The sequence below is a fragment of the Schistocerca serialis genome, chromosome 10 (genome assembly GCF_023864345.2).
Source record: "Schistocerca serialis cubense isolate TAMUIC-IGC-003099 chromosome 10, iqSchSeri2.2, whole genome shotgun sequence".
In the NCBI taxonomy this organism is placed as follows: domain Eukaryota; kingdom Metazoa; phylum Arthropoda; class Insecta; order Orthoptera; family Acrididae; genus Schistocerca; species Schistocerca serialis.
The window spans coordinates 100,641,695-100,713,783 of NC_064647.1; the positions used below are offsets into that span (position 1 = coordinate 100,641,695).

Genomic DNA, 72,089 nt, shown 5'->3' on the forward strand with positions numbered 1-72,089 from the left:
TTCAGAATTTGAAATAGAGTATTCCAGTCAACATTTGATATTTTACCGTAATCCTCATATTACGGCACACTCATGAAAAAGTCGTACCGGACAATCCCCACTTTATCGCTACCTCGGAGATGCTGTGTCCCATCGCTCGTGCGCCGGCAATGACACCAAGTTGAAACACACTTAAATCTTGATAACCTGCCATTGTAGCAGCAGCAACAACTGATGTAACAACTACGCCAGACACTTGTTGTCTTATATAGGCGTTACCGACTGCAGCGTTGTATTCTACCTGTTTACATATCTCTGTACTTGAATACCCATGCCTATACAAATTACTTTGGTCCTTCTGTGTATTTTTATTAGCTGCGTGTCTTGTCTGTTGATTTTAGCAAAGATTTGCTACATAGGCCTCCACAGATATGGACCAACAGGGGGGCAGTTACATCGAACAGAACAAGGAGTACAGTGTTTTTATTCATTACAGAATTCTCATATTCTTTTCGAAATGATTTCCCATGACTCCGCTAAACCTCTCGTTTAGCCAGTTGGAGCACGATGTGGCTGAACGCAGTAAAGCTTCTCGGAGATGACCAACTCATTTATACACGGTGTTACAAAAAGGTACGGCCAAACTTTCAGGAAACATTCCTCACACACAAAGACAGAAAATATGTTATGTGGACATGTGTCCTGAAACGCTTAATTTCCATGTTAGAGCTCATTTTATTACTTCACTTCAAATCACATTAATCATCGAATGGAAACACACAGCAGCAGAACGTACCAGCGTGACTTCAAACACTTTGTTACAGGAAATGTTCAAAATGTCCTCCGTTAGCGAGGATACATGCATCCACCCTCCGTCGCATGGAATCCCTTATGCGCCGATGCAGCCCTGGAGAATGACGTATTGTATCACAGCCGTCCACAATACGAGTTCGAAGAGTCTCTACATTCGGTACAGGGGTTGCGTAGACAAGAGCTTTCAAATGCCCCCATAAATGAAAGTCAAGAGGGTTGAGGTCAGGAGAGTGTGGAGGCCATGGAATTGGTCCGCCTCTACCAATCCATCGGTCACCTAATCTGTTGTTGAGGAGCGTACGAACACTTCGACTGAAATGTGCAGGAGCTCCATCGAGCATGAACCACATGTTGTGTCGTACTTGTAAAGGCACATGTTCTAGCAGCACAGATAGAGTATCCCGTATGAAATCATGATAACATGTTCCATTGAGCGTAGGTGGAAGAACATGGGGCCCAATCGCAACATCACCAACAATGCCTGCCCAAACGTTCACAGAAAATCTGTGTTGATGACGTGATTGCACAATTGCGTACGGATTCTCGTCAGTCCACACATGTTGATTGTGAAAATTTACAATTTGATCACGTTGGAATGAAGCCTCATCCGTAAAGAGAACATTAGCACTGAAATGAGGGTTGACACATTGTCGGATGAACCATTCACAGAAGTGTACCCGTGGAGGCCAATCTGCTGCTGATAGTGCGTGCACACGCTGTACATGGTACGAAAGTAACTGGTTCTCCCGTAGCACTCTCCATATAGTGACGTGGTCAACGTTACCTTGTACAGCAGCAACTTCTCTGACGCTGACATTAGGGTTATCGTCAACTGCACGAAGAATTGCCTCGTCCATTGCAGGTGTCCTCGTCGTTCTAGGTCTTCCCCAGTCGCGAGTCATAGGCTGGAATGTTCCGTGCTCCCTAAGACGCCGATCAATTGCTTCGAACGTCTTCCTGTCGGAACACCTTCGTTCTGGAAATCTGTCTCGATACAAACGTACCGCGCCACGGCTATTGCCCCGTGCTAATCCATACATCAAATGGGCATCTGCCAACTCCGCATTTGTAAACATTGCACTGACTGCAAAACCACGCTCGTGATGAACACTAACCTGTTGATACTACGTACTGATGTGCTTGATGCTAGTACTGTAGAGCAATGAGTCGCATGTCAACACAAGCACCGAAGTCAACATTACCTTCCTTCAATTGGGCCAACTGGCGGTGAATCGAGGAAGTACAGTACATACTGACGAAACTAAAATGAGCTCTAACATGGAAATTAAGCGTTTCCGGACACATGTCCACATAACATCTTTTCTTTATTTGTGTGTGAGGAATGTTTCCTGAAAGTTTGGCCGTACCTTTTTGTAACACCCTGTATAAAATATGGCAATTATAGAGCCTTGACTGCCTCGCCCCCTCCCCCCCCCCCCCCCCCCCCCCCCGAAAACTACGGGATAAATTATTTCCGCGGAAGTCCCAGAGTATGCTCTTATGCACGGGAAGCTCGTTTAGTTTATTCGGGGCGAGTGGCTGTGACGTCACGCTGAGCGAGTCCCAGAGACAGGAAGGGGCGATATCGGGGCCGGAAGCGGCCAGGGTGATGTCGGGTATCTGGCAGTGCCAGCCACGCGGGCGAGCCGTCCAGTCTGCAGACATGAGGCGCGGCCTGTTCGTCGCCACTCTGGCCCACGTCGCAGGTGAGTGCTGCGTTTCCAACTGCCGTGCTCATCTTCAGGAGTACCAATAACTAAACACTTTTGTAAGGTGATGCACAACTACAGCTTTTTTCGCGAAAGACACACACTTTCAGCTACTGTCATAAACATTATTATATTGCTGCTGGTTCCGTGCTTGTTTTGACACTGGGAAAAAAATTCGTAATACCGTGTTGCATCCTTGTGTGTTACATGTAACTGCCTTAACATTACATTAAGTAGACAAGCGTTATTATTGACATGTAATAACAACATCCGATAGTACATTTATTTTATTAGCTAATGCAGCTATAAATGAAAATAAAAAAAATGGCAGTTTTTCACTCTGCCGTCCACCGAGCCATTTCTATACCACTTTCAACAGAAAAGGTTAATGAGGAGATTAATTTACTTAAAAACATAGCAGTCAATAATGAATATACGCCTAACATAGTGGACGATATCCTAAAAAAGAAAACTGCAAGAACAACCACGCTCAACACCTCATGCACTGAAATTAATCCAAAAAACGTTTTTCTGTTCCTTTCATAGGACCCATTTCCTATCAGATTCAGCTCATGCTTCGCAACAAATACAACTGCAATGTTGCCTTCTCTACTAATAATAATCTAAAGAGAAACTTCATTCATAATTTGAAATCCATTCGCTCCCCTACATAAAGTTCTGGCGTTTATAAGATCATCTGCGATACCTGCTCCTCCTATTATATAGGGCAAACTGGACGTGCTTTCACCATCAGATATAAAGAACATCTTTTGAGAAAGAGCGGCACCAGTCCCCTAAATTCATCCTTTGCCGATCGTCTCTTAATTACTGGACACGTGCCTAAAGCCATAGGCGATAGCAATATTCTCCATACCGAAAAGAAGGGGCGTAGGTTAGATGTTTTAGAGGAATTGGAGATTTTCAAACATCCCTCTCGTCATGATGGCCTCATTCTCAACGAACAGCTGCAGCTGCGAAATAAAAAGTTTTTCTACTGTATAAAGCCATTGCTTGATCTTTGATTCAGATTTCCTCATGCAGTTAACCGAAATGTTGATTTCCTGTTACATCTTTGCTATTTTCTTGTATGTCATAACTAACGTTTTTTTACGTTACAAAATGTATCTCTGTTTAAAGCAGATAAATATGTAACTTCATCCTGTTATTATTAGTGCTAACGTTATGCCTGAATAAGCTTCATCACAATTTCAAGTGTCTAATTTTTAATGTACATTAGCCTAGTTGTTTCTGCGGCTACTGGATGGCGCTCGTAGCAACACTATGTTTACTTGCCCACACTTTCTAACGTGGGCACCTCAGTCTTGTTGCCACCCCTGTTCACTAAAGTACGAGCAGCCCTTAGCGGCTCGCCATCTTACTTACAACTATTCATGAGGTCGCCTTTCCGGCTTAGATCTTTTTTTAATATGTGACTTGTAAGTACTGCACCTTTCTCAAGTAAGTGCAAACTTTAATTTTATTGATGTATTATATACCTAATATGTTTTAGAACAGTTAATCTAATTCTGAAGACGACGCTCATAGTAGAGTCGAAACCTGGTCAATTTGACTTAATATTTGTGACCAAGAGCTTATTTGTTCTAATATAAAAAAAAGACTGCCTCCTGATTTTCTCTGTGTCCCTGAGACTAGAGAGAGAAGTAAATTATTTAACGTTATTATCTTTCTACATATGTAATTTTGAGTGAGGTTAATTTTAAGGCGACGCGTATGAAAATACAAGTGTTGGTTACTAGTGTATGCAGTAGGGGATAAAAATCGTGGGACAAAACAGAGATTCATCTAAATCTATATGGATACTCTGCAAACTATACTTAAGTGCCTGGCAGAGGGTTCAAAAATGGTTCAAATGGCTCTGAGCACTATGGGACTCAACTGCTGAGGTCATTAGTCCCCTAGAACTTAGAACTAGTTAAACCTAACTAACCTAAGGACATCACAAACATCCATGCCCGAGGCAGGATTCGAACCTGCGACCGTAGCGGTCTTGCACTTCCAGACTGCAGCGCCTTTAACCGCACGGCCACTTCGGCCGGCGCAGAGGGTTCATCCAACCATCTGCACAATAAATTTCTATTATTACAATCTCGAACAGCGCGCGGAAAAAGGGAACACGTATATCTTTCAGATTCACTATTTTATTATGATGTCCGTTTCTCCTTATGGAGGTCGATGTCAATAAAAAATTTTCTCATTCGGAGGAGAAAGTTGGTGATTTCAATTTCGTGAGAGGATCTCGTGGCAACGGGGAACGTCTTTGTTTTAATTATGTCCACCCCAAATCCTGTATCATGTCCGTGAAACTATCTGCTCTATTTCTCGATAATACAAAGCGCGCTGCTCATCTTTGAACTTTCTCGATGCACTCTGTTAAACCTATCTCGTAAGGCTCGCACACCGTGCGGTAGTACTCCGAAAGAGGACGGACAAGCGTAGTCTTATACATCTCTTTAGTAGATCTGTTGCACCTTCTAAGTGTTCTGCCAACAAATCGCAGTCTTTGCTTTGGCTTCCCCACGATGTTTTGAAAGTGTTCTTTCCAAATCAGCCGGTCGGAGTGGCCGGGCGGTTCTAGGCGCTATAGTCTGGAACCGCGCTACCGCTACGGTCGCAGGTTCGAATCCTGCCTCGCGCATGGATGTTTTTGATGTCCTTAGGTTAGTTAGGTTTAAGTAGTTCTAAGTTCTAGGGGACTGATGACATCAGAAGTTAAGTCCATAGTGCTCACTGCCATTTGAACCATTCTTTCCAAATCAAGTTGTCCGTAATTGGAATTTCTAGGCATTTAGTTGAATTTACGACCGATAGATTTGATTGCATTATCGTGTAACCGAAATATAACGGAATCGTTTTATCACTCATGTGGACGACCTCACACTTTTCATTATTTAAGCTGAATTGCCAATTTTCCCACGATACACATTTATAAATTGTTTTCCACTTTATTTTGATTTTCTGATGACTTTACTAGACGGTAAAGGACAGCATCATCCGCAAACAACCTAAAACGGCTGCTCAGATTGTCTCCTAAGTCGTTTAAGGAACAGCAGAGCGCCTAAACACTACCTTGGGGAGCGCCAGAAATTACTTGTTTTTTCTTGATAACGTTCCGTCAATTACTAAGAACTGTGACCTCTCTGACAGCATATGACGAATCCAGATTCATAATTGAGACGATATTCTATTAGTACGAAGTTGATTACAAACCACTTGCGAGGTAGAGAGATTGGAATATACCCATCAAATAATTCAGGACGTTTGATATAAGCACTGCTCTTACAAAAAGAGATTAGGACAGAAGAGGAAGTCGTGCCGAGCCGCATCAAACCACTCAGGTGACTGATAACCCCATCAAAAAATACTTTATTTTTAGTTATCACGCCGGCACATTTCTGTTAGTTTGTGAGAATTTTTTACGAAGACTGTTGGGGAATTTTCGGAACCATATGAGGGTATTAGTTTTTGAAAAAAAAACAGTTGTGGCGTAATAAAAATACCTGAAATGTCTGGGTTTTAACGTTTGAATTATGAGCCTATGCAGCAAAATGCAATCAAGATTACCGATAATATGTTTGATGATGTTAGTAACGTTTATAATATTGATGTGATTGTATTACTTTGGTTCGCCGGCCGAAGTGGCCGATCGGTTCTAGGCGCTACAGTCTGGAATTGCGCGACCGCTACGGTCGCAGGTTCGAATCCTGCATTGGGCATAGATGTGTGTGATGTCTTTAGGTTAGTTAGGTTTAAGTAATTCTAAGTCTAGGGGAGCCATTTGAACCATTAATTACCTTGGTTCCCGAAGACGAGTGCGTGGTGCTGGAAAAACATCGTCAACAACTTAATGCTGATGTGTTGAGTATACCTAAACATAGCGACTGCTTGCGGTACATACTTCGTTGTTGTGGTCTTCAGTCCGTAGACTGGTTTGATGCAGATTCCGCGCTCGTCTATGCTGTGTGAGTCTCTTAATCCATTTGACTCTCCTTACCTTACTCAAGCCTTGGTATCCGTATACAGTTTTGAAGTCCCACACTTCACTCCATTACCAAACCGACGATTTTTGGGTGCCTCAGAACGTGTTCTGTCACCCAATAAATTACATTATTCCCAATTCGATTAATACAGAAACGTTTATTACAGAACACTCGAGTGAAATTACACTACTGGCCATTAAAATTGCTACACCACGAAGATGACGTGCTACAGACGCGAAATTTAACCGACAGGAAGAAGATCCTGTGATATGCAAATGACTAGCTTTTCAGAGCATTCACACAATGTTGGCGCCGGTGGCGAAACCTACAAGGTGCTGACATGAGGAGCGTTTCCAGCCGATTTCCCATACACAAACAGCTGTTGACCGGCGATGCCTGGTGAAACGTCGTTGTGATGCCTCGTGTAAGGAGGAAAAATGCGTACCATCACGTTTCCGACTTTCATAAAGGTCGGATTGTAGGTTATCGCGATTGCGGTTTATCGTATCGCGACATTGCTGCTCGCGTTGGTCGAGATCCAATGACTGTTAGCAGAATATGGAATCGTTGGGTTCAGAAGGGTAATACGGAACGAGATGCTGGATCTCAAAGGCGCTTTATTACTAGCAGTCGAGATGACAGGCATCTTATCCGCATGGCTGTAACGGATCGTGCAGCCACGTCTCGATCCCTGAGTCAACAGATGGGGACGTTTGCAAGACAACAACTATCTGCACGAACAGTTTGACGACGTTTGCAGCAGCATGGACTCTCAGCTCGGAGACCATGGCTGCAGTTACCGTTGACGCTGCATCACAGACAGGAGCGCCTGCGATGGTGTACTCAAGGACGAACCTGGATGTACGAATGGCAAAACGTCATTTTTTCGGATGAATCCAGGTTCTGTTTACAGTATCATGATGGTCGCATCCGTGTTTGGCGATATCGCGGTGAACGCACAATGGAAGCCTGTATTCGTCATCGCCATACTGGCGCATCACCAAGTGTGATGGTATGGGGTGTCACTAGTTACACGTCTCAGTCATCTCTTGTTCACACTGACGGCACTTTGAACAGTGGATTTTACATTTCTGATGTGTTACGACCCGTGGCTCTATCCTTCATTCGATCCCTGCGAAGCCCTACATTTCAGCAAGGTAATGCACGACCACACGTTGCAAGTACTGTACGGGCCTTTCTGGATACAAAAAATGTTCGACTGCTGCCCTGGCTAGCACATTCTCCAGATCTCTCACCAATGGTGGCCAACCAGCTGGTTCGTCACAATACGCCAGTCACTACTCTTGATGAACCGTGGTATCGTCTTGAAGCTGCATGGGCAGCTGTACCTGTACACGCCATGCAAGCTCTGTTTGACTCAATGCACAGGCGTATCAAGGCCGTTATTACGGCCAGAGGTGGTTGTTCTGGGTAATGATTTCTCAGGATCTATGCACGCAAATTTCGTGAGAATGTAATCACATGTCAGTTCTAGTATAATATATTTGTCCTATGAATACCCGTTTATCATCTGCATTTCTTCTTGGTGTAGCAATTTTAATGGCCAGTAGCGTAAAAAAAAAAAAACTGAATCTATACTCGGCGAGGCACCTTATTGTGTATGTTGGAGGATACTTAAGATACTGCTATCTGTCCACCATATCCTGTTGCACCCGTGAATGCGCACGTGTGGTATCATTGTCGGAAGACCACCGTTCTCCTTAATTTCTTTTTTCTTTTTTTTCGTCAGACTGCAGACATTCGTCTGTAGCATCGCATCTCAAATTCTTCGTTTGTCTTCTACTCCGATTTCGCCACAGTACAGGTTTCACTACATTACAGTGTTCTGCTCGAAACGTATATTCACAGAAATTTCAACCTAAAATTAAGGCTTATGTCCGATACTACGAGACTTCTCTCTGCCACGAATGTTCTTTTCGCCAGTGCTACTCATTTTTCATGTCCTCCTTGTACCGACTGTCATGGATTGTTTTGCTGCCTTTAAATTTTCCTCGTTCCTGCTACTTCTCGTTACTTTCGTCTTTCTTCGATTTGCTCTCAGTCCATATTTCTCACGCATTAGACCGATAATTCAGCGTTCAGCAGGTGGTGCAGTTCTTCCTGTCTCTACTGATGACAGCTATATCATCAGCGAATCTTGCCAACGATATCCATTCATCCTGAATTTTGATTGCTTTCTGTAATCTTTCTTTTTCTTTCCGCAATTGATTCTTCGATGTATAGATTGATTATTAGTGACGAAAGACTGCATCCATTTCTTAGACCCAATTTAATCCGAGCAGCTCGTTCTTGGTCTCCCACTCTTATTGTTCCCTCTTGGTTCTTGTACATATCGTATATTACCCGTCTTTCCCTATGTCTCACTCACATTTTACTCAGAATATCGAACTTCTTGCAAAATATTACATTGTCGAACGTTTTTTCCAAATCCACCACACGTATGGATTTTTCTTCAGTCTTACTTCCATTATCAACCGCCGCATCGAAACCGCCTTTCCTGAAGTGAAACTGATTATCATCTAACACATCCTCAGTTTTCTCTTCCATTCTTCTGTACACCATTCTTGTCAGCAACTTGGATGCATGAGCTGTTAAGCTGATTGTACAGTAATTCTCTCACTTGTCGGTTCTTGCTATCTACGGAATTGTCTTTTTTTCTCCGAAAGTATGATGGTATATCGTCAGTCTCATACATCCCAGTATGAATAGTCGTTTTGTTGCCACTTCACCCAATGATTTTAGAAGTTCTGATGGAATGTTATCTATCCCTTCTGTCTTATCTGATCTTAAGTCTACCAAAGCTGTTTTAAATTCTGTTTCTAATACTGGATCCCCTATCTCTTTTATATTGACTACTGTTTTTTCTTCTATCACGTCATCAGACAATTTTCCACTTCATAGTTGCCTTTAATGCGCTTATTCGACCTATGCGCTCTCTTCACTGCACGTAACAGTGGAATTCCCAATACAATTTTACTGTTACCATCTTTGCTTTAATTTCATTGAAGGTTGTTTCGAGTTTTCTACATTATGGGCATATTCTTTTTCAATTTCTTCAAATTTTTAAGTAGTCATTTCACCTTGGCTTTACTGCACTTCAAATTTATTTCATTCATACGTGACTTGTATTTCTTTGTTTCTGAATTTCCTGGAACATTTTTGTACATCCTTCTTTCGTAGATTAACTGAAGGATTTCTTCTGTTAGCTGTTGTTTCCTCGCAGTTACCGTTCTTTTACCTATAATTTTCTTTGCAACTTCTGTGTTTGTCCGTTTTAGATGTGTCCATTCTCTTCAACTGAACTGCCTACAGAGGTATTCATTGTCGCAGTGTCTATAGCCTCAGAGAACGTCAAGCATATCTCGTCATTGTTTAGTATTTCCGTATCCCACTTCTTTGTGCAATGATTCTCTCTGACTAGTCTTAATCTTCAACCTGCTCTTCAGCATTATTAAGTCTATATCTGTTTCTGCATACGCCTTACAATCCAATATCAGATTTCGAAATCTCTGCCTGACCATGATGTAATCTAACTGGACTGTTCCCGTATCATTGTAATTTTCACAGAGGATAGGAATGTCATCCGCAGATCTTAACATTGACAACTTTTCACCCACAATTTTATTCCAAGTTCTGAAACTTCTTTTTAGTTACTTTATTGCTTACTCAGTATACAACTTCTACAGTGGAACGGAAGCAATGGATCCTTCGCTTACATCCTTTTGCAAACGACCTCTTCTCTCTTCATCTTCTGTTATTACTGATAATTATTGTTTCTTATAGTTCTTGTTTATTATTAGGTTTCCCCTGCAGCATGTAAATGTTGTTCAAACTATTCCAAATATCTAGCATAGCTTTATTTGGTTCGACAAACTTTATGAAATTGTGTTGATGTCTCTCAGATGTTGCTTCGATAACGAAACTTAACGTCAGAATTTTCTCTGTGCTCCCTTCAGATTTCCTATAGCCAAACTAATCGCTATCTACCACATACACAGTTCTTCTTTCAATTCTTGTGTGTACTATTCCTGTCAGCAAATAGGGTGCGTGAGCTATGAAGCTGATTCTACGATAGTCCTCGCTTTTATCAGTCCTTGCTATCTTAGGGACTGTGTGGATGATACTCTCCCGAAAGTCTGGTTGTGAATACAAGCGAACGAGAATTATCTCTGGTGTAAACGGCAGGCGTGCGCGAGAGAACTGCATTCTGTCGTGTTCGGTTCGCACTTGTGTTCGTTCGTGTTTCGCTGGTTGTCGGTCTTTTAACGATTACGCAAAGGAATTTCCTGTCCTCTCCGCTTCGGCGCTAGCAGTACAGAAACGTCCGCTGTCTTGCCCGCTTATGTTGTTGACATTATTGACGTGAGTGATAGTGTGGCGGTCAGAACTTGTAATGTTGCAGGTGGGGTGGAGTGGTCTGAAGAGAATGAAGAGAATGTAGATTAGACTTCTAAAACTACCGCAGGCCAAAATAGACTATCATAAGTAAGAATGGACTACGGTAGTTTTACTAGCAGCCCTGGTCACTTAATATCGTATACGCTTAACCTGTACGTTAGAAGTGTTGTATATCTGTCGCGCGTTACCTCATTTCGATCGCTTTGTATGCGTATTTACTAGATTCTCCGAGAAACAGACGGCCTTCAATTACTTAGGACATATAAAGGGCAGCGTAACCTACGGAATATTTTTCTTCTACATAATTATTCTCCTGTCTTTTACTTAAAAATAAACATTATTTATAGCAAAACTGAAACTGTCAGTTTCATTCTAGTTTTATTGTTGGTTTGCAACGTGTAACTGTGGGACGCGTATAAAAACAAAAACGAATACGGACTTTTTTAATTAATTTATTTAACCTGATCAGATTAGGTCCATCAGGCCCTCCCTTACATCGGACCAGTGTTTCACACATGCAGCATTTCACACATCAGAGTTACATCATGACAATTGTTTAAATAAGAACATTAGATCACTCTAGCGACAATATTAATAAAGAGAAATGACTAAGACCTAATAAAGTAAATGCTCGCAATAGTTTTACATCAGGTGCTATACATACAAGTTATGATAAAAGCAATAATAATAACAGTAAAAAAAATCTAATAGTAATAATAAACATGAGAAAAATTGGCAATAGTAATGAAGATTTGTGCAGATGTACATTAATATCTTGGTGTGTAAAGTAGATGTTTACTAGTATAGCGAGTTTTGGGAAAGGGAGATTTAAGGAGGGGGAAAGAGGGAAGTAATGAGGTGAAGTACTTTCATGTACAGAGGAAGGCATTACTCTTACGTAAGTAGATACATTAACTGTTTTTTGAAGCCGGACTTGTTTTTAAGTTCTCTAACATAACAAGGGAGGTTATTCCAGAGTCGGGTTCCCGCTACTGTAAAGGACCTCGAGAAGGTGACAGAGCGATGCAGTGGAACAGAGAGGATTTTATTATGATGGGAACGTGTGTTTCTGTCATGTTGTTCTGACATAAGCGTTAAGGACGAGGAGAGATATGAGGGACAGTGTACATTTCTAAGGCAGTAGATGAGACAGAGTGTATGGAAATCTCTGCATTTGTCTGCACACATCCAGGACAATTTTGCATATGTTGGTGAAATGTGATCAACAAGTCTAACGTCGCAGATATATCGGACGCAGGCATTCATGACCAGTTCCAGACGTCCCGAATTTTCTTGAGAGAGGCCTTGTAGGATAATATCGCTGTAGTCATACGATGTGACAAAACGCATCCTCAAACAAAAAGGTTAACTTAAAAAAAAAAGACTGCAAACCGGAAACGTATCAGACATCGCTTGAATACTTAGTCACGCTTGTATAAAACATGTTTCTATTATTCACAAACAATTTTTCACTTGCCAATAACAACAGGAAACCCTTGCCTTTGACCTAGTTGAAGAACATTGAATACAAAATAATGTATGTACGAGGCGTATTAGGAAATTAAGGTCCGATTAGGCGTGACGTGGAAACCACTGTGAAAATCCGATGAAACTTTGCACAGATGTGTTGGGCAGCGTCTTTAGTGTGCCCGTCTATCCCTTCATATCGCTCTTTTCGGTTCTGAGCACAAAGTGATCACGTAGAAAGGCCTAAAACAACAGTGTCTCCCGCCAAGTATGTGGATCTGGTGAGAGATTTCGCCTGAAGCTATACAGCCCACATAACATGAGTGAAACGTTTCTTTCTTCAAGACAATTTTAAGCAGCATTTTGCAGGGGCAATGAAGACACTCCCGCAGGGTTTCCGATGGGAAGTGTTTGATCACCCACATTATAGCCTTTAATGGGCTACCTCCGCCTCAAAATGTTGGATGTGATTCACCATGAGGGTATTAGGCTTTCAACGGGGGCTTATCGTACGAGTCCAGTTGCTAGTCTATGTGTCGAGGCTGGAGAGCCTGCGCTGTCCATTCGGCGTCTTCCCCTCGTGGTACGGCAAGCATACAGGGCCAAGTCCACTCCTATTTCGTTGGCGACCAACATCTTTTCACAGCCGGCGCTGGAACGTCTCTTCCGCCACCGTCCGAAGGCAACAAAGCCGTTTGGCATCCGTACAAAGGAGAGTCTTGAGTCAGTACTCCTGGAGGGCATTAAGGTCCTCCACCAGGGATGGAGTAGGAGATATCCCTTGCTACTAGAAAGGCCAAGATTACTTCTTGATCTGGCTGCTTACAAGAATTATTGTACCACGTACCACCTTTTCAAAATTAAATTTACTGAGATTTTAGACTGCCATTCAGATTTTATTACTGTTTACACGGATGGGTCTAAACAGGGGGATTTTATGGGCTGCTCTGCTGTGTTTCCCGATACTGTCCGTACGATAGGGCTCCCAGAGCAGTTCTCAGTTTACTACGCAGAACTGTTTGCCATTCTGAAAGCATTAGAGCATATGCGACGACATCGTGGCAAGAAATTCATCATCTGCTCAGATTCCCAAAGTGCTCTACCCGCTCTTGAACAGATGCACCCAGCAGATCGGATGGTGCAAGAAGTGCAGGACGCCCTCCTGCTCTTGCAAAAGCAGGGTAAGGATGTGATTTTCTGCTGGGTTCCAGGGCACGTAGGGATTCCTGGAAATGAACTTGCAGATGCGGCTGCCAAGGAGGCTTGCTCCATCCCACCTCCTGCTCACTGTTCAGTCCCCCTGCAGGCAATAACTTCATTCGTGACTCGGAAGGTCATGCGTAGGTGGGAGGCTCAGTGGCTGGAAGTGAGGGACAATAAGTTGCGAGCGGTGAAGGATTCTGTCCGACCGTGGCTCACCTCCTTACGACAACGACGAGCTGAGGAAGTAGCCCTTACACGGCTTCGAATAGGACACTGTCCTTTGACACATGGTTTTCTGTTACGTCGTGAGGAGCCACCAACGTGTCAGACATGTGGGACACAGCTGTCGATACGACATATTTTAACTGAGTGCGTTTTATATTCGTGTTTTAGGGAAGATTTAAGTTTCCCACCAGATCTGCCCTCTATTTTAACTAATAATGAGGCGAGTGTGGCTAGAGTTTTACGTTTTTGTGTGATGTCTGGACTTCTTCCCAAAATATTGGGATTGAGATCTTACTGTGCTGTAAAGTGGTTTGGTCACCCGTTATTTGCAAGTGGTCACCCAGACACAGTCAATTATTTTTACCTGTTTTTTTATTGGTATTTTATTTTTAGTTTTATCTACCTGTTTTGAAGTGCTGTGTCCAATATTGAAATTTTAGTATCTACAATTCTCGCAAAGATCAGCTCTGAATTGATCCTTGTTCAACAGACCTTGACTGCACTCGTCAACATTTATTTTGGGAACGGGCGCTGATAACCTCGTTGTTGTGCGCCCTAAAACACTAATCATCAACATCAAATATCAAATATAGTCATCAGCTGTTTAGGAAAGCTGATCCAGTTGCTGTAGAGACCTTTGTAAACCTTATCAAGGAACAAGAGTGGCAAGATGTTTATAGCGCTGATACAGTAGACGATAAATGTAATGCCTTTCTCAAGACTTTTCTCGTGCTCTTTGAAAGTTGCTTTCCGTTAGAACGTTCAAAACAGGGTACTAGCACAAACAGGCAGCCTGGGTGGCTGACTAGAGGGATACGAATGTCTTGTAGAACAAAGTGGCAATTATATCAAAACGTTAGAAACAATCAGAATCTAAATGCAGCAGCCCATTACAAACAGTATTGTAAGGTGCTTAAAAATGTTAGTAGGAAGGCAAAAAGTATGTGGTATGCAGATAGAATAGCTAAGTCTCAGGATAAAATTAAAACCATATGGTCAGTCGTAAAGGAAGTGGCTGGTCAGCAGAGACAGGTCGAGGATATAGAATCAGTGCATAGTGGGAATGTCCGTCTTACTGATAAGTCGCATTTATGTACAGTATTTAATAATCACTTTCTGAATATAGCAGGTGAACTAAATAGAAACCTAGTCCCAACAGGGAATCATATAGCGCTCTTAGAAAAAAGTATTCCGAGACTGTTACCTGAAATGCTCCTCCATGATACTGACAAGAGGGAGATAGAGTTAATAATTAAATCACTAAAGACCAAGAACTCTCATGGATATGACGGGATATCTAGCAGAATACTGAAGTATTGTTCTATGTATGTTAGCCCAGTACTTAGCCATATCTGTAACTTTTCCTTTAGGAGTGGTCGGTTTCCTGACCGAATAAAGTACTCGCTAGTGAAGCCACTTTATAAAAAGGGAGACAGGGATAATATTGACAATTTTAGACCTATTTCTATGCCATCGTTGTTTGCTAAAGTTATCGAGAAGGTTGTATATACAAGGTTACTGGAGCATTTAAATTCACATAATTAGCTGTCAAATGTTCAGTTTGGTTTTAGAAATCGTTTAACAACTGAAAATGCTATATTCTCTTTTCTCTGTGAGGTTTTGGACGGATTAAACAAAAGGTTGCGAACGCTAGGTGTTTTCTTCGATTTAACGAAGGCTTTTGATCTCAAAATATTACTGCAGAAGTTGGACCATTATGGAGTAAGGGGAGTAGCTTACAATTGGTTCGCCTCTTACTTTAAGAATAGAAAGCAGAAGGTAATTCTCCGCAATATTGAGAGTGGTAGTGATGTTCAATCCCAATGGGGCACTGTTAAGTGGGGCGTTCCCCAAGGGTCGGTGCTGGGGCCACTGCTGTTTCTTATTTATATAAATGATATGCCTTCTAGTATTACAGGTGATTGAAAAATATTTCTGTTTGCTGATGACACCAGCTTGGTAGTGAAGGATCTTGTGTGTAATATTGAAAGAGTATCAAATAATGTAGTTCATGAAATAAGTTCGTGGCTTGTGGAAAATAATTTGATGCTAAATCACAGTAAGACTCAGTTTTTACAGTTTCTAACTCACAATTCAACAAGAACCGATATTTTGATCAGACAGAATGGGCATATTATAAGCGAGACGGAACAGTTCAAGTTCCTAGGCGTTCGGACAGATAGTAAGCTGTTGTGGAAAGCCCATGTCCAGGATCTTGTTCAGAAACTAAATGCTGCTTTATTTACCATTAGAACAGTATCTGAAATAAGTGACACTTCAACACGAAAAGTAGTCTACTTCGCATATTTTCATACGCTTATGTCGTATGGTATTATTTTTTGGGGTAATTCTTCCGATTCAAAAAGGGTATTTTTGGCTCAAAAACGGGCTGTTCGAGCTATATGTGGTGTAAGTTCGAGAACCTCTTGTCGACCCCTTTTCAATAGTCTGGGAAATCTGACAGTGCCCTCACAGTATATATTTTCTTTAATGTCGTTTGTTGTTAGCAATATTAGCCTATTCCCAAGAGTTAACAGCTTCCACTCAGTTAATACAAGGCAGAAATCCAATCGGCATGTGGAATGCTCTTCCCTGACCCTTGTTCAGAAAGGAGTGCAGTATTCTGCTGCATCCATTTTCAGTAAGCTACCACAAGAACTCAAAAATCTTAGCAGTAGCCCAAACTCTTTTAAGTCTAAACTGAAGAGTTTCCTCATGACTCACTCCTTCTATTCTGTCGAGGAGCTCCTGGAAGAGCTGAAAAATTAAGCAAATTCCAGTGTTACATTGTTGATTTTCTTGATTTAAACTTACTTGTCACCTGAATATGTTTTTTTATATTTCATTTTATCTGTTTCTAATATCGTGTTATAATTTCATGTATTGACTCGTTCCATGACCATGGAGACTTCTCCTTAATTTGGTTCCACGGAATAATAAATAAATAAATAAATAAAATCATCATCTGTTGTTCATCTCTGCTCGTATGAACCGCTGGCTATGAAGTCAGCCGGCCGGTGTGGCCAAGCGGTTAAAGGCGCTACAGTCTGGAACCGCGTGGCCGCTATTGTCGCAGGTTCGAATCCTGCCTCGGGCATGGATGTGTGTGATGTCCTTAGGTTAGTTAGGTTTAAGTAGTTCTAAGTTCTAGGGGACTGATGACCTTAGAAGTTAAGTCCCATAGTGCTCAGAGCCATTTGAACCATTTGAACCTACGAAGTCAACATTTTGGCACAAACAACGGAAGGCAGACCAGCGCAGAGAACTGGCGAAAAGCACAGGCGGCTGCTTTCTGTGACGAGGGTGCTGGGAAGTTTGTGCAACGCCGCGACAAATGTCGAAGTCGGAGCGGCGACTATTTAGAAAGGAAGCTGGAAAGTGTGGGTAACTGTTGCGAATAAAAAAGTTTTGATATTCACTGTGGTTTTCATATCGCGACCGAACGGACCTTACTTTCAGAGCAGCCCTTGTAAACTGCACTTGCATCAAAAGTAATTGCTTTGGATATGTGAGAGCGTAGAAGTTACGCCAACACCTAATTTTTATTATTTATAAAATATGTTTTTAAGGACATAAACAACACACTGGATTATCGCTGAATGACGTGCGGTTCTAAGGACAATGCAAGCAAACACGTAAACAAAAATCAAAGAGAGGTCGTCTGCTTCCATTTTCTCTCTCCCACATTCATGTACGTTTCTGTGCCTACCAATGCTACCGTTACTACCGGTAATGCTACCTTTCAGAACGTCTTTTATGTGTTGTACCAAAACCACCGAACCGTAGATTTAATAATATAGAAGCATGAAACAAATGCAGACAGAATATGTGATGATTCACTAAGGCTCATATTTTATTCAGTCTATATATATATATATATATATATATATATATATATATATATATATATATATATATATATATATATACTTGTGGTCCAAATATGAGCCTTAGTGAATCATCACATATTCTGTCTGTGTGTGTGTATATATTGTGAATAAAATGTTTTTATTGAAGAAAGGGGAAAGGATTCTTAATGTTAATATTTTTGAAATATATGATTTCCAATACAGACTGTTGTTATCGCTCTAAAACAATTTCATAAATGCAAGAAAATAAAAATCATACAATAATTTCTGATAAATGAGAATTTGCTACTGTCGTTAAATAAAAATTTACGGTACGTTTTGTGATCAGTAATTGTTTCTCAGAATACATATATACATTCCACATTTGTCATTTACGTTTCTTATCTAGGTATCGCAACCAGGTTTCCCGTATTTTGAGGCATTCCTTGTCTCAATAAAGTTTGGTAGATGGTCAACATTGTAAAATTAGACTTGTGAAACTAGTTGCAACATAGCTGTTCTTGAATTTTTATTCAAATTTTCTAATCATCTACATCTTCATTGTGAGAGGGATTCACTCTACAAGGGTGTTTTCTCCTACCTACTGTCTCGACATCTGAACGCTCTTATCGCTTTCCAGTTAGTTTCATCAAGCTCATCAGGACACACGTCATTCAAAAACGAGAATCCGTCATTTTCCCTACCAGATAATTCCGCATTGCCATCACTAAGGAGAGTTTCCGATTACTCATCAGCTAATTTCAGGCATTGCTATGTAGAAATAACGTTTACTTCATAGTTCCATTGTTAGACACCAAATTTAAATTAGCAGAATGGCATTATGACCTGATGCTCACGTACGAGAACCTTAAAAAAATGGGTTATTTCCCTGTAACAAATAAAACTGATACAAATCGGAAATAATTCTCGACATCTAGAAGAGTAAAAAACACAGATTGTTAGCCAAATATCTAGACATTATAATTATTTACGCACCTATTGTAGGAGTAACCATTTTCTGAGTACGACCAGATGTAAAATAGCAGACAAATCGTTTCTTCCAAGTTGCTGCGTCCTGGCTTTTAAACTAACAACTAGAAGGTCCACACTCACAAACCATCGGTCTACGAGTTATGTTCGGGAAGTAAGACCAGATCGGCTGCGAAAAGGAAACTAATGTGAAAATCAAAACTGTTTCATTTGCAACGGTTAACTACACCCTCCATCCACTTCTCTACATAGACGCCGATCCAAATGGTTCAAATGCCTCTGAGCACTATGGGACTTAACTACTGTGGTCATCAGTCCCCTAGGACTTAGAACTACTTAAACCTAAATAACCTAAGGACAGGACACACATCCATGCCCGAGGCAGGATTCGAACCTGTGACCGGAGCGGTCGCGCGGCTCCAGACTGTAGCGCCTAGAACCGCTCGATCACTCTGGCCGGCGACGCCGATCCGACATAGTTACTTGTCGTAGCTTTGTATGCACTTCCCAATATCCTCGTCATAGAAACCAATGTCCTGTGCTTTCCTCCAATTCGCTACGCTGGTCTGCAACTCGTTGTCTGTGCCAAAATGTTGTCAAATTTTTAGACAACATAGTTGTGTTGGAGATAACAGTGACTGGTTTACTTATAATCAATTATTCAAAATGATAGTCACAATCGCATTATTTATTTTGCCGCTAATCGGTTTCAACCCGCGATGGGGTTTCTTCAGGGCAATTTACACCATTTGGTCGCTCGCTGGAGTCGTCACCCTGCCTGTGCACAGTTGGTAACTATTACCCATCTACAACGCTACAGAGCATATTCGTCGCCCCTGCAGAGTGCGGTCGAGAACTGTCATGAAGAAGGAAACGTGTGACATTTATGTTATGTGGGCTGCGTGACATCAGGCGAAATCTCTCAACAGGCCGTCGTATTTAACGGGAGTCACTGTTTTCTAGGCATCTTTACGTGCCCACTGTGCGTTCAGAAATGAAAAGAGCGACGTGACACGACAGGCATACTAGAGACCCTGCCCAACACATCTGAGCAAATCAGATTTCCACTGTGGTTTTCTTTTAGTGACCGGTAAGAGTTGACTTTCCGATTAGCCCTCGTATAATCGGAAAAATACACCATTTTATGACGAAAAAAAGGAATGAACGGAGGTACACATGGGTGGATCAAGGGAACGAAGATGTTAACACAAGTCTCGTTCACGTAGAATCATTTATAGAAGGAGATATCTGGATTAGCTTTGCTCTCTGATGCTACTAACAAGGGAACCTCCCCATCGCACCCACCTCAGATTAAGTTATAAGTTAGCACAGTGGATAGGCCTTGAAAAACTGAACACAGTTCAATCGAGAAAACAGGAAGAAGTTGTGTGGAACTATGAAAAAAATAAGCAAAATATGCTAACTGAGTAGTCCATGCGCAAGATAGGTAACAACAAGGATAGTGTCAACTCAGGAGCGCCGTGGTCCCGTGGTTAGCGTGAGCGTCTACGAAACAAGGGGTTCTTGGTTCAAGTCTTGAGTGAAATTTTTTTATTTTCAGACAATTATCAAAGTTTAGGCACTCATACATAATCAATTTCGCTATCCAAAATTCCAGGACATATTCAGATTTGCTTGGACATATACAGGATTTGACGGTCTAAACACAGAAAAATTTGAAAACGTTAAAAACATATGTTTTGACAGAGCACAGGGAAAACTGTGCGACTGTGAAACTGTTGCAATCATTTGTTGCAGTTTATATGACAAACTCTTACGTTTTCATCACTTTTTTGGGAGTGATTATCACATCCACAAGAAAATCTAAATCGGGCAAGGTAGAAGAATCTTTTTACCCATTCGCCAAGTGTACAAGTTAGGTGGGTCGGCAACATATTCCTGTGATGTGACGCACATGCCGTCACCAGTGTCGTATAGAACATATTAGACGTGTTTCCCTGTGGAGGAATCGGTTGACCTATGACCTTGCGATGTTTTCGGTTCCCATTGGAGGGGCACGTCCTTTCGTCTACTAATCGCACGGTTTTGCGGTGCGGTCGCAAAACACAGACACTAAACTTATTACAGTGAACAGAGACGTCAATGAACGAACGGACAGATCATAACTTTGCGAAAATAAAAAGAATAAACTTTTCACTCGAGGGAAGACTTGAACCAAGAACCTCTCGCTCCGCAGCTACTCACGCTAACCACGCGACCATGGCGCTCCTGAGCTCACATTGTGCTTCGTATTGCAAGTCTTGCACATGGACTACTCAGTCTGCATATTTTGCTTATTTTTTCATAGTTCCACACAACTTCTTCCTGTTTTCACGATTGATCTGTGTTCAGTTTTTCAAGGCCTATCTACTTTGCCAACTTATAACTAAATCTGAGGGGGGTGCGATGGGGAGGTTTCCTTATAAGACTAAGAGACGTCGTTAAGTTAATTGATTCATATGGCTCTTTGCAATAAATCACTTTGACGATGATTAGCGACTGTGTTCTGATCTATCTTCTTTATTCTTCTTCACAACAGCAATACTTTCGTCTGCTTACGATTACGCTCAGAGCAGCGACGAGGAGTATGACGAAAACCCGTGCCTCCCTCAGATAGCAGACCGCTGCTTCAAAGACGTCTACGAGAACTTGCTGTGTCACGTCGACCCGAGCTCTTTGCCAGACTGCGTCAAGAAGAATGTGGACGACTTCTGCGAGTGAGTATTGTATCTATTACAATGAATTGAACACCCTTAGCTGCTTACAGGCGTTGACATACGTCAACGGGGAGACATGAAAATGTGTGCCCCTACTGGGACTCGAACCCGGGATCTCCTGCTTACATGGCAGACGCTCTATCCATCTGAGCCACCGAGGGCACAGAGGATAGCGCGACTGCAGGGATTTATATCTGGCACACCTCCCGCGAAACCCATATTCTCAACGTATTGTCCCGCACTAAATTCGTAGTGCCCCTGCCCATTATACTCATTACTCGCGGCGCGTTGCCGATTCCCGTAACAGTTCGGGGACTGTTTGTGCATTCGCACAGAAGAAGAAGATGGTCAAGTGGCCGGTGAGCCTTAACTATATATATACTGAGATGGTATCTGTTCTTTCGGACATGTCCGAAAGGATGGAAACCATCTTAGTATACATATAGTATTGTATCTCTTAGTGGCAGTGAAGGTTGACATTGCGAATCCGCTCCAGCGCGTATGCTGTTGTGTACGTAAGAAGGCAGGTGGTGGGGCAATGTGTAATGGTAGAATTATCTGAATGGGACGGAAATCGGTAGATAGGCTGTACATGTACAGACAAACAAATTGTTACTAAAAAATTCAAATGGCTCTGAGCACTATGGGACTTAACTTCTGAGGTCATCAATCCCGTAGAACTTAGAACTACTTAAACATAACGAACCTAAGGACATCACACACATCCATGCCCGAGGCAGGATTCGAACCTTCGCCCGTAGCGGTCGCGAGGTTCCAGACTGTAGCGCCTAGAACCGCTCGGCCACTCCAGCCGTCCAAATTGTTACTATTTCAGAAAAATAGCATGATTTATTGGAGAGAACGAGCCTCACAAATAGAACAGGTCAATAACGCACTGTCCCACCATTGGACCTTATACAAGTTGTTTTTTTGGCTTGGCATTGTTGACAAAGTTGTTGGCTGTCCTCTCGAAGGATATCGTGCCAAACTCTGTGCTGCTGACGCGTTAGATCATTAAAATCTCCAGCTGTTTGGGGGGCCCTACCCATAATGCTCCAAAAATTCTCTATTGGAGAGAGGGTGACCTTGTTGGCCACGGTAGGTGACACACACAGTGATTAAGGTTACTACAAGCCACACCGCAAGTTGGGAAACGGGGCCAAATTTCTAGTAGTTGACTGTCGAGTTGAGATTTTCACAAATGTGTTATTCGTATCTTACAGAAATTACAAGTACGGTAATAAGCAGCCTTTTAAACACGCCGCTAACGGCAATCAAGTAATTTATAGCAATGCAACAATAATTTTTTTTTTTAAATCACAGAAGTTAGCAGTACGGCAATACACCTTTGAAAACACGCCGCTAACGCCAATCAAAGTAGTTTATAGCAATACAACAATTAAAAAAATTTAAAGAACATTAGTAAACAGGCTACTAAAGTAAATACAGAACTTTGTTAATAAGGTACGGTGAGGTAGTTCAAATGGTTCAAATGGCTCTGAGCACTATGGGACTTAACATCTATGGTCATCAGTCCCCTGTGGTCATCAGGATTTAAAGAAGCTCGTTAACGTCCCACCGAGGCGAAAACTACTTAAACCGAACTAACCTAAGGACATCACACACATCCATGCCCGAGGCAGGATTCGAACCTGCGATCGTAGCAGTCGCGCAGTTCCAGACTGAGCGCGTAGAACCGCTCGGCCACCGCGGCCGGCGAAGCTACGAACAGCGCCATTAAAAAAAAATTGAACTGGTCTCAGGAAACACACGATTAATGACAATAAAAGGAGCAAATTAAAAAAAAATTTAAACAAAAGTGTCCTGGAATATCATTAGAACATAAGATATGACGGACCTGTGTAAGGTGGCCACAAATCACCCACTCAGGGATGCTCAGGCTAGGCAGAACACTGACTAATTTAAATACGCCCGTAAACACAATTGCCACTCTCGGGCTGGTCACTGCACCGACGTTTAGCCAGTGAAAACTTGTTATAAGATGGCTTAACTTGCTGACAGAATTAGAGCTAACCTCGTGCAAGGAAACATCACACCACACAGCGCTGAATGAGCGGCCACATGATCAACCAACAAGAAGCATGAATTTACTCATAACCCACGACAGAATAGCGAAACAACTAAACTGCCAAAACTACACCTCCCATCGGGCAGTAACGAGAGGAGGAGGAAAGATCACTGTCTTCAATTACGCAGGTGCCGCGGGGACAGGAAACCCCATCGTCCGAGGCCACAAGGCAGAATAGCCGCTGGTTACACAAACTTATTATGTAATGATTAGACCTTCCACTAACTTAACTTGCAATTATGCTCAAACAGGCAGTACACGACCTCCGATGGCAAGGATCCACACATCCGACAGCGCACGCGGCGCCAGTGTACCCTACACGCCACGGTCACGCGACAACACGCTCTGTCACCGGAGTTCACGTCTTCTCTGCAACGTTGACGGGTAGTGACCGCTCCTTCATGTTAGGTGTCTCCTTTTTACACTCCAGTGTCGAAACGGAGGATTTAAAGAAGCTTGTTAACGTCCCACCGAGGCGAAAAGAAGAGTAACTACTCGTGGGGCGATTCTGTGTACAACCAGCCCACGGGGAGCTCTTCCGTCAACTCGACCCGCTCGTTACACACAACCGACATAAATTACGTGACGACTCGGTACAACCGACCACGCCTGCTTCGCGCTGGAGAGCCACACTGCCCTCCCGTGTCCACCACACTCTCTCTGCGCGCCACGCCCCTACTTCCGCGCCACCACACGACGTTTCAACCGGTCAAAGATCTCACTTCCTCCATAGCAGTTTCCCGGAAGCAAAAACGCAGATAGCAGAGGGAAAAGACAACCAAGGAGCCACTTAATGACAGACAAACAAACATGTCAGGGGAAGAAAAGGAAAACCAATGCAATCTAAACACAAGGTGTAACACGAGTCGATACACGGCTCAGTAGGGTATGGCAGAGGCGAATATAAGCGGAAGAAACTTTCGCCATGTCTGGGCGGGAATTATCCTGATCAGAGGTAAGCTTGCCATAAAGGGCAACAAAACGTTGCGCAGAATACGGTCGACGTACCGCCGTACTGTGAGGGTGGCGCAGGTGACAACCAGAGGGGTAGTGCTAAGAAAAGGAATGGCACCCTAGACCATCACTCGTGCTTGTCGGGCCATATGGAGTGCGACGGTTGGCTTGGTATCCCACCGCTGTCTCTGGCATCTCCAACCACGCTTTCGCTGGTCCTCGAGGAACAGAAGTGGAAGTCATCCCTGAAAACAGCTCTACTCCAGTCAGTCAGATTCCAGGCGGGTGAAATGTCAGGAGAACCCAAACAGCGGTAAGATAGCCAAGCTGATCGTCCTCCGCCACGACAGCCAGAAGTGGTGGTGTGGGGTGCCATTTGTTTTCATAGCAGGACCCCTTAGGATGTCGTCCGTAGCACCCTTACAGTACAGTGGTTGTTGTTGTTGTGGTCTTCAGTCCTGAGACTGGTTTGATGCAGCTCTCCATCCTACTCTATCCTGTGCAAGCTTCTTCATCTCCCAATACCTACTGCAACCTACATCCTTCTGTATCTGCTTAGTATATTCATCTCTTGGTCTCCCTCTACGGTTTTTACCCTCCACGCTGCCCTCCAGTGGTAAGTCGCTGATATTCTACGGCCTGCTTCGTTGCCCTTCATGGCAAGCCGTCCTAGGCTAACAGTTCAGCAATACAATGGCCTCCCGCTCACGATGATAGCTTCTGCTGCTTGTCTTCGTGCTTCCTAAAATACGCTACTGGCTATTAAAATTGCTACACCACGAAGATGACATTCGACAGGCGCGAAATTTACCCGACAGGAAGAAGATGCTGTGATATGCAAATGATTAGCTTTTCAGAGCATTCACACAAGGTTGGCGCCGGTGGCGACACCTACAACGTGCTGACATGAGGAAAGTTTCCAACCGATTTCTCATACACAAACAGCGGTTGACCGGCGTTGCGTGGTGAAACGTTGTTGTGATGCCTCGTGTAAGGAGAAGAAATGCGTATCATCACGTTTCCGGCTTTGATAAAGGTCGGATTGTAGCGTAACGCGATTGCGGTTTATCGTATCGCATTTCCGCTCGTGTTAATCGAGATCCAATTACTGTTAGCTGAATATGGAATCGGTGGGTTCAGGAGGGTAATACGGAACGCCGTGCTGGATCCAAACTGCCTCTTATCACTAGAAGACGAGATGACAGGCATCTTATCTCCATGGCTGTAAAGGATCGTGCAGCCACGTCTCGATCCCTGAGTCAACAGATCGAGACGTTTGCAAGACAACAGCCATCAGCACGAACAGTTCGACGACGTTTGCAGCAGCATGGACTATCAGCTCCGAGACCGTGGCTGCGGTTACCCTTGACACTGCATCACAGACAGGAGCGCCTGCGATGGTGTACTCAACGACGAACCTGGGTGCACGAATGGCAAAACGTCATTTTTTCGGATGAATCCAGGTTGTGTTTACAGCATCATGATGGTCGCATCCGTGTTTGGCGACATCGCGGTGAACGGACATTGGAAGCGTGTATTCGTCATCGCCATACTGGCGTATCACCCGGCGTGATGGTATGGGGTGCCATTGGTTACACGTCTCGGTCACCTCTTGTTCGCACTGACGGTACTTTGAACAATGGACGGTACAGTTCAGATGTGTTACGACCTGTAGCTCTACCCTTCATTTGATCCCTGCGAAACCCTACATTTCAGCAGGATAATGAACGACCGTATGTTGCAGATCCTGTACGGGCCTTTCTGGATACAGAAAATGTTCGGCTGCTGCCCTGGCCGGCACATTCTCCACATCTCTCACCAATTGAAAACGTCTGGTCAACGGTGGCCGAGAAACTGGCTCGTGACAATACGCCAGTCACTACTCTTGATGAACTGTGGTATCGTGTTGAAGCTGCATGGGCAGCTGTACCTGTACACACCATCGAAGCTCTGTTTGACTCAATGCCCAGGCGTATCGAGACCGTTATTACGGCCAGAGGTGGTTGTTCTGGGTGCTGATTTCTCAGGGTGTATGCACCCAAATTGCGTGAAAATGTAATCACATGTCAGTTCTAGTATAATATATCTGTCCAATGAATACCCGTTTATCATCTGCATTTGTTCTTGGTGTAGCAATTTTAATGGCCAGTAGTGTCATTTAAAATGGGAGGCTCTGCACTTCGGTGGCCCACTGCTTCCGATCTCTGAAACATAAATCAGAAGCGACAACAGGAACCTAAAGAACCCTTCCTTCACCTTAATACTCGAACTTATACAGAAATCTACTTCGATACAACTGACAATAATAAAACTGATTTCATTCCTTTAAGCAGTACCACGTACACGAGTGATGAAACTGGCTCATCAAGACCCAAGCATCTCATGCAAAACCTTATGTGGGTCTGTAAGGTACCACACGGCAATCTTCGGTAAGGCTGCGCAGACGTATCAATGTTTTAGACACTTGCCAGCTCAAGTAAGAACAATACTACTAAGGAGCGAAGCACACACTTAATGAGAGGCGTGAAATATCACATCAGTCCTTGCAACGCTTTGCTGCCTCAACAGCAATTATCATTATATTTCACTAATCGTTGGTAGGACTTTACTTGATGCCAGCTGCTGGATCGATGTGGCGAAGACACCAGACGTTGCTTAGTCCCATAGTAACAACATGTTCCTTCACGGAGGCGAGCACATGCATAGCTTCACGAGGTTGCCAAGAAGCCACAGCGCCGGCCCGCTGTTACTGACCCCAGAACGATCAGGCGCTAACTGCCGCCCGTATTCGGGCGCACAGTGCTCTCTGCCGTCTCTCCAACGTCTCGCTGATACGCGCACTTCCGCGTGCCGTGCCCAATGTTGTTCCCCCTTTCCACCCCGTACTGCCCGCTATATCCTGAGCCGGCCCGGGCTCCAAAGGCAAACATCGACCAGAGGGAGTCGATAGTGCCTAACCAAAGATAGCCCTGGTGCCATTCCCGCCACGGGTCAAACCGTATCACACAGTTTTTATCCTGAAATGAGAAACAGTTAACCTTACAGTCTGCAAAAAGCCATACAGGCACTATAATACAGAGACAAATCTTAGTATAAGCTAGTGTAGACATTTATTGTATCTGTTTAGAATAAAAATTATGGCAATCTCTTTGTCCACGTTTACACACACATATAACTCCTACCATGAGCGGTACAAATTCTCAATATTATATTTATTCTTAAAAGGATCGGTAATAAACAAAATACTAGTGACGACGAGTGTACCATACGGACAATCGTAAGTCTGGGGAACAGAAAACTCCTATCTCGTGACACAACATCGTATGCTGTACCACGGTAGTGTGATGCTGTTTTGTGACAACGCACGTTGCAGAGAGGGCTTGTTTCGTAACAAAATTAGCTAATAAATTAAAAAATGTCGCGACGAATTTTGATACGGCATGCAGGAACCGATTCTGCATCTGTAATTATAAATAATGCAACATCGAGACAACATACACTACTGGCCATTAAAATTGCTACACCGAGAAGAAATGCAGATGATAAACGGGTATTCATTGGACAAATATATTATACCAGAACTGACATGTAATTACATTTTCACGCAGTTTCGGTGCATAGATCCTGAGAAATCAGTACCCAGAACAACCACCTCTGGCCGTAATAACGGCGTTGATACGCCTTCGCATTGAGTCAAACATTGCTTGTATGGCGTGTATAGGCGCAGCTGCCCATGCAGCGTCAACACGATACCACAGTTCATCAAGAGTAGCGACTGCCGTATTGTGACGAGCCATTTGCTCGGCCACCATTGACCAGACGTTTTCAATTGATGAGACATCTGGAGAATGTGCTGGTCAGGGCAGCAGTAGAACATTTTCTGTATCCAGAAGGGCCGGTACATGACCCGCAACATGCGGTCGTGCATTGTCCTGCTGAAATGTAGGGTTTCGCAGGGATCGAATGAAGGACAGAGCCACGGGTCGTAACACATCTGCAGTGTCCACTGTTCAAAGTTCCGCCAGTGCGAACAAGAGATGACCGAGTCGTGCAACCAATGGCACCCCATACCATCACGCCAGGTGATACACCAGTATGGCGATGACGAATACACGCTTCAAATGTACGTTCACCGCGATGTCGCCAAAGACGGATGCGACCATCATGATGCTGTAAACAGAACCTGGATTCATGCGAAAAAATGACGTTTTGCCATTCGTGCACCCATGTTCGTCGTTGAGTACACCATCACAGGCGCGTCATGGGTAACCGCAGCCTTGGTCTCCGAGCTGATAGTCCATGCTGCTGCAAACGTCGTCGAACTGTTCGTGCAGATGGTTGTTGTCTTGCAAACGTCCCCATCTGTTGACTCAGGGATCGAGACGTGGCTGACGACCCGATACAGCCATGCGGTTAAGATGCCTGTCATCTCGACTGCTAGTGATACGAGGCCGTTGGGATCCAGCACGGCGTTCCGTATTACCCTCCTGAACCCACTGATTCCATATTCTGCTAGCAGTCATTGGATCTGGACCAACGCGAGCAACAATGTCGCGATACGGTAAACCGCAATCGCGATAGGCTACAATCCGACCTTTACGAATCAAAGTCGGAAACGTGATAGTACGCATTTCTCCACCTTACACGAGGCATCACAACAACGTTTCGCCAGGCAACGCCGGTCAACTGCTGTTTGTGTATGAGAAATTGGTTGGAAACTTTCCTCATGTCAGCACATTGTAGGTGTCTCCACCGGCGCCAACGTTGTGTGAATGCTCTGAAAAGCTAATCATTTGCATATCTGGGCATCTTCTTCCTGGCGGTTAAAGGCTCCAGTTGTTTCTGAAGCATGAATGTATCTCCTTGGAACTTGTTGAATATCTTTGCTAGTGTATGCAACAAAACTACACGCACTGGGAAGAGATATATTATCTTTGCGAAACAATGATTTCATTTTGCATGTTGTTTCACTGCGCTATGTTTATAACATTTCATCTTGTAATGTTCCATCCCATGAATATTGTAAGTGCACTGTTAATGATAACGGTTTTAATGAATGATAAATTCAATATTTAACAAGGTTTCACCTTTTAAAGGCATTTATTCAACAGTAAGCACACTGGTGAATGACTGTCTAATACACTGACATATAGTCTACACAGAAACATTAATTTCCAGTCACGCAGTTTTTGTGTAGAATTGTGGACAGAAACATCACAAAGACTGTCACCAAACCCTGACAAATTCAGTCCACTAGATGTGAAATGATATTCGCAGTCCAAAATGGACATGCCAACCTTTAGTCACCACTATTAAGAATAGTATTAACAACTTTCTTCTACACCCTTCAGTAACAACAGTCCATCTCCATGAACTTGAATCATGGAAAATATTTATTTCGCTGCTGCATGATTTCGCTCTCTTTGTTATTGCTCGTGTGACATCTAATATATTGATAAATGGATGAGGTAAAATATGTTGCTACGAAAAGAGCCCTGAAATACGTTTTAGGGATGGTGCGCTGTGACTTTCTTGGGATCATTAATTTTCAACAAAACAAAACATATTATGTTATTAGTCTGGATCTGGCTTTCTATAAAAGGAACATTGTTTTGTTAATGTAACTCGCTATAAAGTTCAACATGTCTTTCTTACTTTACAGATATTGAAAAGTTTACTGAAAATTATTTCGTTATCAATACTGATTTTACAGTATGCAATGTCTGTTCAACATCAAAATTTTGCAGTGGATTTTTGTTAACATTAAACTACCAATAAGTACCACGACTAACACGAGAACATGAGATTGTTATCAGAGAAAAAATGTTTTTACTAGTATGTTTGCCAGACCAGAACTATGCAGAGAAAGATTTCTTTTATGTCGTGAAGGTGAATTATATTTTTGCACTGTTAATATTATAACATCATCCGCAGCCCGCTTCCACCTGTAAAACACATAATAAAATCTGCTGCTCTGCCCTACAATCCCGAAAGCTGAAAGAAATAATTTTAGTTCATTATTACCTGTCCGCTTCTTTGCGGTATGATTGATTTCATTTAATGCAGTTTGAATGCGCCGCGGCAGAGGCTCGTTCGTTCGTAGAGCAGCTCTGCACCACGAATAATGTTTAACTAGCTGAAAATGTCTTAAACTGATGGAATAAAGTACCAGGCAAGCTTATTATAAATCATAATGCTAGTTTTCATTAAGTAACCCTATTCAAAACATTTAGACAGATTAAGTTCTTACACACCTTTACAAATCAATCAATGCCTAACGGCGTCCTTCTCTCGATCTTGACAAAAGAATGCTACAGAGCATACAATATAGCGTCACATCCTCTTCCTAGTCACGTAACTCCAAAAAGACGACAGAGAAATAAATGCTCGGTCACTACTATTTATACTCGGTCTAATACATTTACATCTTTGTTTGATATTTAAGCAGTATCGTCTGTGACGGTTCCAGTACTCGCCGACACATTATCTTTAAAAAATCGCTACATAATTCTATACAAGTATAAAACATGACACTTACTGGTTTCTATTTATTACATAAAATTCACACAGTAATTGTCCATGCAGAAATAAAATTATAATCATTCAGTTCAATTATTTTTTCTTTTCTTTTTTTTACCACATATAATACGTGTATTGCCAGGAGACGTTACAACGAATTGTTTCAGAGGGTTTCCTTCACACAGTTTGTGCTATTGTAAGTTTAGTTACGAACACAATATAGTTACCATCCATTTATTTGTATCCCTTCGTCATTCTTATGCCTTCATAAATATTAACCATTTCTTCTCTTTTTGATGTGAAATTTAAGTAGTATTCATTATCAAACTGAAATTCAAGCAGTATTCATTATTAAACATGTATATGAGCAATGAAAATTTTAATTTTAAATTACTACTACATTAACTAATGTATACTTGGTAAACTCAGACACATTGCAACAATTAGTAAGTTAAATGTTTATGGTCAGTGTAGGTCAGTTTACCAGCAGAGAGTCAAAATTTTTGGAGTAAATGCAATTTTAAATCAAAAGTTTTCGGCAAAACTATACCATTGTAATGAACGAAACTGCTTCAATAATTAGAATTTGTAAAAACTACTCCGTGAAGTATTGTAATTTTAGGATCTACTAGATGTTGTGGTCTGAAATGAAGGAAAGAAAGGCATTTGTTTACGTTCGTTTACGCTAGGAGTAGCTTTAAAGGTAGTGCTGCCCCTCCACTTTATTACACGTCAAGGTGGCATGGCCCTTTGCTGCTAGCTGCAATCATTTTTTACGTAAGAACTGGAAGACTGGTTAATGTGTTCCTAGAATGAAATTTTCACTCTACAGCGGAGTGTGCGCTGATATGAAACTTCCTGGCAGATTAAAACTGTGTGCAGCACCGAGACTCGAACTGGGGACCTTTGCCTTTCGCGGGCAAGTGTTCTACCAGCTGAGCTACCCAAGCACGACTCACGCCCCGTTCTCAGAGATTTGCTTCTGCCAGTACCTTGTCTCCTACCTTCCAAACTTTACACAAGCTCTCCTGTGAACCTTGCAGAACTAGCGCTCCTGAAAGAAACATCCCGGGGGCTGTGGCTAAGCCATGTCTCCGCAATATCCTTTCTTTCAGGAGTGGTCGTTCTGCAAGGTTCACGGGAGAGCTTCTATAAAGTTTGGAAGGTAGGAGACGAGGTACTGGCAGAAGTAAATCTCTGAGGACGGGGCGTGAATCGTGCTTGCGTAGCTCAGTTGGTAGAGCACTTGCCCGCGAAAGGCAAAGGTCCCCAGTTCGAGTCTCGGTCTGGTTGATGTGTTATTTGTAGATAACGTTTTTGTACTGACTAAAATCACGAATGTAAAAAGTAAATGAGGATTTAACAGTTATGAATCATTAATTTACAGTGCTGCTTCAGATGCGTTGGACTGTGCAGTAGCTATTGTCGATGGTGACTGCACAATTGCGGAAGGGTCTGATGTCTTCGACGCCTGGATCAGTGGCCTTCGCAATGTATACAAGACCTTCTGCACTGCTGAGAAACAACTGCTAAGAGGTTAGTAAGCAACTAGAAGAGGTACAGTTATGCTTGACACCACGAGATGCGATCATGTGAACGCAAATGTGTTGCTGAGAAAATCTAAATGAGTAACTTTTCACTGAAGTGCGCTTCATTTCATAAGGAAGCGCAGGTAAGTTCAGTAAATTTCAAAAGGAACTGTGAGCCACCATTGATTCTACACAGTTCTTTTGATCACAAATTTAATGTCAGTACAAAGCTTCATTCTCTAAACAGAGACAAGGAAAAGATATCTTGCCTTTTATGCAGGATGCATAGTTTATAAAACAGCTTGAAGTTGATGTTCATAGGGATAACACATATACTGATAGCCTCGCACAGAAGGTAATGTGTAAAAGACTTCCAAAAACTGTATTTGAGGAATAAGGTGACAAATGAATGGCGTGTTGATGTAAGTCAATTACAGCACATAATAAGACGTTCAATTTATCCTTCTGCACTTTCTTTTTGAGATAAATTTTGAGCATTACCTAGTTCCTTATTGCATTTATTTTTATGAAAGACTATTCTTTTGTTCGTATAGAAGAATATAAATCTGAACAAAATGACCCACAGTGTAAATACGATTTTTATGATATTATTGTATCTTTTCTCCAAAGGTGTAATGTTTTTATGTACTTGAAACATTATTTCGAGTATAGTACAATTAATTTTCTCTGCAACATATGATGATGCAAGCTAATAGTATAAATAAAAATGAAGTACAATCTCCGTGGGAAATGGTCATCTATATACAGAAACCAGTAACCATTCCCACCCTAACTACTCTGGCACTAGCTCGCTAGTGCTTACCATTAGGTGCTAATAAGAAAGTACTGTGGTTGCAGTGTATACCTGCCAGCAACGAACCTACCAGCTATGCTCCTTCATACTCATTGGTTTAATTTCTAAATTGTCTGGGATGTCGTAAGGAACAAAAGCAAGCTAATTCCATGGTTGCAGGGTGGATTGTCATGAACCTTAAAGAACTGTGTTGATACACGTTTGAAATTACTACTGTTTCACAGTCATGTATTATCATAACAAACGTCAATATGTAAAGTAACATAGTTAATTCATTTATCCACCATGTCACGCAGATCTCATGAAGATGGAACCTTCAAAAATATAAGTCAAGGTTACATGAAATTTGGATGTTATGGGATACCAGTACACGCGAAAAATAACGCAAAAAAGCTAGCAAAACACTGCATTCAAATTTCTATTATTTTACTTTGAAAACTTTTTCGTCACACAAGGGACACTCATCAGGTCTTCCAGCACAAGATAGTGCGAAGTCCATTTCAGATGATACATTAGAAAGGAAGGATTAATCATCGCCACTTAAGTCACCCTTTGAAGTAAACAGTAATTTTTGAAAGAGATCCTGTTTCCTCTTTTGATGTGAGGAGTCTGGTTTTTTGCGTTTTGTTTTCAGCATTAGAGGTTTGTTGGTTCTGGGGTGGGCTTAGCTCTATTTGACCCGTGATTGGCGTTAGTATGGAGAATAGGTTGAAATATAGATGATGTTTCAATTTTTCTACCGTTTTTCGATACCTTGTTCTTTGGTGGCAGTGTCGATGTCTCCAGGGGAAGATCCAAAGTTTTCAGTAAAGAATGTGTTGGTGTGCAATAATACTTACCTGAAGATGAACAAGAAACAATTACATCAGAACACTTAGATGTTCCATATATCACGACATGGTAGCTTGTAAAAGCGTCTTTTCTGCCGCTAAAGAAAAAGTTAATAATTAGAAACCGGCCCATGCACAATAACTAGTATTCCTTGAATATGCATCACACTTAATCACAATGTCTAAAACAAACGTATATTAGTTGACAATTTTTTAGAAAACTTAGCTGCGGAAGTTTTACGAAACTGAAACACAAACCTTTTAACAGGGAACAACACAGTGGTGGCCGGTGATAGTTACTGCAGAACAAGGGATCCTTCAAAAGTAGTGAAAGAGTCTTCGGTACCTAACAGTGCAGAAATAGTAATGTTCCGTATCGCCAGACTATTCCGTGATAGTCACATCTCCTCTACGCTGAAATACTCAATGGAGTACACTGCATTTACAATAATCGCTTAACAGTATTTGTACTTAGGCCAGCTAAATGTAATGAAGTAGATTAATGTCAAAGGCATTATTAAGAAATAAAGATGCTGTTTCCTCAGTTACACTATATAACTACTGTTGATCTTCTATTTTTAGCTTAATATTTATGTGAGTACACCAGTATTTTTCAAAGAAAATGTTAACACACATCTGCAAATACACTGTCTATTTTACAGTGTGCTACCGATCATCACACTAAGATAAAGTGAAGACTTACACTTGCCATGTGGTTAAAAGAAGATTTCAATACTTGACTCTCGATAATTAGACACTTTGTTGAATTAATTTTCTCTGCGACATGGACTGAATTTAATTTTGAATTGGTAGTGATTATCAACTTCTTGGATATGCTTGTTAGGTGTTCATTTAATATCCTTGCACCAGAGCATATTATTTCTTTCTGGACCCAAGACAAAGAGGCAAAGTTTCTACTGAAATCTGTGTCTCGTATTGTTGTTGAATAAACCACAGTTCAGCTGAATCTGAAAAAAAGAAAAAAAACACACATTAAGGAGTAAAGATTCTGGGAAATGAATTTAAGAATTGCATGATCCTTGAATAGGTACATCTCAAGATGTGCAGTTATCTACTTTAAAAATGTTCTTTCAGAATAAAAACTTTGTTTACTTCAAGTGTATTGCCTCATAAGGTTACTCCATATGACAACAAGAATTTTAATTATGCAGAGGAAACCGGCACATGACCTCTGCACCAACAGGAAAAGAAAGGAACTTCGCTAAAATACTCCCAAAACGACTTCAAAATTAGTTTATCTGTGTGTTAACTTAATTAAACTTGATACGATTGTAACTAAGTTTTTATTGGTCCTGTAACTTACCATTTGTATAACTATGTGCTTCCATTTATTTATTTATTTATTTACTTTAAATAAAACTCTTTTTCAGTACATACATCGTGCACGAGATATTGAATGGAAAATCTTTTCACATGGTAGTTTAACAAGTTTTTTATAACAAATTTGAAACCATATAATGAATAGGCTAGTTAAAAATTTGAATAATAGTTTGGTTTACGTACACTGTACACTTACAACTTATTTGTGCAATTAATACATTGGATTACATTTTTTATGCACAAGCTACAGTCAGACTGTGTAAAAGCAGTTTTACAGCGGATAGGACGTCACAGATTTTTAAAAGTATGTTTTTTATGAAGATATTTTATATTTCTGGGTAATATACAGTTTCGCTCCTGCGTGATATGTAGATTTCTGACACCATGTGGTGATGCCATAAATAACATGTATGTCGTTATTGCCTGGTATCATGAACTTTTCGTTTTCAGTAAAAACGTTTTCCTTCTTTGGTCTGCTTCTTTGACATTCGGTGGTCAAAGTAGATGTCACATATTTTCGAAACTTTTTAACTGAACTTTGTCATCCAGAAACACGTTATGATATTAATACATTGGCTTGTTTGAAACATAACTCTAGCGAGACTAGTCCACGTTGCTGCAGTGAGGGAGGAGTGTGTGCAGTCTGTGGCAGATGTGTCACTCGTAAACATTGCAATATTTGTGCTGTGTATCTTCATGAGAGTTGTGTTGCTTCAGCATGGTTCGGACAACAATAACTTACATTCAGAGGCTTCATATAGTCTCTGTAATGGAGCACGTAATGACACATATGGACATCACAGCGAATGTCGTTGTGAATGAACGTAATATCTCTAGAATCTGGAACAAGTGTCTAACAACAGAATCAGCACAGTAATGGGCGCATAAGAATAAAGGACAGGTGTGCATGGCCGATTTCTGCACATAACCGCAAGCGGACACTCCAGTACACACCATGTTGCAAAACATGGGAGAATGACTGTTGTGAAGTATTGGAACGACACCTTTGCATGTGCTGTGGCTCTATTTGGTGAACGTATTGCAGCCGGATTCACACTGATGGACGGCAGTGCACGCTCCTATCATCACAATCTGGTGATTACATTCCTAGAGGAACATAAAAATAGTCGTATGAAATGGCATCCGTATTCTCCAGATCTGAACTGCATTGTAAATGCACGTGCCATGTAAAATAGGTCAAACGTCCTGTCCATAGAGGTCACTATGGAGAAACGAAGCAATACCTGCAGGTCTATCTAGACAATTTGGTAACAAGAATGCCCAACTGCATTAAAAATTGTCTTCAGTTAAGAGTGTGGTTAACAAGTTCATAAGAAATGTGTTATGCAAGATGACCAGTTGAAGAAATTGTAGTGCCTGCAGGGGAATCTTTTGTAAGTTTTTTTTTCTTTTTATGTGTTTATCGAGTGGAAATGTGTTCAATAAATTCTTCCAGTACATATATATATATAATTTTTTTTCAATATGTGGTATCATAAATCATTATGTTTTTTGTGGCATTATGTATCTTAAAATATTATTTATTGTGAATCATTGGGTGTTTCGTACTATTAAGTATAATTTATACCATTATACACTCCTGGAAATGGAAAAAAAGAACACATTGACACCGGTGTGTCAGACCCACCATACTTGCTCCGGACACTGCGAGAAGGCTGTACAAGCAATGATCACACGCACGGCACAGCGGACACACCAGGAACCGCGGTGTTGGCCGTCGAATGGCGCTAGCTTCGCAGCATTTGTGCACCGCCGCCGTCAGTGTCAGCCAGTTTTCCGTGGCATACGGAGCTCCATCGCAGTCTTTAACACTGGTAGCATGCCGCGACAGCGTGGACGTGAACCGTATGTGCAGTTGACGGACTTTGAGCGAGGGCGTATAGTGGGCATGCGGGAGGCCGGGTGGACGTACCGCCGAATTGCTCAACACGTGGGGCGTGAGGTCTCCACAGTACATCGATGTTGTCGCCAGTGGTCGGCGGAAGGTGCACGTGCCCGTCGACCTGGGACCGGACCGCAGCGACGCACGGATGCACGCCAAGACCGTAGGATCCTACGCAGTGCCGTAGGGGACCGCACCGCCACTTCCCAGCAAATTAGGGACACTGTTGCTCCTGGGGTATCGGCGAGGACCATTCGCAACCGTCTCCATGAAGCTGGGCTACGGTCCCACACACCGTTAGGCCGTCTTCCGCTCACGCCCCAACATCGTGCAGCCCGCCTCCTGTGGTGTCGCGACAGGCGTGAATGGAGGGACGAATGGAGACGTGTCGTCTTCAGCGATGAAAGTGGCTTCTGCCTTGGTGCCAATTATGGTCGTATGCGTGTTTGGCGCCGTGCAGGTGAGCGCCACAATCAGGACTGCATACGACCGAGGCACACAGGGCCAACACCCGGCATCATGGTGTGGAGAGCGATCTCCTACACTGGCCGTACACCACTGGTGATCGTCGAGAGGACACTGAATAGTGCACGGTACATCCAAACCGTCATCGAACCCATCGTTCTACCATTCCTAGACCGGCAAGGGAACTTGCTGTTCCAACAGGACAATGCACGTCCGCATGTATCCCGTGGCACCCAACGTGCTCTAGAAGGTGTATGTCAACTACCCTGGCCAGCAAGATCTCCGGATCTGTCCCCCATTGAGCATGTTTGGGACTGGATGAAGCGTCGTCTCACGCGGTCTGCACGTCCAGCACGAACGCTGGTCCAACTGAGGCGCCAGGTGGAAATGGCATGGCAAGCCGTTCCACAGGACTACATCCAGCATCTCTACGATCGTCTCCATGGGAGAATAGCAGCCTGCATTGCTGCGAAAGGTGGATATACACTGTACTAGTGCCGACATTGTGCATGCTCTGTTGCCTGTGTCTATGTGCCTGTGGTTCTGTCAGTGTGATCGTGTGATGTATCTGACCCCAGGAATGTGTCAATAAAGTTTCCCCTTCCTGGGACAATGAATTCACGGTGTTCTTATTTCAATTTCCAGGAGTATATATATATATATATATATATATATATATATATATATATATATAAACACCCAATGATTAACAATAAATAATATTTTAAGGTACATAATGCCACAAAAAACATAACGATTTATGATACCACATATTGAAAAAATACAATTTTGTGTGACATTATAATTTTTACTGTACATGATAGGCACACTATAACTGCTGTGGCTAGTGCTAGTTCACCTCCCCTTAATATGAAATATAAAATTAATCATTCACAGGGTGAACAACAGATGGTAGCTCACTGTCTACTCACATACTTTGTTGCACCACGGATTTCTTCTTCCGTCAGAAATTGTTCTAGAGTTGCAACGGAAGTTTTCTCAGTTTTGACGCTTGGTAATTCTCTTGGCTATGTTTGTATTAATTTGATACTCACATATTAAGACTCTCTTTGAAAAATTTGAAACCTTTGTAAATGGCACCGCAACTATCTTCTGTTCCTTGTCTTTTATGACCAGTGTATCCCGCTCTTTAGTAATCGGATGTGTCATGTAGTAAAATAAATGAATCTTAGTCTATTGTTGCATTACAAAAGAGAAGTGAAACAGGGCTGTGACCTTAGATAAGACATAGTTCCTTTCCACTTGTCCAAGAGAGTTGCCCTTACTGACATTGTGACCGCATGACTGCCTGTTTTGGACACAGAGAGAAAACTTCGACATTAATTGCTACTGATAAAATTTTTGACCAAATTAAAAAAAAAAAGACGGGAGAGCTATTTTTCTCTGCAGTACTTTCTATATGCAACATTTCCGTGTGCACTGAAAAGTCACTTTCATGAGGATGAAAGCAACTGCCATCAGAAAACTCACGGCTCCTTCAGTTACCACAGTTACCATATCACACCTACTGTTTTGTGTGTGTGTGTGTGTGTGTGTGTGTGTGTGTGTGTGTGTGTGTGGGTGTGGGTGGGTGGGTGTGTGACAGAGAGAGAGAGAGAGAGAGAGAGAGAGAGAGAGAGATGGTGAGAAATATGGGCTGTAATGTTGGTACAGAAGGAAAATGGAGCAGAAGATGGCAGAAAAGGTATTTGTGAGGAAACATTAGTGTGAAGCGGACACCTAGTATGCTGCCTAATGGAAACTGATTCCAGAGGCTTTTGATGTCGGAGCATATCATATGAGGCAGGCGCATTTTCCTCGTGTGTAGATCTGGAGGGGGGAGGATAGTTGCTAAGAAACATTCACAATGCAGCAGGTACTGCAGCAACTGCTTTCGTCATTTGTGTTATTGTGTGTAGCATGTTCAGCATTCAGTTGCTGGTTAGTGCTCGCTGTTCATGTGAGTTCACAGATGATTAGTTGCCATAACCTTACAAAAAAGCCACTAATATTAATGTACAGAGAATGCTATGTGCTGTTTCTATAATTTGCTGGCCATTAAAGTTACAATACCATGGCAGTGGCATGCAGTATGTTTCAAACTGATTTGTGCTGTACTATATACTTGTCCATCAAGTGGTAAGGATTCGAGCACAACCACGCTATGTAAATAAAAGTAGGTAAGGCAATGTCCTGACTCAAAGACTCACCATCCTCTAGCCTAAACCACTAAGATAGGAACTTGTGATTTGGAGAGGGTGTTGAGCATATAATGTATGCATCTTTGAGAAATGATTTTTTGAAATTCAACCACTAAGGCTATAAGGTAGGAGATGGTTTTCGAAAAATGTTGCTGTTAAGACAGTTTTGAAGCTAGATTTACGAAACTTGGTGTTTGGTTTCTCAGATGTAAAGAAATATTTATTTCAGCACTTTTGCTAATTTAGTTCCAATTGGGGTGAAATAAAGGGTGACATATTTTAAAAATAGATCATTATTAAAGAACTGCTGCAGTACTTTCAATGCTTCGTCTACGATAATTGTTACTTGATTTATTGGTTACAAATAAAAATGTGTTTCAATATTTTCGTAAAATCAGCATATAAGGGTGTGAAATAGGGAATTAAATGCTTTATGAACAAATTTCATTATGAAAGGATTTTTTAAAGCTAAATCTATTAAAATTTAAATTTGGGTTTTCAGTTTGAAATAAAAAAAATCAAGTTCCTCTGTTTTTGGATATAGGGGATGAAAGGTTTAGTATAATTACGTCATTATGAAAGCATTTTTAAAGTTAAATCTATGAAAATTTTTGTGTGGCTTCCCAATCAGAAATAAAAAAGATATGTATTCCCCATTTTTAGAAACAAAACCCTTAAAGGGGTGAGACAGGGACGAAAATGTTTAAGAAAATATTCTGTAAATTGTAAAACTAAATTTATGTAAATGGGTATTTCACTTGCCAGTTAGATATAAAGAAACATGTGTTAGGGGATGAAAGTTTCTATGGAAATATCACCACAAGAAAGCAAAAGGTGTCATTAACAAAAAAACTTGAACTCCAGCTACCAGAATCACTTTATAGTCAGAAATACACTCGTAAAAGACAATGCTTCTATGGCCTTAATTAGCATGAAAAATTTATAAGGTGATTCAATAACGTGAAAAATCGATTAAAGAAAAAAGAAAAGAATCTGTGCAGACTTTACAGTCTGCAGGAGTCAGGTAATGAGCGCTAAGCTGCTTCCATGTATAAGCAAAGAGTATACACTTAGTTTCATTCTTAAACCACTTTTCCATGTTGATTATTTGTGAGAAGTTCGTTTTATGCAATGTGCAAGAAAAAGAAATGCCTACCAGTATTTGTCAGAATTCAGCAGTGACGGGACTGTGGCATACCAAGACCGCCGTTTATCTTTCAGCGATACTGCTGTTTGCACCGGTTGGAATCTGACGTTTGCCGCCATAGTTGATGTACTGTAGCATAAAGCTGAAACAGCATGTAAAGATGTACCCATATCTGTCACCCAAGCCCAGTTGCTTGCTGGAGGTGGAACCTAAGTGTACTAAATTTCTTACCCTGTATACCCGCAAATCACTTAAAATATAACCCTGCATATTTCCTACTATTGTGTATACACACAGTAAGGTATTTTTTTAGTTTTCTATTCTTCCCAGTGTTGCAGTGTAAAAGACCAGTAGGGAAGTTAAAAACCTGTTTCACATGAACAGTAGCATTAACAGCAGCGTTAACAGTGTGAACAGCCTGCAGCTGAGCTAAAACGTATTCTGATGAATTTCTGAAGCAGTGGATAATAAGCTATTCAGGATGGGCAGTACTTACATTGCAGGAGAAAAAATTCCAAGTACTGCAGATAAATATTACTTAAAATGGTTTTTCTGCTTTCAAAACTTTGTCAGCTGTGGACTGCTAGAAACTGCTTTTCCTGCAAGTAAGTACTGGCTTACTATTTTATATCCTTGTTATGTTACAGTTCTCTCAATTGCATTTTCGTTCCGATATAATAAGTTAATTTTTGTTTCGTTTTTCAATATCTGAGGATTTTCAGTTACCTACTGGTGTATGTTGGTAAAATGTTGAATACTTTTGTACCAATACATAAAATTCACAATGAAATGTAGAGAAGGATACGTAGCCTAATGAGGATTATGTTTGCTTGTAGCACTATGATACTGATTAAACAGTTCATCATGATTTATTTCTTACTGATGACCAGAAACACTATTACAAATGAAATGTGTTAGTTTGTATGTTCAGGAATTCCTAAGACCCGCACTTCTTTAGGATGTTTACTTGTTAGCTTTGCACAACATTATTTTTGCGTACTTCTGTAGCATGTATGTTGTTTTTATCTTAGCTATACTGCTCCTGAAGACTACGTGCTATTGAAGGCTACTCCATAGAATGTGTGTGAAGCGTTCTAGCAGTCTGCCATGTAGACCATCACAGTGTGCGACATTTATGAGTACGAGGTGTTACAGGACATTTTTTAGAAAACAGCTGCATAACCTAATGAGTTCAAATTACTAGCGATGAATGAAAGTAAGGATGTAACTTAAACAATTACTAATGATTATTAATTTAATAAGTACCTCTTCATTTCATTTCTACATGGTGAAGGATATGTGTAATCAGAATAAAATCACTCTGAAAACATCCTCCAGGCTGTGGCTAAGCCATGTCTCTGCAATATCATGTGTTCCACGAGTGTTAGTTCTGTGAGGTTCATTGTAGAGTTTGTGTGAGGTCTGGTAGGTAGAAAATGGGGTACTGGTGGAAGTGAAGCTTTGAGGATGAGCCATGGGTCGTACTTGGATAACTCAGTCTGTCGAGCACTTGCCTGCAAAAGATGAAGGTCCTGAGTTTTAGTCTCCGTCCGGTACACAGGTTTAATCCGCCAGGAAGTCTCATATGTGTAATTGTTTTCTGTAAACCTGGTCTACTAGCTGATTGTGAGGAACGGAAGGATCGTTGGGATACAACTACAAGTAAGTAGTAAAAATGTGTCTCGCTGAAAGCCAGGGTCCCGGCCAGGTACATGCTGGATGGAAGAGCGCTGCAAGAGCTGGTGTCACACGTTCTGATAAGGGCTTCACAGGGGGCTGGAAGCAACATTTGGCAAGCTGTAAACTTCCATTGTGAGAAGTATGGAAAATAATGTTTTCTGAAAAGACAGAGATATGCAAGGGGATGTGGAAACACAAGGCAGTCTGGGCGAGACGAAGCTATTAGATCCAAAGGAGCCAAAGCAGTAACTGATGTTTAAATTTTGTAAGGTAGTCCAAGATTTGTTGTAGGTACATGCAGCTTCTATCATTGGCTGAAACATCAAACAAACCTCATTGTAGAAGAGAATTTCGCTTTCTGTCTCATTCTTAGAGCGAAATGTATATCACCGGTTAGTCACAGCAGATTTTTTAGGAGAAGAGAGACTGTTGCTATCTTGATAAGTTTTTCGTTGATCACAAGCCGAAAGGTCTAGTTGATTGGTTAAAGAGAATTCGGTGCCGGTAAAACCAGTAAGATTTTGGGAATGAGAGCAGATATACACTTCGTCTTAAATATTCAAGGCGAGAGACACCTTTGTCTTAGAAATGCAGTGAGAACTTCTGCATCTGAATTTTAGAACAATGGTAACCATGAGACGCACTTGTGTGCATCATGAAGAGGACACCACCAAGTAATTCATTTCGAGTTAGTTTTGCTTTTCTCAATTAATTCACATAATCAGCTAGCTGAAGTGAGCATGTGATTAGGCTAAGTAACTAGTGGTTACATGGACTTTTCAGGATCTTTTCTTTACTCTCTTAACTAATTCAGTAGTTAGTGACAGGTTATAGGGACATAACTAATTGTATTATTTCTTCTCCAATACCATCCGCCCATGGCAAGGTAGTAGGGTGTATCTTTTATAACTTATTTGAACCATTGTGCACGTAAGTATTAGAGCCAAGTCCAGGAAACTTACTAATAAACAGGATTTTATTATGATCTTTAGTTTTATTTCATACTTCGATGAGACTCTTTCTCATTGTATCTATGTAAGCTATCGTATCCATATCTCATGTTTAATTGGGACAAACCTGTTTAAATGTTCAAAGTTTGCGCTGTGACCTTGTCTTAACGGCTCCCACGAGCTTACGGAGAGCGATCTGATTGCTGTATAGGTCACTGGGTTCACATTTTGTCAGTATCACAGGTGTAAATTAAATGGTCAAACGGAGTCCCGCCGAAGCAGGCACATTAGATTTTGGATAATGTATCCACATGATGCTTATGTTGCTGCCACCTCAGTTCGTTATCCATGATAACATGGCTTCTCTTGCTTATCGTCATGTAGAAAAAGCTCTTCACACATTAATCTTCCTATTTTATAGCTGAAACATAAAATTTCTCTGTTAGATGATATGACACTAATAAGAAAACTACAGTTCCGATTCGAATACATTTCTTACATTGAGATGATAAATACTTCTTATGCCGTTAGAAACAGAATGTATTACAACTGTCAAACGTTCATCAGATTTTGTGGAGATGTTTATTACATAATGTTTATCAATTGATTTGTTATGATCAGACGAAATTACAATTGTCTGGCTGCAACTGTGGGTCCTTTTGTTGCTCTGGGAGATAGCTCATTGATACTACAACACATGAAATATTATTGTTTTTGATAATTGTATAAGGAAAGTTCTTTTAAGATAGACTGAAGATGCCAAATGAAGAGGTTGTTACTGAAAGGAAAAGTGCAACCAAGACTCTTTTTTTTAAATATTAAATATTAGTACACTTTATTACATCAGCGATAAAAAGATTTACTTAACTTGATACAATTCTTTGCCACAGGACAGCTCGAATATTTACAGCTGTCCCTGACTATTAAAGAATCCCTTCATGGATACAGTCACAAACTCTTCTCTTGAAGTACAATGTTAAACTTTTACAAGAAATGCATGCCCATCTGAGATTTGAATAATTCTTTAATCCTGTTTGATGATGCTGGCTACTTTGGCCGAAGTCACGAACTCGGGCAGAGCGTTTTCCTGGTCGGCTCTGTATTGACCATTGTGTGAGGGTGGTGGTGTGCTGAGAGAGACGTGTGGCTTCAGGGACGCCTTCCATTTGCAGTTGTGGACTGCAGCGAGACCTGGCCAACGTCTGTGGGATTGGTGTGCGTTGACGACTTTGGTGTGGCACTATGGTCTCTGGACACTACCACATGATTAAACTTTGATGTCATTAAGAACTGAAGGCCATCTTCAGCATCAGTACAGATGTGGCCTCCACATCCGCAAATATACTCTTTTACTCACTCTGACATCCGAATAAACAGCCCCTGAATCTCATTTTGAACGTTTTCGCGCACACAGTATCAGTTCAGGAATATTGTTGGCTGGAGGCTGGTACGAAAGATGATGCATCTCACCATGTCCTGAGGATGTCGTTTGGATGACAACTGGGGGGACCAGACAGGCGAGTCAAGAATTCATACATTTCTCGAGGCATCGGTGTGGGGAACTGCATTGATGGATCTTGCATTATCCTGTTGGAAAATACCATTTGGAACTGTCTTCATGAAAGGATATGACAACAGATTGCACCATTCTTGTCAAAGCTGTAGGCATTCAGCCTCCTTGCAGCAGGTACCAAAAACCAGTCCTGTTCTGATATACAATAGCTCCATATAGAGAATTGCTGTGATAGTTGACAAGGACTTCTGTGGACGCCTTTACATTGATCTTACTTTACATTTTTTGTTTTATTATTGCTGTTGTTTGTTTCCTGTGTATGTAAACAGATTCTGCTCGTAATTTTCGTGCGTGTCTGTATTGAATGTGATCCTCTACACTAAGAACATCATGCTTTACTTCGAATGATTGTATTCCATTAAGTGCAATGTGGCAATACACGTCTACAAAACATACTTTCGTGAAAAGACGGTGTTAGTAACTGAACTTTCTGAAGGATGTAAAGGAGACTTGGATTCGAATGCCATATTGTGAAACTTTGATTTATTAATGATTACAACAATCTTCACAAAATCTGTTTCTTATAAAAAATTATAATTCTGCCGTTTCATTAGTTACCGAAATTGCAAAGAAGTAATGACTCTATAACTCTGAGTGAAAATCATGTGAGAAGATAATTTGCTTGATCTCGTCTCGACAGTCAAACTGACTCGAACCAACAAAGAACCAACAAAGAACCATCGCACATGAAAATTTGTCTCTTTCAAAGTCATCACAAATTTCGCGCGAGACTGCAACGAGATCATCGAATACCAAAAAGCTTAGTTCTTCGATTTTATCACCAGAAACATAAACATTTCAGAATGCCACCCAGCCTCCCGGCTCACTCTTACTGCACGATGCAAATTCTCCATTGTCTGCGGAAGGCATCAGCTTCAAATGATTGAATGTAATCTCGAGATCTCAACCCAGCGTCCAACAACCTGTTCCCAAGGGATTCTTGGTGACGCTGTGTCTGTAAACTCTGCCCGAATTTCAGGGGTTGACGTCCATCTGTACACAAGAGCCAGCTGAACAATGTTAGGATCTTCTTATGGTGTAGACCTTGTGGAAGGATCCGTGCCTGTTCTTCTAGAGACACAGTTGTCCTGAGGCTATCTCGTCACCGATCGTTCTGCAGTCACGTCGCTGTAGCGAGCAGTCGGTGCAGTCGGTTGGTGTGATGCTCCCATCTCCCTCATGCCACTGATTCGAGCTTGCTCAAAGTCGGAAAGATGGCTATAAGGTGCACGTGCTTGTCCTCTTTTTCCGTTGCGTTGTGATCTCCATCTAAGAAGTTCCAGCAACGTTAGACACACACACTAGGTGTCGGGTACTCACATCATTATTCATTTTGAGGAACGGCTTTTTTCTGCACTACAAATAGCCTGTCATTAGGATAAAATTTTATCAACATGTCCCCCAAGCATGGAAATACTGGCGTATCCATCCGTTATCATGCGCAAAAGACATTATTGCTATAACGCTATCCATCTGAGTCAATACATTACATTACCGTCAGCTGGAGTAACATTGGACAACTTTTCCATCTTCTTTGACATGTTAAGCACTGGTTAGTTGACAGGGTACTGGTAAATCGTAGTATAATATATTTTTTTAATATCTGCCCCTCATGTGCGACTAAATCAATGGGATGTTATCATATTTTACAAACTGTTTATGCGCAAAATAAATTTTCAAAAAACTGAGATGACTTTGTCCCACATATCCTAATCTGTTCACACTAAACTAAAAAATTCACCAGTTCCATGTTAAACCCACCAAAAATGATCGTACATTTGAGTGTCACACCAAAGTTCATTGAATTATCTCTTTCCTAAAGCTGAGGTAAGCAACTACAATTTAGAGAGGTAAATGAACTAGGAAATACATAATTAGTTTACTTTTAGTAAGTCAGTCATTTGAAATAATGACGCAGTTTAAATGTTAACAAACCCGATTAGAAATAGCTATCTAGGATAGGAACAGAAAATGCGTTTGTTATAGAAATTTTTTGGGTTGGTTCATTCTGCACAACATTCTCCAAGTAACACATCTTTTATAGCTATTCTAAGACTTCCACTCGTATCACCTCAGCTTCATGTTTGCTCATTGGCAAGCATTCAAGAGTCTTTTGGCTCTAGTAATACAATTCCACACTTTTAAAACTCGGAGACAAAGTTTTGGACAGTGCTCCGTTTTAGGCCCTGCATCAATTCATTTAGTAGCACAGGAAAAACATGTCAGCGTGATGGGAAAGATTTTTGTTTTAAAGGGTATAACGTTTTTAAAATAAAACCTGGTAAGTAACAAAATAGACAAAACCTTAGCCTAAAATTATCTGAGCCAAAGTTAACATCAGAACACAGGACCACGTTATCCAATTGCGAAATGTAGTTTTTATATCGAACCACACTGAAGATTAAGAAATTTATTGTTTTATACTTCAATCTAAACAAATGAAGGACTAACAAACACACCTTAGGAACATTAAATACAGTTTTCTATCAAATGAACAAATGAATGTTGGAACACCACTGTTCTACCTTCACTAACAGACCTGTCACATAACAGGTACGGCAGCAGCGGCAAATCCGTGATCTACAGAAATAGTGCAAATGCAACGTAGCTGTTACCTGTCTTTTATGGCAAGGAACATCCATTTTTGTTGAGTTTCTTGGCATGGAAACTTTTTTTTCCACCTCTGGGTCAATGTTATCTGCAAAGGTCCAGTGCCACAGTAGCCGACTACACTTGTTTAAATGTGATATTGTAGTAATAAGGAACAATGAGTAAATTTACCAAACATAATTTGAAACTGTGTCTAACTTAGAATTGCTTTTCCAGTTCTGATTGCAGCTCCTAACTGTTGGAACAGCATCTTTTTCTTAAAATGTGTTGAGAGGACAATAAGGGTGAACAGTACCGTGGACTTGATGAGAGTGCCCCTGGATCTGGCTATGTGCAAGTAAGTGGACTACTTCTTGTATGACACTGAGTGGGTTTCTCTTGTGAAACACGTACTATCTGTCTAACAGAGCTCGAATGCCTATGTACAGGACAAATTGCTCCCTGTTTAATATGATCATTAGCGTTGATTGTAAATTACATAACTGGTTCAAAAAATTCAGGTTAATTATTGAAGCTGTGGCTTATGTGGCACTCCTTTACTTAATTTTTAACGCCCAGGGATTCCCAATTTGCGTCGTGATGTTGTCTGGCATAATGCTAAAGATTCTGCACGAGTAAGTAAAATTCTCTAGACAGGGATACATCTTTATTTACAGTTTTTCCTAAATTAACTGTTGTTAATGTGTACAAATACTATTTTCGAGAAAACGTATTGGCACATAAGCGCAAGAATTCCAGGGTCTATAAAGATTCATATGCAAAATTTTCGATTAACAACTTTACACAATATTGATACAACGCAGTTTTATAGAATACTATTTTTTTGGCATAAGTAGTTTTTGCCAAGAAAATAATACTACAAGACAGTATTGTGTAAAAGTAAGTAAAATGCATGAGATATGCCATTTGCAGGACAACAGGGCGAGAATACTTCGAAGTGAAAAGCAGCAGATTTAAGATTTTTGGTTAACTTATCCATATTGCCGGCGCTAGCTCAGTTTGTTTAATATCTGTATGGCTGGAAATTTCGCTCGTGGAGTTTCATTTAATATGTGCTCTATGACCTGAATTTCTGCCCCTTGCAAATAGTTTTTATTTGTCTAGTATTGCATAGTTTTTCTAAGACTGTGAGATGGAGAATTAAGCTGTTTGCTGTGAATTAGTTGCAAGCATATTCCATTACTCTCCTGGTTGTGTAAGTTATGAATGAGTTTCAGTTCTTTATGTAAAATGTGCAGTAACATAAACTGTAGTGTGATGGTTTACTTCACAGCTACACAGGATGTTACAGAAAGGTACGGCCAAACTTTCAGGAAACATTCCTCACACACAAATAAAGAAAAGATGTCATGTGGACATGTGTCCGGAAACGCTTAATTTCCATGTTAGAGCTCATTTTAGTTTCGTCAGTATGTACTGTACTTCCTCGATTCACCGCCAGTTGGCCCAATTGAAGGAAGGTAATGTTGACTTCGGTGCTTGTGTTGACATGCGACTCATTGCTCTACAGTACTAGCATCAAGCACATCAGTACGTGGCATCAACAGATTAGTGTTAATCACGAACGTGGTTTTGCAGTCAGTGCAATGTTTACAAATGCGGAGTTGGCAGATGCCCATTTGATGTATGGATTAGAACGGGGCAATCGCCGTGGCGTGGTACGTTTGTATCGAGACAGATTTCCAGAATGAAGGTGTCCCGACAGGAAGACGTTCGAAGCAATTGATAGGTGTCTTAGGGAGCACGGAACATTCCAACCTAGGACTCGCGACTGGGGAAGACCTAGGACAACTGCAATGGACGAGGCAATTCTTCGTGCAGTTGACGATAACCCTAATGTCAGCGTCAGAGAAGTTGCTGCTGTACAAGGTAACGTTGACCACGTCACTGTATGGCGAGTGCTAAGGGAGAACCAGTTGTTTCCGTACCATGTACAGCGTGTGCAGGCACTATCAGCAGCTGATTAGCCTCCAAGGGTACACTTCTGCGAATGGTTCATCCAACAATGTGTCAATCCTCATTTCAGTGCAAATGTTCTCTTTACGGATGAGGCTTCATTCCAACGTAATCAAATTGTAAATTTTCACAATCCACATGTGTGGTCTGACGAGAATCCGCACGCAATTGTGCAATCACGTCATCGACACAGATTTTCTGTGAACGTTTGGGCAGGCATTGTTGGTGATGTCTCGATTGGGCCCCATGTTCTTCCACCTACGCTCAGTGGAGCACGTTATCACGATTTCATACGGGATACTCTACCTGTGCTGCTAGAACATGTGCCTTTACAAGTACGACACAACATGTGGTTCATGCACGATGGAGCTCCTGCACATTTCAGTCGAGGTGTTCGCACGCTTCTCAACAACAGATTTGGTGACCGATGGATTGGTAGAGGCGGACCAATTCCATGGCCTCCACGCTCTCCTGACCTCAACCCTCTTGACTTTCATTTATGGAGGCATTTGAAAGCGCTTGTCTACGCAACCCCGGTACCAAATGTAGAGACTCTTCGTGCTCGTATTGTGGACGGCTGTGATACAATACACCATTCTCCGGGGCTGCATCAGCGCATCAGGGATTCCATGCGACGGAGGGTGGATGCATGTATCCTCGCTAACGGAGGACATTTTGATCATTTCCTGTAACAAAGTGTTTGAAGTCACGCTGGTACGTTCTGTTGCTGTGTGTTTGCATTCTATGATTAATGTGATTTGAAGAGAAGTAATGAAATGAGCTCTAACATGGAAAGTAAGCGTTTCTGGACACATGTCCACATAACGTATTTTCTTTCTTTGTGTGTGAGGAATGTTTCCTGAAAGTTTGGCCGTACCTTTTTGTAACACCCTGTATAACAGAAGGAAAAAGGATAATTGTTTCCTCAGACACAATAAGTTATCCTTTAAAATAGAGAACATTAGTTGCCTTTAGATGTCCCCAAAGGCTCTATTCTTGCTTCTATTCTCTTTCAGTCTTATGTCAATGATTTGAACATTTACATCAATTCTGTTTGTACATAGTCCCTCTTTATTAACTGAAAATTGACAGACAGAAAAATAATCCTGCTTGCCTCTTTAATAAACTTGGTTGTTTAGAAATATGGTTACAGATAATTTGGTTGACCCCAAAATTCTCAGAAATGCATGCTGTTCAGGGCCCATCAATTCTAAGTCTAGTTAATTAAAATGTTACAAAAATGTGCATACCAGATGGGAAGTCTATCAAATATCTAGGACTAAATCAGGACTTAAATTAGTCTTCGTATACAAATGACATAAAATCAATCTATGAGTCTGTTGGCATTACCACTAGTCAACCCATCCTGATCACATTTTTATATTGCTTAAACATATGTACCTTAACGCCTTTCTGCCACAGCCACACAAATGAGAAGTAATATTTCTATCAGAAATACACTAATACATTATTTAGAACAAAACGAACACATACCACACTTAAAAATTTCATACACGGTATCTTCTCAGTTCATCTGTGCACTTGTGCCATGAATAATGCTGTTCAATGACGCAGCCTAGCTTATGTAACAATCTGTGGCCGTTAGGTGGCGTCAAAAGCAATTGGACTTGTCAATGAAACTTCAAATTAACGTCTACAAATTCAGCATACACTCAATTAAAAATTTATTTATTTATTCATTTATTTATGCATTTATTTTACCTGGCAAGATTAGGGCCTTCAGGCCCTCTCTTACACCTAACCAGGCATACTCAGATTCAACAAATTTCAGTGTCTACAGAAAATTAGGACATATAACATGTTATACAGTATTAATGTTAAAGAAAAAAAAATAGAGATTATAAAAGTAGTACAATGATAATTATAACAATCAAAAAATAATTATAACAATCAAGAATAATAATAATAATAATAATAATAATAATAATAATAATAATGACTATGTATATGAAAGTAAACATATTTTTCTTTTATGAGTGTCAGCCCTATTGCTAGTTGGGAATTTTCTCGTTATATTCTTGCAGCTTGTGAGTTATTCTCATCAAGCAGAGACATAAGACGATGGAATGGGGTGAAAGAGATATAGAAGAGGTAGATAGGTTAGAGGAAGAGAAATAGAATGGTAAAATTCGAAGCTATGATGGAGAGGAGAAAGAAAAAGATGAGGGGGGGCACAACAATGGTGGCTATACCGTCCCTAATATGTAAGTCTTAAGTTCCCTCTTGAATGTTGAGTGGTTTTGGATAAGACGCAGGTCACAGGGGAGCGCGTTCCATAGTCGTATGGCTGAGATGGAGAATGACACGGAGAAAGATTTTGTGTTATGTAAAGGTACAGCCAAGATGCTAGACGTATCCGATCTGGTATTGCGGTTGTGGAATGATGATAGGTGTTTAATGTGAGAAGATAAGTATTGGGGGCACCAGTGGCTAAGAAATCGATGAAGTAAGCACATCGTGTGGAGATCGCGTGCCTTATGTGGGCGTATCCAACCTAGCTGGGAGTATGAAGGACTGATATGATCATACAACCGTATGTTGCATACGTATCTAACACAAGCATTCATCACTAGCTCGAGGCATCTCGAATTTTCATTATTTGTGCCATGTTGAACTACATCACAGTAGTAAAGATTAGGCAAGACTAGTGTTTGGACTAATTTTTGTTTAACATGGGTTGGAAATATTTTTCTAAATTTTTGAATTACATGTAGGGAGGAGAGCGATTTCCGGCAAGCTGTGACTGTTTGTTCTTCCCAGTTTAGGTGTTCATCCAAGATTATTCCAAGGTCTTTTACTGTTTTTTGGTATGGTAGTTGGGTACCATTGAGGAGTATTTGAGGGACTGTTTCGCGAAAGTACCGACTGATTAACTTTGGATGAGATATAAGTATGACCTGGGATTTCTTGGGGTTTAGTTTCAGACCTAGGTTCTGTGCCCATCGAGAAACAGAGCAAAGATCTGCGTTCATACTCGCTACTGCGTCAGCAATGTTCTTGGGGCTTGCACTTATGTACAGTTGGATGTCGTCGGCATATAGATGGTAGTTGCAGGAGTGAATCACTGAAGAAATATCATTAATGTACAGTGAGAAGAGTAATGGACCAAGGACGGAGCCTTGGGGAACTCCAGAGCGCACGTTTTTCCATGATGACTTTTCCGACCCACAAATGACTTGTTGACTTCTGTTTTTGAGGTAGCTGTCGAACCAGTGTATTACGCTGTTTGAGAAATTCAGCTGCTTCATTTTAATCAGTAATATATCAAAGTCAACAGTATCAAAAGCCTTGCTAAAGTCAAGCAGTGTTAGGATGGTAGCTTCACGTCTGTCCATAGCATGTTTAATGTCATCAGTTACTTTGATTAATGCAGTTGCTGTACTATGGTGCTTTCGAAAGCCTGACTGATATTTGTCGTGGATGTTATGAGTTTTGAGGTAATCCGTCAGCTGTTCATGGACGATGTGTTCTAGGGCTTTAGATATTGCAGGAAGTATGCTGATCGGCCTGTAGTCACCTGGCGACTTAGGGTTGTCAGTCTTGGGTATAGGTTGAATTAAGCTTTGCTTCCACTCAGTAGGATATGTGCTACTGACAAGAGACAGGTTGAAGATGTCTGTGATAACTGGAGTAATAGTGTTTACGACGTTCTTAATCATGCCAATGCTCACTCCATCATTTCCTACTGCCTCGGAAGAGATTCTCATAATTGCCTTGTGTACTGTGCCGGTAGTGACATGTTTTAGGAAAAACTTGTCTCTCGAGAGATTGATATCTTGGGGCTGGTAATTTGTCGCTGCGTGGCAGTTTACGGCTGTTGAGAAGAAATTGTTTAATTCTTCTGCAGACGCTTGATAAACAGCGTCAGATCTTCGCTTCCCTATACCGAAACTGCGCAGCTTTTTCCACAGTGCAGCAGGTTTTGATATGCCGCATACGACAGAGCGGGCATGTCTGATTTTGGCATTCCTCACGCTTTGCTTGGTTCTATTTCGGAGTTTCCTATAGGCTTCGTACGCCTCGGGAGTTGGGTTACGCTTGAAGGCCCTATGTGCAGCATCACGTTCATTCATTAACTGGCGTAATGCAGTGGTGAGCCACGGAGCGGGAGCTCTCTTTACCTTGACAGTGCGTTGAGGAGCATGTTTATCATACAGTGCAATAATTTTGCGACATAATTCCCGAATTTTTCCGTCTAAAGTCGGTTCATTGCTTATATCATGCCAAGGGATGTCTGAGCAATCCTTTTGAAGAGCGTCATGGTTAACATTTTTTAGGTTTCTGTAGGTTACCAGGTGAGATTTTTCTTTGGTAGTATGTACTGAGTAATTTAAGAAAATCACGTCATGAGCAGAGAGTCCTGGAGCGGATGTCTGATTGGCGCGAATTATTTTATCTGGTCGCTTTGTTGCTATTATATCTATGAGTGTATGGCTGTGTGGCGTGTGATGAGTTGGGTCCAGCGGTGTTAAACTCATATCATTGGAGTGGAACAGTCTCCTAAGTTTTTCTGCAGAGGGAGATTTTAACTGTAAGTAGATGTTTGTGTCGCCCATAATGATTATGTGTTCATACAGTGTCACGAGCGAGGACAGGGCAGACTGAAAGGAGGACATAGCACCGACGTTTGGAGGTTTATAGATTACTCCAATTAGCAGTTTCTGATTTGATGTATTTATTTCGAAAAACAAGAACTCTGCTTCTCCTTCTCCCTTTGCATCCGATGTGCATAGTATAGTAGGTCTCAGATCAGAGCGAATATAGGCACCCACACCACCCCCGCGTCGTGTTTCACGATCTGCCCTTAGGAGAGAGTAACCAGTGATTCGGATAGCGTCGGAAGAAATGTTTGGTTTCAACCAAGTTTCAGAGACGAGGATAATATGGAACAGCGATTGGCAGAACAGGTCACAGAACTCGTCGAAGTGAGCCGTTAGCGACTGAGCGTTCGCGTGGGCCACAAAGAGCCCGCCGCCGGAACCGGTTCGTCCCATTGTGGCCGCCTGTAGGACCGAGCGCGCTCCGTCTACCTGCTGGCCGGAAGAGGGACAAAAGCTGGATTTCGCGGGGGAAGACATATTTACAGGTGTGTCCAAGGTCGTGACTGACTCAAGCGTCTGTGGGCTAAAGGTGAAAGACAAGCTGGAGGTATCGGAGAAGGGAGCGAAAAGAAAGATGGAAAGTGGCAGTAGTGGTTACGAAAAAGATAGTAGTAGTAGTAGTGGTAGTGACGAGGATGAAAATAACAGATATAGAAAGGCGGTTTTAAGGAGATTCCTGTTAATGGAGAATGTTAATTCCCGTTTGACTGACAATATGAATATAAATGAGCACTTACGATAGGCAACTAAAGAAGCAATATTTATGTGAAACAATTGACTGATTTTAAATAGAGTACTTATGGTACATATAGAAATAACGAAGCAATATTTACGTAAAAAAAAATGAAAAGAAAGAATAAAAATTAACTTATATTAGACAGAGTAAAATATGAGACTTTGTGTCTCGCGAGATTTCGCTCAGTCTTTCAGTTCGGACATGTTCGTCACCGTTTTCCTCCCTCCTTCCGTCTTGACTACGATCCTGCCATCCTGGGTCCATACATTTTGAAGGCCGAACTGTGTGATCGCAGTGTTCAAAACTCTTAGTCTTTCGCGCGTCAGATCTTCCCTCAGGGTAAACCCACTCTTGGCGAGTTTTCTTTTCTGAGCAAACACTTCAGCTCTTTTCCGGTATGACACAAATTTAATTATTATGGGCCTGGGTTTCATCGCACCTGGTATCCTGCGCCCAACACGGTGGCTTCTGTCAATATCGGCCACGTCGATCTGCACACCAAGTTTTTCACGCACGAGGCTAATGGCCAGGTCGTCGGTGTTTTCACGATCGTTTTCAGCTACCCCGAACAAGCGCAAGCTGTTCCTTCGCTGATACTGCTCAATTTCATCGGTGGCCGCAGACAGTTTAGCTTGTAGGTCGGCGGCTTTTTTCTCTTGTGCGGCCAAGGACTTTTTAAGAGACTGGATTTCGGTGCTGTTTCGCCCGACAGACTCTTGCAGTTTGTCCATGACCGCGGCCGTCACAGAGTCCGTGATGGATTGCACTATTACGTCCAGCGTGTCTTTACTGTGCAGCGCCGCACTCACCTGGGACCGGACGAGCTCCCCGATGTCGGGAAGCGAGGCCTCACCTGCCGCCGGAGACCGGGCGCCCGCGCTGCCTGCGCCCCTGTGGCCTCGCCTGCTGCCGCTTACTCGTGCTCTTCCCATTTTTCACTCACTTATCACTTATGGTAATCAACGGAGAACAACACACCACGGCAAGTAACACTTGTTTAGTCGGATGTACACGTTGTGGACTGCCGCACTTCTCTGTAACACCTTCAATGAGCGGAAAAACTCGCGAGCCAAAGAAACGCGCGTCACTCAGTGGCCGCCATCTTTACGACTTTTTAAATATAATGAATTGAACATGTAAACCTTGTATAAAAAATAGCTTACAGTCATTTCGTAAAAGGAATCTGTAAAAATAAAATGCACAATAATGTTGTTAAACAGTGTGATGTATGGCTTTACTGTCAGAGTTTAATACGACTGTATCCCTGCTGTAAGTTATGTGAAGCTGTACTGGAACCTTTTATTAGACTGAGGATATAAAAAGTAGTGACGTGGGCATCAACGCATTCCACCATCCTTCACACCTACAAATCCTTGATCCGCCCCATCCTCTGTTATGCGAGTGTACCTTGGATTTCCGCCCCTCCCCGGTTCTATAAAGCCCTCAAAATCCTCGAACGCCATGCGCTCCTCCTCGCCTTCCGCATCCGCCTTCCGTCCCCCACGCGCTTCCTCTACGGTCTCGTCCCCTTCCCCCACCTTCTCCTTTTCCTTGAACACATCTGCACACTATATATTGTCCGCCGCCTTGATCCCCCTCACCCCCTGGTGTCTCCCTTCCTCTCCACCCCCAACCAGTTGCCGCACCTTTACCGTTGTGTCCCTCCCTCTCTCCATCTCCACACCCTCCATCTCCTTTCCCAACGCAACTTCCACTGTCTACCCCTCCCGGATGATGAGCTTCGCTCTGACATCTACCCTTCCTACCAACTCTAACCCAATCTTCCTGCCTCCTCCTCAGGGCTCCTGCCTCTTCGTGTACCCACTGATGCCCCTCCTTTCTTCATCCCGCCGCTTCCCCTGCTGCCCCATGCTCTCCCCTCCTTTTCCATCCTCTCTGCCCTTTCCCTCGGCAGGTCCCGCCTGACAGTTTTATTCTTTGTCATGTGTACTCCAAGTGGGTTTTAAGTGTGTTGTTCTGGAGTGTTTTTACAACCGTGGCCGACTTTTAACGTGTGCATGTCCATTCAGTGTCTTTTCTGAATTTTGAAGACTCGCCAACTGTGTTTTTTAACTTTCTGGTGACTTTTAACAGTCCTCCATGAAAGTCTCCGTGTTAGTCTATTTTTTACCTCCATTTTCTCCCATTATTCTGTTTTAAGTTCACCTTTCTCGCCTTATGTATGTAACATTTTATTCTTATTTTAAGTTGTTATGTCACTCGGCTGAAGAGCGGCGGATTGTACCACTGACAGCCCTCCCCTGCCCGATATGGGCAGGGGAATGAAATCACAATAAAGAAAGGAAAAAAAAGCATCAACACATTATCATAGAAGGAGCTGTCGATTTAGATAAGGTCACCATCTCGTGGCTCTTGTGTTTGCTTGTGCTGAAACTGCAAAACGTGGTCATACCTGCCACGGCCTGCCACAAATGCTCACACGTCTGCTTCGCAGCACTGCTACGTAAATAAGTCTTAGACGATGTCAAAGAACCAATTTAAAGAAAACTACTTTTGGTCGTTAAGCGCTGTGTTTCTCTTATGCTCTGAACGGAGACTTTAATTTCCTCTAATACTTGTAGGATGTATCCTCTAGGAGCCTTCGTAAAATTTCAAAATTATCTTGTATATGATCTAATTTTATGTATATCGGTCTTCATATGATTACCGATAGCACTCTTCTACATACAACATGAGTGCTCCCTAAATCTAATAACGAAGTATCTTCCTGTTAGGACAACACAGAATTTACTATCCTCCTGGCAGTCTATTTTATAAACACCAGAATCCCCTAGTTTATTACGTTTCTCGCCGATTCTGTGCCGTAGTCTTACTACAAAGGTTCTTTTGATGTTAAAGCCCATGTTCACTTTAGCTTTTTTATACCTATGTGCGATTCGTTCATAGTGTTCCCCACTGTAGTACGCCACTGCTACGTATTTATTACCGCGACCACCCTTTTTACAGTCATTAGTTCCCTTTTGTTCTTTCAGCTTGTTGAATATTTTTTTCACATCATTCACATTTTGTCCGTTGGCCCACATGACCACCCTCATTATACTTAGCTGTTTCTCAATGTCGTCATTTTCATGTGGAAGCTTAAGAAACGTGTGGCTCACTGATCCAAAATAGGCCCATTTGTACTATTTGGGTGGCTCGAGTTAATGTTTGTAATTATATCGGTGTTCGTCGGTTTCCTGAACACCCCAAGCAAAGATCTACCATATTTTTTTGGTCGCAGAGACATTTAATGAAACTGATACTATTCTCTTTCTCGAACTTCACTATATACTCAATTTTGTATGCATTGCACTCATTTTATTCGGCTATAATGCAGACGTTATCCCGATGACTCCTGTAGACCAGTATGACGTCATCAACCTATGTTGTATAACAGATAATTTAGTCAAATATGTGCGGATCTGAATCAAAAAAGCCGTTCTCTACTTCATTAATAAAAATGTCAGCCAAATATCAGGAAAAAATGACATTACGGAAAAATATTTGTTTTGATGTCCCCTGCAACCTCCAAGAGTTTGTCGGTTTAAGTACTTTTCACCCTGTAGTGCTTTCAATTTGAAAGTCCTTTCCATAAAATAAATGAATGTCGTCATTTTGCAACGATACGTTGCTTGGTATTTGAACTTGGGTTAATGTTTTTGACCTGTTTTACAGCCAGATAGCGGTTGCAGCTTCTGCCTGCAACGTGAAGGCGACTCGGCCGTCAGAACTGTGCGAAGCGCCGCAGGGAGCCATAAGCGAGGCCATCCACTCGTTCTTCACGGGAACCAAGTGCGGTGTCCCGTGCGTCTCTTCAGCGACGATGCTGCTGCCGCACGCAGTCTCTGTGGCTTGTTTGACCTGCTACCTGTGTGGAATCTCGGCAATGCTGTTTCACCTATAGCTCATATGAGCAACGCATTTACTTGAACTCTGCTGCAGGTAACCGCAGTCTTACAGGGAGCAGAGGCGAGGATGGAAAGCTACCGCTCTCGTATATTCCTGCTGGAATATTCTATCTATCTATCTATATCGGAATCCCGCTCCAGCTACTGCGGGGTCTGGGTTCTGACGAGTCCTCTCCATTTGGCTCGGTCCTCCCACCACGTTTCTTCCTCAACTTACTGCCAGGTCACACCTCTCCTTTCAACAGATATTATCACTCCCATTTTCCAACGTGTTCTTGGGCGCCCTCTAGGTCTTTTCCCATTCATCTTTAGTTCTTCCATAATTTTGGGGAGTGTCTGCCCATGCATCCTCTTAACATGCCCATACCATCTTAATCTCTTTCTTTCAATTTATTCTCTCATACTTTCTTGTTTAAGGTCCTTCCTAATCTCTACATTCCTTACTCTGTCCATCCTTGTTTTTCCCTTAACTGTTCTGAGAAATTTCATTTCCCCTGCTTGCAGTCTGCTCTAGTCCCTTTCTGTCATTCTCCATGTTTCTCCACCATAGGTGACAATAGGGATGTAATAACTCTTATACATAAGGAGTTTTGCTCTTTCTGAAACTTCATTATGCCAAATCAGGTGTTTGGTAGAAATTGCCTCCCTTCTGTAACCTCCTATTAATTTCGTTAGTTATTCTTCCATCCCTAGATATTTCACTCTCTAAAAAAGTGAAACTTTCTACCGCTTTGAGGGGTTCTCCATTCAAGGTAATATTTCCGTTGATCCCTTTCTCTCTTCCAAATACCATCACTTCACTCTTATCTTTATTTATTTTTAATCCATACATTTCCATCCACGCATCAAGCTGTAACTGTACATCTACCTCTTTATCACCCCATATTATCATATCATCTGCAAATATCATCTTTTTGTCTTTTTCTTTTACTGTATCTTTAACTGCCCTATTCATTCCCTCCATCACAACATTAAAAAGTGCAGGAGATAGAATACTTCCTTGCTTAAGTCCTTATTTCGAAGTATAACCCCAATGGTGTTCTAATTCTACAATTGTGTCCTCTGTACATTGTCTTTATAACGTTAATGTAACCATCTTCTAAATCTATCTGGAATATTGTGTAAAAAAAAAGACGTTATGTAAAAAACAAGTCTTCTCTGGTAGGCATAGGTTTTCACTGGACATGTGTTCAATATTCTGCTCATCTGAAAAAGTGTTAATTGTTTCAGTGCAACAGTTTGAGTGAGTAAATGTTGCAATGCCTTTGACAGATGATATAATTTTACAACTCAGCTGTATTTACACAGACATCTACTACAAAATATTTTAGTTAATTAATGTGTGTCTAAAAGAAATGTAACTACTTTTGTAATATTTTATACAGTAAATAAACTTACTTATGACTACAAACTGCGGTACTTTACTAAGTCAAAACCTTCAGACTTATTTTATTTACTGCTGTATATAATCCAGTTTGATACTGCCTCTCTATCACGCACTTCTGAACATTGACCAAAACATGTATTTCTCTATTAATTATCTATCTGCGCAACGGCCTTGCCGCAGTGGATGCACCGGTTCCCGTCAGATCACCGAAGTTAAGAGCTGTCGGGCGTGGCCGGCATTTGGATAGGTGACCATCTGGGCCGCCATGAGCTGTTGCCTTTTTCGGGGTGCACTCAGCCTCGCGATGCCAATTAAGGAGCTACTCGACCGAATAGTAGCGGCTCCGGTCAAAGACAACCATCATAACGACCGGGAGAGCCGTGTGCTGACCACACGCCTTTCCTATCCGCATCCTCAGCAGCGGATGACATGGCGGTCGGATGGTCTCGATGGGCCACTTGTGGCCTGAAGACGGAGTGCTATATATTAATTATCTATGTGTCTATTACTCTATTAATCTCACTAGTGACTTAAGAATTTTACATCGAAAAAACTAGGACCACAGTTTAAGCATCCTGGAATAGATCGAAATTATGAGACCCAGTAGTCGTTTTGCACACCAAACCCCGAGTGCGCAAACGGAGATGAAACACCGTAGCATTTTGGCAAACTTCGACTACCTAAGTAAGTTGAGCAATGCTCTGTGCTTTCTTTACCTAGTCCCTCTTTGTGCCTCCTCGGTCTATCTATTTCGCCCCCCCCCCCCCCTCTCTCTCCTCACGTCACTTGGTTGCCTCCTATGTATCCGCCAATAATCTTAGGTTTCCCATGTCTTCCTTCCAAGTATGTTTCAAAATTATTAAAATTTTCTTAAGTTTCATCTACTCTTAATATGTGTCAAAATTCACTACAGTTTTGGATCCTTTTAACTGTCAAAGTGAAGAACTTTTTGAAACATTTGTATGAAACAATGATTTTTAGAAATTTGTTGTTGTTGTTAATGTTGTTGTTGTGGTCTTCAGTCCTGAGACTGGTTTGATGAAGCTTGCACAGGATAGAGTAGCACGGAGAGCTGCTTCATCTCCCAGTACGTACTGCAACCTACGTCCTTCTGAATCTGCTTAGTGTATTCATATCTTGGTCTCCCTCTACGATTTTTACCCTCCACACTGCCCTCCAATGCTAAATTTGTGATCCCTTGATGCCTCAGAACATGTCCTACCAACCGGTCCCTTCTTCTTGTCAAGTTGTGCCACAAACTCCTCCCCAGTTCTCTTCAATACCTCCTCATTAAATGGCTCTGAGCACTATGGGACTTAACAGCTATGGTCATCAGTCCCCTAAAACTTAGAACTACTTATACCTAACTAACCTAAGGACATCACACAACACACAGTCATCACGAGGCAGAGAAAATCCTTGACCCCGCCGGGAATCGAACCCGGGAACCCGGACGCGAGAAGCGAGAACGCTACCGCACGACCACGAGCTGCGGACCCCTCCTCATTAGTTATGTGATCTACCCATCTAATCTTCAGCATTATTCTGTAGCACCACATTTCGAAAGCTTCTATTTATTGTCCATGTTTCACTTCCATACATGGCTACATTCCATACAAATACTTTCAGAAACGACTTGCTGACACTTAAATCTATACTAGATGTTAACAAATTTCTCTTATTCAGAAACGCTTTTCTTGCCATTGCCAGTCTACATTTTATATCCTCTCTACTTCTACCATCATCAGTTATTTTGCTCCCCAAATAGCAAAACTCCTTTACTACTTTAAGTGTCTCATTTCCTAATCTAATTCCCTCTTTAGAAATTTAATGTTCTTAAATTTTTAAAGTTTTAAGGTTTATTCAGTTTAGTTGCCGTAATATGTGCATTTGATGTTAATCTCTTTCACTCTAGCTGTAGCATAACGTATAGGCTACATTAACGAAAAATATGTGAACTGTCACTATCATGTTGTTATTTTGAACATAGTTTTTTTCAAAAACAGCTTTTGTACTTTTTATCCCAATATTCCTTGTTCTCATTCACCATTCGCGTATCCCCGAAAAGACCACTAATCATTCGCTCGAGCCCGCGTGTCATTGGCGCAGGCGAGCTGTTTACTTTCTTGCCGTCAGTATGACAGAGCAAGCGGCTGCATCCCCTTGTAGGCGGTTCCATATATATCGGAAAAGCGGTAAGTTCGCTTTTCAAGTTCTACTTTTCCGCCAATACCTATTTACTTGACGATTTTGTGCAGGTAGAACATCCCTCCATTTTGTGCCAACTACTTCCTGATTTTTTTCAATCTGGCCCAAAATTAGATCTTAATACTTTTCATTCCCTCCCCCCATGAACCATGGACCTTGCCGTTGGTGGGGAGGCTTGCGTGCCTCAGCGATACAGATGGCCGTACCGTAGGTGCAACCACAACGGAGGGGTATCTGTTGAGAGGCCAGACAAACATGTGGTTCCTGAAGAGGGGCAGCAGCCTTTTCAGTAGTTGCAGGGGCAACAGTCTGGATGATTGACTGATCTGGCCTTGTAACATTAACCAAAACGGCCTTGCTGTGCTGGTACTGCGAACGGCTGAAAGCAAGGGGAAACTACAGCCGTAATTTTTCCCGAGGACATGCAGCTTTACTGTTTGATTAAATGATGATGGCATCCTCTTGGGTAAAATATTCCGGAGGTAAAATAGTCCCCCATTCGGATCTCCGGGCGGGGACTACTCAAGAGGATGTCGTTATCAGGAGAAAGAAAACCGGCATTCTACGGATCGGAGCGTGGAATGTCAAATCCCTTAATCGGGCAGGTAGGTTAGAAAATTTAAAAAGGGAAATAGATAGGTTAAAGTTAGATATAGTGGGAATTAGTGAAGTTCGGTGGCAGGAGGAACAAGACTTTTGGTCAGGTGATTACAGGGTTATAAATACAAAATCAAATAGGGGTAATGCAGTAGTAGGTTTAATAATGAATAAAAAAATAGGAGTGCGGGTTAGCTACTACAAACAGCATAGTGAACGCATTATTGTGGCCAAGATAGACACAAAGCCCATGCCTACTACAGTAGTACAAGTTTATATGCCAACTAGCTCTGCAGATGATGAAGAAATTGATGAAATGTATGACGAGATAAAAGAAATTATTCAGGTAGTGAAGGGAGACGAAAATTTAATAGTCATGGGTGACTGGAATTCGTCAGTAGGAAAAGGGAGAGAAGGAAACATAGTAGGTGAATATGGATTGGGGGGAAGGAATGAAAGAGGAAGCCGCCTTGTAGAATTTTGCACAGAGCATAACTTAATCATAGCTAACACTTGGTTCAAGAATCATGAAAGAAGGTTGTATACCTGGAAGAATCCTGGAGATACTAAAAGGCATCAGATAGATTACATAATGGTAAGACAGAGATTTAGGAACCAGGTTTTAAATTGTAAGACATTTCCTGGGACAGATGTGGATTCTGACCACAATCTATTGGTTATGAACTGCAGATTGAAACTGAAGAAACTGCAAAAAGGCGGGAATTTAAGGAGATGGGACCTGGATAAACTGAAAGAACCAGAGGTTGTAGAGAGTTTCAGGGAGAGCATAAGGGAACAATTGACAGGAATGGGGGAAAGAAATACAGTAGAAGAAGAATGGGTAGCTCTGAGGGATGAAGTAGTGAAGGCAGCAGAGGATCAAGTAGGTAAAAAGACGAGGGCTAATAGAAATACTTCGGTAACAGAAGAAATATTGAATTTAATTGATGAAAGGAGAAAATATAAAAATGCAGTAAATGAAGCAGGCAAAAAGGAATACAAACGTCTCAAATATGAGATCGAGAGGAAGTGCAAAATGGCTAAGCAGGGATGGCTAGAGTACAAATGTAAGGATGTAGAGGCTTGTCTCACTGAGGGTAAGATAGATACTGCCTACAGGAAAATTAAAGAGACCTTTGGAGAGAAGAGAACCACTTGTATGAATATCAAGAGCTCAGATGGCAACCCAGTTCTAAGCAAAGAAGGGAAGGCAGAAAGGTGGAAGGAGTATATAGAGGGTTTATACAAGGGCGATGTACTTGAGGACAATATTATGGAAATGGAAGAGGATGTAGATGAAGATAAAATGGGAGATAAGATACTGCGTGAAGAGTTTGACAGAGCACTGAAAGACCTGAGTCGAAACAAGGCCCTGGGAGTAGACAACATTCCATTAGAACTACTGATGGCCTTGGGAGAGCCAGTCATGACAAAACTCTACCATCTGGTGAGCAAGATGTATGAGACAGGCGAAATACCCACAGACTTCAAGAAGAATATAATAATTCCAATCCCAAAGAAAGCAGGTGTTGACAGATGTGAAAATTACCGAACTATAAGTTTAATAAGTCACAGCTGCAAAATACTAACGCGAATTCTTTACAGACGAATGGAAAAACTGGTAGAAGCGGACCTCGGGGAGGATCAGTTTGGATTCCGTAGAAATGTTGGAACACGTGAGGCAATACTAACCTTACGACTTATCTTAGAAGAAAGATTAAGAAAAGGCAAACTTACGTTTCTAGCATTTGTAGACTTAGAGAAAGCTTTTGACAACGTTAACTGGAATACTCTCTTTCAAATTCTGAAGGTGGTAGGGGTAAAATACAGGGAGCGAAAGGCTATTTACAATTTGTACAGAAACCAGATGGCAGTTATAAGAGTCGAGGGGCATGAAAGGGAAGCAGTGGTTGGGAAAGGAGTGAGACAGGGTTGTAGCCTCTCCCCGATGTTATTCAATCTGTACATTGAGCAAGCAGTAAAGGAAACAAAAGAAAAATTCAGAGTAGGTATTAAAATTCATGGAGAAGAAGTAAAATCTTTGAGGTTCGCCGATGACATTGTAATTCTGTCAGAGACAGCAAAGGACTTGGAAGAGCAGTTGAACGGAATGGACAGTGTCTTGAAAGGAGGATATAAGATGAACATCAACAAAAGCAAAACGAGGATAATGGAATGTAGTCAAATTAAATCGGGTGATGCTGAGGGAATTAGATTAGGAAATGAGACACTTAAAGTAGTAAAGGAGTTTTGCTATTTAGGGAGTAAAATAACTGATGATGGTCGAAGTAGAGAGGATATAAAATGTAGACTGGCAATAGCAAGGAAATCGTTTCTGAAGAAGAGAAATTTGTTAACATCGAGTATAGATTTAAGTGTCAGGAAGTCGTTTCTGAAAGTATTTGTATGGAGTGTAGCCATGTATGGAAGTGAAACATGGACGATAACCAGTTTGGACAAGAAGAGAATAGAAGCTTTCGAAATGTGGTGCTACAGAAGAATGCTGAAGATAAGGTGGGTAGATCACGTAACTAATGAGGAGGTATTGAATATGATTGGGGAGAAGAGAAGTTTGTGGCACAATTTGACTAGAAGAGGGGATCGGTTGGTAGGACATGTTTTGAGGCATCAAGGGATCACAAATTTAGCATTGGAGGGCAGCGTGGAGGGTAAAAATCGCAGAGGGAGACCAAGAGATCAATACACTAAGCAGATTCAGAAGGATGTAGGTTGCAGTAGGTACTGGGAGATGAAGAAGCTTGCACAGGATAGAGTAGCATGGAGAGCTGCATCAAACCAGTCTCAGGACTGAAGACCACAACAACAACAACTTTTCATTCCTTTTCTCCTTACCAGTGGATCATTATGATACGATCTGTTTAAGGCCCATCCACTCGTTGGAATTCGGCGGTTTTCTTCTATGACACGCCGCCTTTTAGCCGTGTTTTGTTCTAACTTCCGACGAAAGACGCATGTTGCGTAAAAAGTTAACGAGTTTTTTCGCTCTAATGTTTTAGTCATGTGAGTACCAACATTTTGATAGCCTCATGTAAGAATTTTTACTATTTGGAAAGAAATTTGATATCTTAATATAATATAATAAAATAATTTACAGTATATCTCGATACGTTCTTATACAGAAGTTCGCCTGAAGATGTGGCTTTTAGTGCCGCGAAACCAGTGATGGTTCAATAATAAAGGACCAAATATAGCTGAAGCGATTATTAATATCCAATATGGCTTTATTAATTTATGAATAGTTTGTGTTCTCACAACCCTACCACAATAAAGGTCAAAAATTAATTATGATTGTAGTGTTGCTCACGCTACTAAATATTGCATTTTCGGGCAACAACAAAGTTACATTATGTGGCAGGTGTCGTTAGAGCACAGGTAATAAAGTCATTTCATGAAATAATGGATAAACTAGGCACTCATCTTTTCGTGTTTCCCACGCTGGTCTCGTTGTGAACTCATGGCTCAATCGTCGAAAATCTAGGTAGTGATGATTCCAAGCTCGGATGCAAAGAGGCCTAGGTGTTATTCTGCAATATTCAAAGCTTTATAGATGTGTTTCATAAACCATTCTTGAAGATTAAACTTTTGCAAGTTAGAACAATGGTGATGTAAACAAGAAATCAGCACTCGGAATTTAAGTTAAACTTCTTTTTTATTACTTTTGTTGCAACATCACTTCACAATATAAAACATACGTGAAAATATCTTTCTCACTGTTAAAGTTCACATTTCATAAACGGACTACAATTTGCGTCTTTTTAACATGACGACCAAAGCTTGACTCTCTAATAACCGCTTACGCGCCCAAAAATCAGAGTTACAAGTACATCAATGATCATAGTGACAAAAGAAAGAATACACATAAGAATAATTTCATTGCAATATATACATATCGATGTATCGAAGTACCTCTACATTAATGAAATCAAATCTGAATGTTGTCACAGAAATACGTTAACTAGTTTACAGAAACACTGTAGAATATTGCTGGTATCGAGAGGTTGACGTGAGGTGCCGTAATGGTTACGTAATTCAAGTACCATTACAGTGCGTAGTTATGAAATAATGACCACTGAAAACGTCACATAGATGATAGGTATAGTATTTTGGTCAGAAGTTTGATATTCATTTTTTGTGTTTGAAGATATAGTGCATACAATTTATTTAAGACAAAAGAAAAGGCAGAAAGACGAACCACGAACGGGAAAGAAATCGGTGGACGTAATGTGCATGTACAGACAAACAAATGATTGGAATTTCAGATGTGTTGGAAGATTTATTCAAGAGGAGTTTCATCAATTGAGCAAGTCAGGCGCTGATCCACCATTGCCCTTTTTGCAAGCAGTTATTCGGCATGGGGTCGATTGGCGGAGTTGTTGGATGTCTTCCTGGGGGATTCCGTGCCAAATCCTGTCCAATCGACGCATTAGATCGTCAAAATACGGAACTGGCTGGAGGACTCTGCCCATAATGCTGCATCCCGTCTCCGGCCATCCTGATTTAGGTTTTCCGTGATTTCCCTAAATCGTTTCAGGCAAATGCCGGGATGGTTCCTTTCAAAGGGGACGGCCGATTTCCTTCCCAATCCTTCCCTAACCCGAGCTTCCGCTCCGTCTCTAATGACCTCGTTGTCGACGGGACGTTAAACACTAACCACCACCACATAATGCTGCAAACATTCAATTATGGAGAATCCAGTGGGTTGGCAAACAAGAAGTCAAGTAGGAAAAACTCTACATCTACATCCATACTCAGCAAGCCACCTGACGGTGTGTGGCGGAGGGTACCTTGATCTGATTTTATCCTCATGGTCTCTTCGCGAGATATATACTGCTTGACTCCTCGGTGAAGGTATGTTCTCGAAACTTCAACAAGAGCTCGTACCGAGCTACTGAGCGTCTCTCCTGCAGAGTCTTCCACTGGAGTTTATATATCATCTCCGTAACGCTTTCGCGATTACTAAATGTTCCTGTAAAGCCGCGTACACACTGAGACTGAAACATGTTTTCAAAACATGTTTCCGGTAGCTTGATGTGGACACCATTTGGAAACATGTTTCGAAACATGTTTGGAAACACAGATACATCTACCCGTAGCAGTGTCGGTACAGATCAAAGGAAACAATGTTTCCGGCTAGCTACCATTTGTCACCGCTGCACAGCGCTAGCGTATGTGTGTGTGTGTCGTCAACTTTTTAGCGGTGTACTGTTTACTGTCGTTTTCGTTTTCACTTTGTTTTTGTAGAATAATGGAGTGGTCAAGGCAACAAATTGTCGATTTAATTGCAATGTACCAGGGGGAGGATTGTTTATGGAACGTCCGGAGCAAGGATTACAAAAATACCGTTAAAAAACACGATGCACTTGCAAAAATTGCAACAGCTTTTGGCACGGACAAGAGAAGTGTTGAGAAGAAAATACGATCGCTCGTGGTTGCGTACAGGCGCGAGAAAAGAAAAATTATTGCCAGCAGACCATCTGGTAGTGGTGCAGACACTGCATATGACTCGAACTGGTTCGGCTATCGGCTGCTGCAGTTCTTGGACGATGTACATGAGCCAAAGGAGACAACAGATACTGTGGAAAATGAGGTACGAAAATTATGCTTGTTTGTCTTTATTTGTATTTTATAGTACACAGTCACATTCACCCATAGTTATTTTGCCACGGTACACTTCCTTGTGGGCTTAAAAAATAATTTGTTTATTCGTGGAAGCAGCTTTCCTTGGTATGTTCTGCGCTGAAATGAAAACTGATGCAGTGTCATCTCGTCTCCATGTGCCTGGAATCATTTCACCTGTTTGTAAATAGTAGGAATCGAAGCTTCCATGTGGGGTGTACTGGTTCCTTGCCGCAGCATTTCGCCTTAAAAAATTGTGGAGACATACAGCTGTAAGTGTGACAGTTTTTGCCTTTTCCGGTTGTAGCAACATAGGTTTTCTAAACACACGAAAAACTGAAGCCATAATGCCGAAAGTGTTGTCAACAACCATTCTGGCCCTTGAAAGTCTGTTATTAAAAACTCTCTCTTTTGAACTTTTAACATGTTTTCCCGGGTAGGGTTTCATAATGTTTTCCTGTAAGGGAAAAGCATTGTCTGCTACAAAAACATATGGTAGGGCCTTGGTGCCACCTGGTAAGCATTCGGCATGTGGCAAGTTAAGTTTCTTTTTGTCAATTAACTCATTTATACTCGCGTTTTTGAACACACCACCATCTGATATTCTGCCTTGGCAGCCGATATCTGCGTACAAAAGTTGTAGCTGGCATCGACGACAGCAAGCAGCACAATGCTGAATGAACCTTTATAATTATAATATTCACTTCCACTACCAACAGGGCACTGTAGCACGATATGTTTCCCGTCAATTGCTCCGACACAATGGGGGAACTGAAGAATCTGTGAGAATAAACATGCTTTTTCACTCCAGTCGTTTTCAGTCGCAGGTATCTGAAAGAAAGAAATTTGATTTTCAGGTTTTCGTACATTCGCCAGAGGGCACAAATGAGGATGAAGAGGTTGCAGCTGGACCTTCCAGTCCTCCACCACCAAAAATCAGAAGGATGATGAGCGAGAAAAAAGACATGCAGCAACCCTTCAAGATTTCGTCTCAATTGCTAACTAAAGTGCTGCAAAAACAATAAGACAAGGACGATGAATGCAGTACGTATGGGCAGTATGTGGCCTCAGTTTTAAGGAAATTGCCCGAGTTACAACGAGCAAAAACAATGGCTTTGCTTAATAATGTAATAATGAAACAAAATGTAGCGTATTTAGAAAGTGAGCTGTCGAAAAGGGGTATGAATGTAGCAGGGCCATCATCATCAAGTAACAATTCCCCTGTTACATTTACAAGTTATGTAGACAGTGACAACGCAGTTGAAGAAGTTGTGTTTGACGAATTATGTAACGTAATTGAGAAATAATAACACTTCGAAAATGTGCTTATTTAACGATGTTTTTCATTTACTTACCTTTACATAATCCTTCAGTACTTCCACCAGAGCTCCACATACTTCGGGTACTATTTTAGATATTGCTTGTTTCGAAATGCGAAATAAATACGCAAGGCTCTGAAATGAATCTCCTGTTGCCAGGAAACGAAGAGTAACTGCAAGCCTTTGGTTGACTGAAATAGCTTTCCTGAAATTCGTGTCTTTTTTTGAAACAAATGGTGATATCATATTTGCCAGATATTCAAAATCGGTAGGTGAGATCCGAGTGAAGTTGCGGAAGCCAGAGCCGTCTTCCATACTCAGTTCACGTAGCAGGTTATTTCCGCCAGTTCTTCTATAGAATGTTTTTCTCCACCAACGACGAGGACGCCTTTCATTTTGTTTGTGTAAACCTTCTAGCATTAATAATGCAGCTCCACATATCATTATTGTTTCTTCGACACCAGACATAACGCAGAAGCAGACGATACAAACACAATAACACAAGGGGCACTGCAGACGGCGTGAACACACGAGAAATGTTTGCCGCCAGTGTGGACGGAAACAGAGACCAGAAACAAAGTCGGAAACATTTGCGAAACATCGCAGAAAACAATGTTTCCGGCAGAAACATGTTTCCAGTGGCAGTGTGTACGCGGCTTAACGAAGCGCGCTGCTCACCGTTGGATCTTCTCTATCTCTTCTATCAACCCTATCTGGTACGGATCCCACACTGCTGAGCAGTTTCAAGCAGTGGGCGAACAAGCGTACTGTAACCTACTTCCTTTGTTTTCGGATTGCATTTCCTTAGGATTCTTCCAATGAATCTCAGTCTGGCATCTGCTTTACCGACGACCAACTTTCTATGATCATTCCATTTTAAATCACTCCTAATGCGTACTCCCAGATAATTTATGGAATTAACTGCTTCCAGTTGCTGACCTGCTATATTGTAGCTAAATGATAAGGGATCTTTCTTTCTATGTATTCGCAGCACATTATACTTGTCTACATTGAGATTCAATTGCCATTCCCTGCACCATGCGTCAATTCGCTGCAGATCCTCCTGCATTTCAGTACAATTTTCCATTGTTACAACCTCTCGATATACCACAGCATCATCCGCAAAAAGCCTCAGTGAACTTCCGATGTCATCCACAAGGTCGTTTATGTATATTGCGAATAGCAACGGTCCTACGACACTCCCCTGCGGCACACCTGAAATCACTCTTACTTCGGAAGACTTTTCTGTCCATTGAGAATGACATGCTGCGTTAAGTTATCTAGGAACTCTTCAATCCAATCACACAATTGGTCTGATAGTCCACATGCTCTTACTTTGTTCATTGAACGACTGTGGGGAACTGTATCGAACGCCTTGCGGAAGTCAAGAAACACGGCATCTACCTGGGAACCCATGTCTATGGCCCTCTGAGTCTCGTGGACGAATAGCGCGAGCTGGGTTACACACAATCATCTTTTTCGAAACCCATGCTGATTCCTACAGAGTAGATTCCTAGTCTCCAGAAAAGTCATTATACTCGAACATAATACGTGTTCCAAAATTCTACAACTGATCCACGTTAGAGATATAGGTCTATAGTTCTGCACATCTGTTTGACGCCCCTTCTTGAAAACGGGGATGACCTGTGCCCTTTTCCAATCCTTTGGAACGTTACGCTCTTCTAGAGACCTCCGGTACACCGGTGCAAGAAGGGGGGCAAGTACCTTCGCGTACTCTGTGTAAAA

At 41.6% G+C, this 72,089-nt stretch overlaps 2 protein-coding genes and 1 long non-coding RNA gene across 3 annotated transcripts; 2 read left to right on the plus strand and 1 right to left on the minus strand.

Moving 5' to 3' along the window:
• The first annotated feature begins 2,428 nt into the window (after positions 1-2,428).
• On the plus strand, positions 2,429-60,569 carry LOC126424848 (uncharacterized). The gene is made up of 5 exons (XM_050087658.1): positions 2,429-2,498; positions 21,191-21,368; positions 32,318-32,466; positions 48,190-48,310; positions 58,963-60,569. The coding sequence occupies exons 1-5, from the start codon at positions 2,456-2,458 to the stop codon at positions 59,189-59,191; spliced, it is 720 nt and encodes a 239-aa protein (XP_049943615.1). The 5' UTR covers positions 2,429-2,455; the 3' UTR covers positions 59,192-60,569.
• Positions 60,570-68,541: 7,972 nt separating this feature from the next.
• On the plus strand, positions 68,542-70,358 carry LOC126425066 (uncharacterized). Its single transcript, XR_007576257.1, has 2 exons — positions 68,542-68,995; positions 69,882-70,358. It is a non-coding gene; the product is annotated as an uncharacterized LOC126425066 (long non-coding RNA).
• On the minus strand, positions 69,050-70,739 carry LOC126425065 (uncharacterized). The gene is made up of 2 exons (XM_050087976.1): positions 70,380-70,739; positions 69,050-69,855 (listed from the first exon to the last, which is right to left on the minus strand). Exons 1-2 carry the CDS (start codon positions 70,656-70,658, stop codon positions 69,592-69,594), a joined length of 543 nt encoding a protein of 180 aa, XP_049943933.1. The 5' UTR covers positions 70,659-70,739; the 3' UTR covers positions 69,050-69,591.
• Positions 70,740-72,089: the final 1,350 nt, after the last annotated feature.

Excerpts from the sequence above, each read along its gene's own strand:
- LOC126424848 (XM_050087658.1), top strand. The coding sequence starts at position 2,456 with ATGAGGCGCGGCCTGTTCGTCGCCACTCTGGCCCACGTCGCAG. Across the intron at positions 2,499-21,190 it reads CACTCTGGCCCACGTCGCAG|CAATACTTTCGTCTGCTTAC; the intron begins GTGAGTGCTGCG and ends TCTTCACAACAG. Across the intron at positions 21,369-32,317 it reads AATGTGGACGACTTCTGCGA|TGCTGCTTCAGATGCGTTGG; the intron begins GTGAGTATTGTA and ends ATTAATTTACAG.
- LOC126425065 (XM_050087976.1), bottom strand. The coding sequence starts at position 70,658 with ATGGAAGACGGCTCTGGCTTCCGCAACTTCACTCGGATCTCACCTACC. Across the intron at positions 69,856-70,379 it reads TACTGAAGGATTATGTAAAG|ATACCTGCGACTGAAAACGA; the intron begins GTAAGTAAATGA and ends TCTTTCTTTCAG.